Genomic DNA, 72,089 nt, shown 5'->3' on the forward strand with positions numbered 1-72,089 from the left:
TAAAAAAATAAAGCAGGTATGTTTATAGATTTTAAACTTCATTTTATTATTTTGTCTTTAAGAATAGTAAGAACATTAATTAATTAAATCATAGAGACTATTGATTTTTTTATATGTAGACTCCAAAATTCTTTGAATATTCTATTACAAAACACTACTATTAGTAAGTAAAGAAATATTTCATGCAGAATTTTTTTCACTAAATGTTTGAAGGGATTTTTTTTCTAATTTAAGGGTTAGGTAAAGGAGTTGGAGAAAGAACAGTATTTCTTAAATCTCTGAACGAAACGACAGTGTAGACCCTTTCATTTTCTTATCATATTCTTTTTCAAATCTCTCATACTGGGCTACAGTGAAGTGATTTTTCCAATCTCCCAAAATACCTGAAAAGAAAGATAAAATGACAAATTTGAGACATCTATAAAATTTCCTTCTTAGATCAGTTTTAATTTGAATTACCATATATATATATATATATATATATATATATATAATTTAAACTCAAGTTAGTTAGCATATAGTGTAATAGTTATTTCAGGAGTTAAATTCAGTGACTCATCACTTTCATATAACACCCAGTGCTAGTCCCAACAAGTGCTCTCCTCAACGTCCATCACCCATTTAGCCAATAACCCCACCCACTTCCCTTCCAGAAACCCTCAGTTTGTTCTCTGCATTTAAGAGTCTCTGATGGTTTTCCTCTCTCTGTTTTTATCTTATTTTTCCTTCCTTCCCCTATGTTCATATGTTTTGTTTCTTAAATTCCAAATATGAGTGAAATCATGTGATGTTTGTCTTTCTCTGATTTATTTCACTTATTTCACTTATTGCACTCTTTTGTATCCTTTGGATAAATACCTGGTAGTGAAGTTGCTGGGTCATAAGCTAGTTTTATTTTTATTTTTGAGGACCCTCCATACTGTTTTCCAGAGTGGCTGCACAGTTTGCATTCCCACCAACAGCATAAGAGTGTTCCCTTTCTTCACATCCTTGTCAACATCTGCTGTTTCCTGAGTTGTTCATTTTAGCCATTCTGACAGGGATGGTTTTGATTTGTATTTCCCTGATGGTGAGTGATGTTGAGCATCTTTTCATGTTAGCCATCTGGATGTCTTCTTTAGGAAAGTATCTATTCATGTCTTCTGCCTATTTCTTCACTGGATTATTTCTTTTATGGGTGTTGAGTTTAAGAAGTTATTTATAGATTTTGGATACTAATCCTTAATCAGATATGTCATTTGCAAATGTATTTTCACATTATGTGGGTTGCCTTTTAGTTTTGTTGATTGTTTCTTTCACTGTGCAGAAGCTTTTTATCTTGATGAAGTCCTAATAGGTCATTTTTACTTTTGTTTCCCTTGCCTATGGCGACATGTAGAGAAGAAGTGGCTCTGGCTGAGGTCAAAGATGTTTCTGCCTATTTTCTCTAAGAATTTGATGTTTCCTGTCTCACATATAGGTCTTTCATCCATTTGGAATTAAGTTTTATGTATGGTGTAAGAAAGTGGTCCAGTTTCATTCTTCTGCATGTCACTGTCCAGTTTTCCCAACACCATTTGCTAAAGAGACTGTCTTTCTTCCATTGGATATTCTTTCCTGCTTTGTTGAAGATTAGTTGGCCATATATTTGTGGGTCCATCTTTGGGTTCTCTGTTCTGTTACACTGACCTATGTTTTTGTACCAATACCATATTGTCTTGATAATTACAGCTTTGTAATACAGCTTAAAGTTCAGAATTGTGATGCCTCCAGCATTTGGGGTCTTTTGTGGTTCCATACAAATTTGAGAATTGTTTGTTCTAGCTCTGTGAGGAATGTTGGTGTTATTTTCAAAAGGATTGCATTGAATGTGCAGATTGCTTTAGGTAGTATCGACATTTTAACAATATTTGTTCTTCTGATCCAGGAGTATAGAATGTTTTTCCATTTCTTTGTGTCTTCTTCAATTTCTTTCACAAGCTTTCTATAGTTTTCAGTGTAAAAAGCTTTTACCTCTTTGGTTAGGTTTATTCCTAGGTATTTCATGTGGTTTTTTTGATGCAATTGTAAATGTAATCAACTCCTTGATTTCTCTTTCTGCTGCTTCATTACTGGTGTATAGAAATGCAACAGATTTCTGTATGTGGATTTTGCACCCTGAGACTTTGCTGAATTCATATGCCAGGTTCCAGCAGTTTTTTGGTGGAGTTTTTCAAGGTTCTCCACATAGAATATCATGTCGTCTGCAAAGAGTGAAAGTTTGACTTCTTCCTTGCCAATGTGGATGCCTTTTTTATATGTCTTTTTGTTGCCTGATTTCTGAGGCTAGGACTTCCAATACTATGTTGAACAACAGTGGTCAGAGTGGACACCCCTGTCATGTTCCTAACCTTAGGGTGAAAGCTCTCAGTTTTTCCCCATAGAGGATAATATTAGCTCTGGGTCTTTTGTAGATGGCCTTTATGATGTTGAGGTATGTTCCTTCTATCTCTACTTGGTTGAGGGTTTTTATCAAGAAAGGATGCTGTATTTTGTCAAATGATTTTTCTGCATCTATTGAGAGAATCATATGATTCTTACCCTTTCTTTTATTAATTTGGTGTATCAGATTGATTTATTTGCAAATATTGAACCAGCCCTGCAGCCCAGGAATAAATACCACTTGGTCCTAATGAATAATTCTCTTAATGGACTGCTGAATTTGATTTGCTACTATCTTGTTGAGAATTTTTACATCCATTTCATTAGGGATATTGGCTTCTAATTCTCCTTTTCAGTGGGGTCTTTGTCTGGTTTTGTAATCAAGACAATTGGTTTCACAGAATGAGTTTGGAAGTTTTCCTTCTATATCTATTTTTTGGAATTGTTTGAGAAAAATATATACTATTTCTTCTTAAATGTCTGGTGGAATTTTCCTAGGAAGCCATTGGCCCAGGATTCTCGTTTGTTGGGAGATTTTTGATTACTGATTCAATTTCTTTGCTGGTTATGGGTGTGTTCAAATTTTCTATTTCTTCTTATTTCAATTTTGGTAGTTTCTATATTTCTAGGAATTTGTCCATATCTTCCAAATTGCCCAGTTTGTTGGCATATAATTTTTCATATTATTATTCTCACAATTGTATTCTGTGGTGTTGGTTGCAATCTCTCCTCTTTAATTCATGATATATCTATTTGGGTCCTTTCTCTTTTCTTCTGGATAAGTCTAGCCAGGATGTTATCAATTTTGTTAATTCTACCACACTTGTATTTTTAAATCTTTAACTTTAGAACTCCATAACTCCATCCCTCACTCCCAAACTCCCAGGCCTCCTTAGTTTTCCAAAATACCCATGGATTTTTCCAGTACCTTATGTAAAGAAATAATCTCTCAAATAGCTTCAAGAAACGTCACTGGAAGAAAATTCAATGTCTCACAATCTTTATTCTTTGCCCTCAAGAGCTTTGTTAACAAAAAATGATGTCTAACATCATTTAAGCTGGCTACTGACCACAGAAAAAATTGTAAGGCATGTGAAAAATATCTAGAGAGTTCACACAAATGAAAGGCATTCTTCTGACATAGCAATGGATGCCAAGACTCATGTTTATCAATGTATAGGCTCTTGAGTAACCATTTGTCATTAGAAGGTCTGTCTTACATGATAGGCTTACAGGAATTACAGAGTTTATTTGCCACGTATTTCCCTGAAGTTTTTGTTGCTGTTGTTGTTCCTAATTTTTTTCTTGTCAGCATACTCAATCTCTTTCCATCTCCTACAGTATTGCTCTTAGCTCTCCACCTATCTATAATGTAATTAGCAAACTAGTATATGATTTCTCACCCTTTCTCATGAAGGGAGATATGGAATGATCCATACGAACTCCTGCTACAGTGGTATAATTTGTAAATGGATTCTGCTTCATCACATCAAAAGAGCTGTAATAGAGGATTTTATCCACAGTTTCTTCTGGCAGATCTTTGTCTAGAAACTTTAACAATTTTTGAATTTCACGCTTTGGATCCTAAAAAATTATAAAATAAAAGAATTATTTCAGGTAGACATAGTCATGCAATAGGCAATGTATTTAATAAGGTTCTACATATCTCAATGCGATTGAGAAAATGATTTTACATTTTTATGTGTATGTTTTACTTTGCTTTCCAAAGTACATGTCCTATTCTTGGTTATGCCAGGCAATCACCTGCTACAAGGAAGATTAAATTCTGTTTCAAAAAATGCAAAAAAAAATTGGGTTAATATTCAACCTTTCACACTCAAAAATAAAATTAACCAGTAGAATAACAAATGGTAATAAAGCAAGCTACTATTATCATAAGGTATAATTTTCAAAATTTTGATCTCCTTTTTTAAAGCGTATCTAACATCAAGAATAGATTACCTATCAAAAATTTAGAGAAGAATTAATATCTATCCTTCTCAAACTCTCCCAAAAAAGTAGAAGAGGGCGTAACACTTCCAAACCAATTTCACAAGGTTAGCATCACCCAAATGCCAAAAACAGATAAGAACAGCACAGGAAAATAACAGACTAACATCTCTGGTGAATATGAATGCAAAAATACTGAACAAAATACTAGCAAACAAAATTCAAACGCACATTGAAAGGTTTGTATACCATGATCAAGTGGATTTATTGCAGTGATGGAAAAGTAGTTTGACATTAGCAAATCAATGTGATACACCACATTAACAAAATGAAAGATAAAAATCATATGATCATTTAAAAAGATATGGTAGTAGATGCTATGAAAAAATCAATAGCAAAAGAGACTTTTTAAAAGTTTATTTATTTATTTTAAAAGAGAGAGGGAGCAAACATGCAGGGGAGAGAGAGAGAGAGAGGCAGAGACAGAATCCCATGCAGGCTCCATGCTGTTAGCACAGAGCCCAACACAGGGCTCAATCCCATGAACCGTGAAATCATGACCTGAACTGAAATCAAGAGTCAGACGCTTAACCGACTAAGCCATCCAGGTGCCCTGCAAAAGAGACTTTAATAGATAAGACAAGGTGAAGTATTTGACATTATGGACATGAAAGAACTCTCTGTAGAGTTAACATTTAACTTAAGACATGAAGAATGAGGAAAAGTTAATTTGAAAATAGTGGGGAAAAATATTTCAGGCAAGCTCACTTAGTGAGAAAAAGGTGATACCAGAAGAGGTTGGAGAGATAGATAGGGACTAAATAATGCTGAACTCAAAATTATCTTAATGATTTTGTATTTCATGTAGGGACAGAAACCACTGAGAGATTTGAAGAAGGGAGTGGGCATAGTCTGAGTTTTCAAGAGGATCATTTTCTCTGAGTGGACAATAGAAGCAAAATGAGGTACTCCAAATAAGTCAAGACAGTTGTCTGATCTAGCGCAGGAGGCAGTAGTGGTAGAAAAATAGGGGATTGAGTAAAATATCAATTTTCAAGGTGTAATTAATAGGATAGTGGATTGGTCATATTTATAGATCAAGAAGAAAGGAAAATGTGATATAAAAAAAGATGAATCTTAGTTTTCGTTAAAAAGTAAAAGAGAAATTGTACTGTAGTTGCCTCTTACCTCTTTCATGTCTTCATAGAATAGGTAAAGAATACGATAATCATTCCTCTTCTCCCACCAGCCCTTCACGTGATCATACCACGCACCAAAAGCCACTAAATTGAAAGATACAATGTTTGGAAAATTAAAACCATTTGCATAAAGAACTGTTACATATTATTCCAAGTCATCATTATCAATACAAAAGCACTTATCAGTTCAAGAAATTGGGATGATAGGGTAATTACTTCTGTTTTCACTAAATTTACAATCTACTTGAAAAGGAGTGGCAGGGAACTTCATAGAAGAAGAGAGGGAGAGAAAATGATAGGGGTGGAGAGGTTAAGAAAGGGCTCTGGAGAAAGAAGAATGTATTTGGATATAAGAGGAAAAATTGGGCTTTGATAATAGTAAGAATGAGTAGACATTATATGGACAGAGAATCATCCAAGCAGTAGCAGGAGTAAAAATTTGCAAGACACCATTGAGATGTACTTGCCTTGAGAAGAGAGTTTTTATAGAAGAATGTTTGTATGAGAACTATATGTAGAGCCACTACTATTGGCATAAGTATGTTTCCCTGAAAGACAATACACAGGTAGAGAAACAGAGCCTTAAGGATAAAATCTTTACTCAAGAATTTTCAGTCTATGTAATAAAAATAAGGGACTGGTAGAGAAAAGAGAGCCTAAGAAATATGTGTAAAATCAAAACAATACGATGGCTGCACAGCAAGGGATGAAAACACTTAATTGTCACTAAGCACTAATGAAACAAGACTAATGACTGAAAAATCTGTGTTACATATTCCCTAAAAGTTCTTAAAGGGAAGAGATGACTATGTATTCGGCTTCTTCTATAGTCTTTCTAATTCATTAGTAGAGTGCTGGGCACATATTAGTTTTATAATAACAGATTTATATTTGAACTTTCTATCTTCTTGCAAAAAGACTTTTCACTATGGGGAGCCTGGGTGGCTCAGTCAATTGAGCCTCTGACTTCGGCTCAGGTCATGATTTCACGGCTCAACAGTTCAAGCCCCCAGTTGGGCTCTGTGCTGACAGCTCGGAGCCTGAAGAAGCCTGCTTCAGATTCTGTGTTTCCCTCTTTCCCTGCACCTCCCTTGCTCACGCTCTCTCTCTCTCTTTCTTAAAAATAAACATTAAAGGGGCGCCTGGGTGGCTCAGTCGGTTGGGCATCTGACTTCAGCTCGGGTCATGATCTCACGGTTTGTGAGTTCGAGCCCCGTGTCAGGCTCTGTGCTGACAGCTTGGAGCCTGGAGCCTGCTTTGGATTCTGTGTCTTCCTCTCTGTTCCTCCCCCCACTCACACTCTCTCTCTCTTTCTCTCAAAAATAATACAGATTTTAAAAAATTAAAAAATGAATAAAAAATAAACATTAAAAAAATTATTTAAAAAAAAAAGACTTTTCACTATAGAACACCTTGAGCAAAGTAAGAGTTGAACCCACCCTTTCCAGTCATGAATTTATCCAGGAACTCTTCCCAGGTGCCAGGCTCTGGATGCAGTTTTGCCATCTGGTAGAAATAATAGTAAGACACAGCCACATCTTTAGCGTTTCGTGCCACATAGACCATCTGTGGAGAGATATGGCAAATCGTCATTTCATTTATATTTTTTAATATTTTGTAAACTTGCTTGTCTTGCGAGAATGCTTATTTTCTCCTATCAATGTCCTGATCTCAGCATTTATATATATATCCTGACATGGAATATTCACAACTATGTATTGTTTAACGCAAAGATTTGGGCCTTCACACCCTGTTTCTCCTTAGCTTTTGAAAAGCACATCTCTTAAAACACAGAAAATCAAATATAATAAGAATTATAGTAAATGTTATATTAACAAAAATGAGCTAATATTGTTCTCAAATTTAAAATATTATTCTATATCACTTACTAAAACATGTAAAAAGAAACAGAAATTATAAAACTTATAGAAAACAAAAGTAAAATTTTTAAAACTGAAAAATGCCCTATTTTTAATTGAAAATAAATTTTTATAAGGATACATTTAATCAATAATGATTAAACATTCTTCATTTTGTTCATGACCATGGATACATAACAATTATTGCTGTTTATAGTGATTTGCTGTGAGTTTAAAATTTATTTTATGTATAGAGTCCTAAAGTCTACTTGAAAAAAGAAATTTTGAACATATTCTCCAAAAGAAATGACATTATAATGTCTCAGTGTTAATTGGATTTTCAGGGAAGTCCACTGACATCCATAATCCTACTTTTCCCCTGAAGTACATCTAATAATCCCGAGGTCCCAGCCATCCATGCAGTAAACATAATAACTCTAAGGGAAAATGCATTCAGGAAGAAATTTCATTTTCTCTAATTAGAATCAGCTTCCTTCTTCTCTTCCAATTGATGGGAAAAAGAAATGGGAAGTTTTATAATCCCAAGTCACTGATAGCAATTCTCATATTCTGGGGCAAGGATAGAGAGAGAGTAAAAAGAGGTTTTTCAAAAGATTGAGTATAGAGTTCTAAGAGTCGAGACTATTGCTGATCCAATTTCTTGAGATAAACATTTCCAATAGCTTCCTATTTCAATAGCAGGAGTATATGGTAACAAATCAATCATTTTATTCTATCATCATGTAAGTTCTTTAGTGCGGACTGTTTCCACTTCTCACAGTGTAGATAGAAGGCCATCCTGAAGATATGCCCCAATTCTCTTAATAGCAAGACCATGTGTTTCTGGAAACATCTAAGGATTTTTACCTTTGGAATTAAGATGATAAACTATATCCTTGCTTTCTTATCATTTTTTGTTTTAATTAGAGTTTGAATAAAAAAGAAAGTCACACATAAATGCATGTACAGACTTATTTGTATAAGCTCAACAGTATTCATAAGAATTAAATAAAATAACATGCTCTTAGATGGCAGAGAATGTCTTATTTGTGTCTGCATTTATAATGACAATTACAATATTGGTACATACACAGTAGCACTTCCATAAATGTTTACTGATTATATGCTTATTGAAGAATTTTGCTTACAGGTAGCTGAATCAGAACTGCAAGGAGAAATTAAAAACTTATAGTCAGATTTCAACATCCTTCTCTCTATAACTGATAGAAAAATATGAAAAGATGAGAAATGTGATTCTACATATATTAAAAGAATGTTAAAAGAATATCATGAGCAACTTCACTACAAAAATTTGACAGCTTATTTTTAAAAAATTTTTTGAAGTTTATTTATTTATTTTGAGAGACATAGAGAGCTAGTTGGAGAGGGGCAGAGAGAAAGGGAGAGAGAGAATCCCAAGAAGACTCTGCACTGTCAATGCAGAGCCCAACACGGGGCTCGAATCCATGAACTGTGAGATCAAGACCTGAGCCAAAACCAAGAGTTGGACACTTAACCAACTGAGCCACCCAGGTGCCCCCCCAAATTTGACAGTTTAAATGACATGGACCAATTCCTTACAAACTACCAAAGATCATGTAAAGAAAAGTATATAATCTGAATAATACTAAGTCTATGAAATACATTCAATTTGCAGTTAAAAATCCTTCCAGAAGAAGAAAATTCCAGGCTTAGATCGCTTCACTGGTGAATTGTACAAAATATTAAGAATGAAATAGGACCAATTCCAACCAAACACTTCAGTAAATTAGAAAAGAATAAATACCTTTCAATTCATCTTATTAGTCCCTATAGTACCAAAGGAAGGGGTTATTCCCTAATGATAAAGACATTACAATGAAAAGGAGAGTTCAATATCTCCCAAAGATACAAATTATTTTTTTTTTTCAACGTTTATTTATTTTTGGGACAGAGAGAGACAGAGCACGAATGGGGGAGGGGCAGAGAGAGAGGGAGACACAGAACCGGAAACAGGCTCTAGGCTCTGAGCCATCAGCCCAGAGCCCGACGCGGGGCTCGAACTCACGGACCGCGAGATCGTGACCTGGCTGAAGTCGGACGCTTAACCGACTGCGCCACCCAGGCGCCCCACAAATTATTTTTTAAAAATTAGCAAGTTGTACTCAATAATATGACAACACCAAATTAATACATATCATAAATGAATACAATCAATAATTAAATATAAGCTATGCAAGATTGTTTTAACATTTAAAAAATCAATTGGTGTAATTAATTAATCATAGTAACAGACTAAAATAATGGAAAACTGTATGATTGGTCTTTTTTTTTAATGTTTATTTTTGAAAGAGATAGACACAGTACGAGCAGGGGAGTGGCAGAGAGAGAGGGAGACAAAGAATCCAAGGCAGGCTCCAGGATCTGAGCTGTCAGCACAGAGACCTACACAGGGCTTGAACCCATGAACCAGGAGATCATGACCTGAATGAAGTTGGATGCTTAACCAACTGAGCCACCCAGGTGCCTTCATATGATTTGTCTTAATGGGTACAGAAAAAAATCATTAGACAAAATCTAGCATGCATTCCTGATAAAAACTCAGCAAAGTAAATAGAACAGAACTTCCTCAGCCAGGTAAAGGGCATATACAAAAAACCTACAGGTGACGTCATCATACTTCGAAATGAATTTTCTCTAAGATCAAGAGCAAGACAAGCGCATCTGCTCTCACCACTCCTATTCAGTATTGTATTAGAGGCTCTATCCAGTTCAATAAGGCAAAATTAATAATAATAATAATAATAAGCAAAAAGCATTCATAAAAAAGAAGTAAGAATATTTTGTATTTTTTATTTACTAACAGCATGAGCATCTACATAGAACAATGAATGGGATCTACAAAAAATCTATTAGATCTATTAAGTGAATTTAATAAGGTTTCAGGATAAAAGATTTATGCCCATATACCAGTAACAAACATTCATAAAATAATGCTAGTGTGTGTTTGTGTGCATGAGGAAGACAGAGAGAGAGAGAATTACTATTATATGAGAAAATTTAAAAAAGAACATCTTTCTTATAGGTATTAGATATTTAGGTCTAAATGTGATAACTGAAACAATAAAGCCAATAAAATTAAACAGAAGAGAAAATATCTTCATAACTTTGGGGAAGGCATTCTCTTAAACAAATATACACACACCAAAAAATAAAAAATAAAGAAAAAAACTGATATATTGACCAACCTCAAAATTAAGAACTTCTTTAAGACATTATTAAGGAAAGAAAAAAAAATAGAGTGAATTAGGATATAAAAAAATGCAATGATCTCATCCAAGGACTTGTATCCAGAATATATGGAGAATTTCTACTTTAATAACAAAAAAAAAAAAGAAGCACTTACAGGAAGAAAAAGGCCAAGGAACTTGAACAGATACCTCAGGAAAGAAGATATTTAAGCTACGTAAAGGTGTTTCACCTAATTAGTCATTAGGGAAATATGAAGAAAACCACAATGAGATGCCACCATACATCTACTAGTAGGGCTAAAATTAAATATTTTTAGGTATATTTTAGGTTGATGAGGATGTAGAGTAACTTTAACTCTTGCACTACTGGTCAAAGTGTGGATTGGTCCATATGTTTGAAAATATCTATTGAAGCTGGTTACATGTATACACTAGATCCAGCAATTCCATCCCAAGATATAACACCAAGGAGAAATGTGTACACACATGTGTAATGAAAACTTTTGTAAAAATGTGAATTGAAGCATGCCTGGGGGGCTCGGTAGGTTAAGCATTGGACTTCAGCTCAGGTCATAATCTCCCAGTGAATGAGTTTGAGCTCTGCGTTGAGATCTCTGCTAACAGCTTAGAGCCTGGGGCCTGCTTTGGGTTTGGTGTCTCCCTCTCTCTGCCCTTCCCCTGCTTGCACTCTGTCTCCTTCTCTCTCAAAAATAAACATTAAAAAAAATAATAATCTGCATTGAAGGAGTGACTGAGTCTTGATTTTGGCTCAGGTCATGATCTCCCCAGTTGTGAGTTCAAGCCCCACGTTGGGCTCTGTGCTGGCAGCGTGGAGCCTGCTTGGGATTCTCTCTGTCTCTCTGCTCCACCCCCACTTGCTCACTTTCTCTAAATAAATAAATAAATAAGCAAACTTAAAAAAAAAAAAAGGATGTGCATTGAAGTACTATTTAATTACTTACAACTGACAACCACCAATAATACTGTGGGTAAGTAGGTTGTGAAATACTCACATAGATGTAATGGAATGCCTTATATCAGTGGTTCTCAAACATTAGCATGACTTTAATTCACCTGGAAGTCTTATTAAAACTCATATTTCTAGACCTCATCCCTATAGTCTTTGATTCAGTAGGTCTGAATTGGGCCTGAGATTTGCTTCTCTAACATGTTCCTTTTGTTCAAGGTACCATATTTTGTGACATATGATATATCAGGCTACATTAAAGAAAACAAAACAAAAACAAGATAACAAGCATGATAAGAATTGAACTCACAAATATGGTGTTAAATGAAATAAGTTAAATATTCAAGATTACATACTTTCTTATTACAGACAAAACAGGCAAACTAATTTATGGTGAAAACATTTAGGATAGTAATTATCTTTGAATACAGGGATTGTTGCCCAGAATGTCAAGAAACAGAGTTTTTGGGTGTTAGTAATGTTCAATTTCTTGATTTGGATGCTGGTTTCATGGGTATGCTCACTTTGTAAAAATTCATGAAGCAGTATGCCTAGGATTTATGTACTTTTCTAAATGTTATACTTGAGGGGTGCCTGGGTGGCTCAGTTGGTTAGGCTTCCGACTTCAGCTCAGGTCATGATCTCACAGTCCGTGAGTTTGAGCCCCGTGTCAGGCTCTGTGCTGACAACTCAGAGCCTGGAGCCTGCTTCGGATTCTGTGTCTCCCACTCTCCCTGCCCCTCCCCTGCTCATGCTCTGTCTCTCTCTCAAAAATAAATAAAATCATTAAAAAATTTTTTAAATGTTATACTTGAATTAAAATGGTTGTTTAAAAAAGGAAGCTTAACTGAATCCACATCCATATATGTGTGTGTGTATGTATATATATATATATATATATATATACACATAATTATAAATCCATATTTTTAAATTATAATTATCTTGAATTCATGAATAAACAGTTATTGGGTTATTTAAATATTAAATAGTTGTTTGAGTATTTACATATTAGATATTTATTTGAGTATTTTAAGTATTTATTTAAATACTTAAATATTAAATATTTAAAAGTAGATAGTGAGTGAAGGGATTTAGACAGAAAAACAGGCATTTTAGAGAATAGAAAACCTGAGAGAGTCTCAGCGCTTGGGCACTAAGTCTACGTCTATTTATGTATGGCACTGGTGTCCACTGGTGTTTTTTTCAATCTTTGGGGTATAGGGATCACATTATTATTTTTGCAATTATTTATCCAGGGGTTGCAATCGCCCATTGTAATTTCTGCATGATTAGTAAAAGAAATTTCAACACAAATAAGGATTTGTTTTCTTTAAAATTTGCTACCTTGCAGTTATTCTTCCAAAATGAAGAAGGGAGAAGTTGAACAGGTAGGTGTGTTTTCACTAATCGAGGAGACTGCTTTTTTTTCAAATCCTCCACACCTACAAGCACAAAAGTTAAACTATATTATAAATGTGGAATCATAAAGGTTAATGGCAGTGTAATCTAAGATTTTGTAGACATTAACCCCACTCACTATATGGCTTGAAATGATTATATGGCTATATGGCTTCATATAAAATCTGCAATGAGATCAAAACTGATAAATTCTGGCTACTTATGTGTTATATTTCACATGTATTACAGTCAATAACTGTCTGTAATATCCTCAGATACAGGACCTCGATGAGGTGGAAACAGCAACAGGTCCATGTCAAGATATCCAAATTTTTCCTTCATTTATCTTTCTCTTTTTCTTATTTACAATATGGGGAAATTGAACTAGAAGATTTCAAATTCCTTTTCCAGCTTTCTTATATTCAAATTATAAGAATAAATTGAACCTTGAGGCTCATAACTAACACAATTTTAATAATGCATTACCATCCATTGTTCTGTTCCTTGAATCTGTAAACCTCAGCTAACAAGAAGTAGACATGATTTTATATTGAATCAAACACTGAATTTTCTGTATATAATGATTGTACAACATTTAAATGTTGAAGACTTCTACCTGTGCTATTAAGAAAAAAGTATTCTCATCAAAATCTCCTCTAACACAGATATTATCTTTGGGTGCAAGAGGAGTATAATATTGGTATAGCCGCATTCTTACTCTTCTATTATAGACACTTATGAGTCAACTGTCCAAGTTCTGTCTATATCGATTCTATCATGACTCCTTCAGACACCACAAAACAATAGGGGGATTTATTGCTATGGGGAAAAGAAACATTAAGGGAAAATACCATTATCCAGTCCAGGAATTATCAATTCCATGAACGGCACTCGTTTGTATATTGCGTTCTGCTTGCATTTCTCCACATCCCCATTATTATAGATCAAATCCAATATTTCACTGATCCAGGTTGTTCCTAAGGGGGGAAAAATGGAACAACTTTACACTTCTCTGTCAAAAACAGTATAAGAGAGTCAATGGAGGTAGAGGAAACAGAAAGGTGCTCTTCATTCCCGTTCCCTTTCTCTCTTCTCCCTTTTATAGGAGACACCACCGTCTATTTGAACATATGCATATGTATTGTGTATATGTGTGTGTGATGTGTGAGAGAGAGCAAATATGACTAAAATAATTATAAAGTAAGTCATTAAAAGTAAGTAAAACATGGATAATGTAAAAGACAGGCGGTAAGTTATGTAGCAAACCCTCCTGAGTGGAATGGAGAGGGAAGTGGCCAATTTCGATTTGTACATTTCTTATTAATATCAAAAGATATTACTAGGCTTTGGGACTGAAGAATACTTGAGGTAAAAATGTTCAACATTTGGTGGAGGTGTGAAGAGAGGATACAAAGATAACTTTGTGAATTGTGTCTGTGGTGACTAGTGTGCTACTCATAAATAGAAGACAATACATCCTCACTGAGCAGAGTAGATCGAGTCACTCAGATCTTTATGAGACTACAGATGGTCCCCTACTTATCATGGTTTGACTTATGATTTTTTTTTTGAGTTTATGATGGTGTGAAACTCAGAGGCATTCAGTAGAAACCCAACATTGAATTTAAAATTTTGATCTCCTGGTCTAGTGGGCAGCAATACAATGCTCTCAGATATCTACAGATACTGGCCAGATGCTGGACAGTGCAGCTTCAGCTCCCATTCTGAATGGGGGTAAAAAGCAGATTCCCTTACAACCAGTCTGTACCTAGGCAACCATTCCGTTTTTCACTTCCGGTACAGTATTCAATAGATTACATGAGAAATTCAGCACTTTATTACAAAGTAGGTCTTGTGTTGGATGATTTTGTCCAGTTGCGGGCTTTGTAAGTGTTCTGAGCACATTTAATGTAGGCTAGGGTAAGCTATGATGTTTAGTGGTTTAGGGGTTTAAAATACATTTTCAACTTATGATGCATTTATAGGAAGGTAAAATTATCGCAAGTCTGTATGTAAGGATATTTAATCGTCTAAAGCATTCAAAGATCAGTTTCTTGAGGCTGTGCTAAAAAAGCAAATACGGAGCGCCTGCATAGCTCAGTCAGTTAAGCGTTGGATTCTTGATTTTGGCTCAGGTCATAATCTCATGGTTCATGCAAAGCACTGGATCAGGCTCTGCATTGACAGCCTGGAGCCTGCTTGAGATTCTCCCTCTCTCTCTCTCTCTCTCTCTCTCTGTCCCTCCCCTGCTCACTCATGCACACACGCTCTTTCTTGAAATAAATAATTTTTTTTAGAAAGTAAATATAAGTTTGGAGAAAAATATCTTCTTAACTGTTCCCATCCCTTTCCTCTTTACCAAATGTGCAATAAATGATAGTCTTTAAATTGAATAATCATGGTTAGAAACTAAAAATTACATTAAATGATCTATGCACTGCATAGACATTGGAAGTTTGACCTGCACTGTAGCAGGATTCTCGGACAGAGAATCGTGACACCGAGGCATTTCTTTCCAGGAAGCAACTTTATTCGTGCCCGCATGGCTCAGTTCGGTTTTTACCCAAAGAACTGAGCCCCCAAATGCCACGTGGTGTAGTGTTTTGTATATTTTTTATTTCTTTGTCTCCCATATATGGTAACACACTAACATACAGTCTGATGAAGTGATCTCATGCTACAAGGTTGTGAGCGATGTTGTCACCTACGTGTATAGTCAGGTTGTCTTCAGTTTTTGGTTTTTTTTTTTCTTTCTTTCCTTAGGTAGGGAACCCTACCCCATTCCCCCCTTTGATGCTCAGATCCCTCTATTTTGGGTCAAAGAGCATCACCTTGGTTTAGAGGTTTATATTTCCGTAACATCATTACATGAGTGGCCGTCTTTTTTAAAATCGTGGCCTCAGTGAAACGGGAGACAGACTGTACAACAAGAGGAGTTAAGCAAGGTAGGAGTAAGCAACTTCCCAGAATTAGGAGGATAATTTTTTTTTTTTCAACGTTTATTTATTTTTGGGACAGAGAGAGACAGAGCATGAACGGGGGAGGGGCAGAGAGAGAGGGAGACACAGAATCGGAAACAGGCTCCAGGCTCTGAGCCATCAGCCCAGAGCCTGACATGGGGCTCGAACTCACGGACCGCGAGATCGTGACCTGGCTGAAGTCGGACGCCCAACCGACTGCACCACCCAGGCGCCCCTAGGAGGATAATTTTTATGAGAGTTTTGAATCCCTGGAAAGTTGAAAACCATCCTCCAAATAACTCCCTGGAATTTTAACTGTTCCGGGTCTGGATGGGGACATGAGCCATCCTTCTCATTTGATTTGTGATCTCCTCTATGACTTTTTCCTCCTTATCTGTCTGTAGGCAGCAGTTGCTTAGGTCAAACTTTTTACAAACACCTCCCTCAGAAGCAAGCAGGTCTGGGCAATATTTTAAGTCCGAGCAATATTTGATAGATAACATTGCACATTTTGGTTTGCTGCTTGGCTAGTAAGTTAAGAGCTCTGGGAGTTTTACTGGTTATAATTTTTATAACTGCTTGTAGTCTGATTATGTGGTTTCGCATGTAAGTGGGAGGGCAGTAGCCTCAGGACACATCCTCTCCCTAGTGGCACGGCCATAATAGTGGATTATATGCTCGGGAGGCCATTTATTATATTTTTAATCGCCTATTTGTAAGGCACACCACTTCATTTGAGTCGCCCTGTCCCCATACACTTTGACCCCCAAATGTTTCCCTCTGGCAAGTGGGAGCAGGAAGAAAGACGGATGAATAGTTTCCAGCACATATGACCATGCCCAGATTGAGGGAAGTACTATATATAGGCTGTCCTTCCACATATCTAGTATAGTCCACCTGTGGCCCACCATTTGATGGCTGCATGACATTGTCCCAGGTCTCTCAGAGGTAAGAGAAGTTAGACAAGGGGTGGGGATCTGGCTCAAGGGGATCTGGGGCCCCCCCACTATTGGGTTTTTCAGGCAGTTGAGTTATAAAAGCTTTGGCCTAGGCATGTGAAGTATTGAACAGAGATGACGATGAACTTTTTCCCCACTAAGCAAGACAGTTTTTTTTTCCTAATAATTGAGCTTTTGAAGAGCCAAACCCCATCTGGTTCTTCAGCCTCCCATTTGTAGCTGCAGTCTGCCTCCTGAACGTCCCTTATCTCTCCCTGCCTAATGTTAACCCTTTCCCTATTTATTTCTTCCCTGGAATAGGGCCTGTAACTGCTGTTAGAAAATAGGGATGATGACTGCTCTGGCTTCTTCAAGCTGATAAGGGATGGTGTAGGGGTTCAGCAGTTAGAGTCTACCCAAGGGTCAGTCGATTGGCCCACAGTATAGTTCTACAGGAACTATACACCTCTGCAGGCATGAGGTGGCATAAACATTAGCAGACATAAAGAGAAAAACACACAGTAAAGATTATACTGACCTACAAAATGGCATCTTAAGATAATGTCCCCAGTTCCAAAACCTGTCAAACAATGTAGGAGAGACCCTGACTTTGTAAACAATTTATGTCAGGGAATATCTTATAACCCAGGTGATGGAAAAGCAGGAGCAGTAAGTGATCAATGGTGGATCTACTTCCAAGAGTTTGGTCCTAACTTAATCAAAATATTTTTTTAAAGCATCTAATGCTTGTGAGGTGTTATTTAGAGTTTTACCATGTATAAGCAGACAGTTTGCTTTACTTTGAGGTGTAAAACTTTTCCAAGATCCAGAAGTTCTACTAGAGAAAGAGTCAAGGCCACCATTTACCATTATTAATTTACAAATGTTTAGGTAAGCCAAACCTGGGTATTATTTACAAAGCAAAATTTTTCTTACTTTTTGTGCCTTTTTTTTCCTGCAGGGGAAGGCCTTTACCCAATTAGTAAAAATATCAACCCATACCAACAGATGTAGGAATTCCTTTGATCTTGGCAATGAGTGAAACCTAATTGTCAGTGTTTTCTGGATAACCTCCAGTTCCTTGACTGCCTGGGAGAGCAAGTTTGTGGTTGAGAGGATTGTTTGTAAGACATACTTCACAAGCTGATACTACTTGGTAAACTGTCCTTTACAAATTTTTTCCAGTAAACATCCTTTGGGCCTTTTGATAAGTCCCTCCCTCACTGAAAGGCCTGGTGCTGTGTTTTAATGATCTTTTAGCTCTGTGAGGTGCCCTGCTCTGTTTGTAACCATTCCAAGGGCTGGAGACAGTGTCTATGATTCAGACCCCATTTTATTTTCTTGGGAGAGTAGGTAGGGTTGAGTCTCCTTTAATAATTGATATAGCACACAACCTATTTTCCTGACCCCTGGTGTCTATAGCCTACAATATCCAGTAATTCCCCCAAACTCACATAACTGTTTATGTGTTCTGGAGTTAGTACACTATAGTCTGTAATTTAGTTATAATCTTTCTTCCAAGCAAGGGAGTAAGGTTCTCTGGTATTATCAAGAAAGAATGAAAAAAAAAATTAGTTTTCCCCATATGTATCCCAGAGGCTGAGAGAAAATTTTAGTTATGTTTTCTGGAGATGCCTCTAATCATCATGGTGCATTTGGATAGTGGGCCTGGAGTGGAAAGGAGGACAGAAGAGGTAGCTTTGGTGTCAAGAAGGAAATCGACTAGTTTTCCTTCTATATTCAGAGTTACCCAATGTTCTGGGTTTCTGATAGACAGTTGGTTTAGGGGAGCCACCATGAAGAGCCCCAGGCCCCATCAGTCCCTTCCAGGGACATTGGTTATGTGAGCCCTCATAGATAGAGGTCCCCGAGAGCATTCAGATCTCCAGTGATTGTCCCACATAAGGGGCATGACTTATGGGGTTTTTGTTTTGATTGTCCCCTCTGAGGACATTCTCATTTTTAGTGCTCTGAACAGCCATATACATGGCACTTGGTGCCAGGACCTCGGGAAGTTCGGTCTGACATAGTGTGTAAGGCCACAACTAAGGCCTGGGATTGGTGTTTTCTGTTCTGTTTTGTTTTGTTTTAAGCCTCCTTTTCTGTTTTTTTTATTCTCCTCTTGATCTTGGTTGTAATATACCCAACTGGCAGCTCATAAGAGCTCCTCCAGGGTGCCTTCCTGATCAACAGTCAGTTTCTGCAGTTTTCTCTGAATATCTGGGGCCAATCTAGTGACAAATTTGTCTTTTAGAAACGTCTCAGTCTCAGCGGTGTTAGAGCCTCCCTTAACCTTTCCAGGAAGGCCACCAGGGTTTTATCTTGTGTCTGTAAGATAGTGGCTAATTTATCATAATTTCAAGGTTTAACCTTAGACCTCCTGACCACAAACAAAAAAAAATTTTTTTTAAATTTTTTCTTCACAAACCTTTTACAACTGTCCTTTGCTTTTAGATTTTGACCTAAGCCCTTTTCTTTCCAAACAACCAGTCTCATTTAACAAAATTACTTTTTTTTACCTTTAACAAAAAATGTATTTTTATTCCTTATATATTTTTATACATCTATTCTTTTACATACAGAGTTGTCTTCCTTATTTTCATCAGTCTTAACTACATTTAGCAGAATTTTAACTCTTAGAAGCCTTAGTCACCGGTGAAAACTAAGTAGTAACCAGTAATGCAGGCTGCCCCCCCAGAAGGTACAGAAGCAGGAGGGGGATGTGGTGGGAAGGCAGAAGAGGTGAGGAGCTAGCAGAAAGCAGAAAAAGAAAATTCCTAGATTTAAATCTTGTCAGCTCAGACAAGGGAGCAGTCTCCAGGTTTCTTTTGTTTTCCACCAGTGGAATAAGGCAGTCAATGTCAGTACAGAGAAGACAGGGAATTTCCCCAAAACAAAGGAGTTTTGGCAGCTGCCTGGGAATATTTCTTAAAGTCCCTGTTCTAAGTAGAATAACCAGAGACTGTTGGCTCTAATTATCATAGTCATTGACCCAGGAAACGAAGGAGACACAAGTCCCCATACATAGTCACATGGTGACTCCAACCTGCCGCCCCAGCGCCCAAAGCCTTAGAGTTGGAGCTTCATTCCTCCTCCCTTGCAGAACTACTAGGGCAAGTCTGGGAGGTGATCAGGCTCCCCTTCTGCCTCTTAGTGGCAGGTCTGCCAAAATGAACCCCAGGTTCTTACCAGTCTGTTGGGTGGAATTCCCCCAACTGGTTCCTGGACCTCACGGGTTCAGTTGTGCTCACACAGGGTCCTCGCCCCAGAGCGCCGGGACAGGTTAATCTCCTGTGGATCGAGGTGCGCGCTGATGCCAGGGGAACTCACCTCTCCTGGCGCTCCAAGATTAGCATCCTGGGCAGCAAGGGAGGTGGAAATGCACCATCTCTGAATCCCAGATGAGAGCCCCCAAGAAATGTAGCAGGGTTCTCGCACAGAGAGTCTTGACGCTGTGGCTTTTCTTTCCAGGAAGCAACTTTGTTAGTGCCTGAATGGCTCAGTTGGGTTCATACCCGAAGAACAGCCCCCAAACGCCACGTAGTGTAGTTTTTTGTATATTTTTTACTTCTTTGTCTGCCATGTATGGTAACACACTAACATGCAGTCTGATTAAGTGGTCTCATGTTACAAGGTCGGGAGGGATTCTTGTCATGTACTCCTATAGCCAGGTTGCCTTCAGGTTTTTTTGTTTTGTTTTTTCTTTCCTTAGGGAGGGGAACCTACCACAGCACAAGGATGAACCTTTGGGTTGGTTCCATAATTGAGAGTACTTTCGGCCTCCTTTTTAGTTCTTTCTTATAGACAATTCTTTCTGCTTCTTGTCCCTGAATCATGAGTATGAGACTATCTCTCTCATCCTTCTAACACAGACAATTACAGTGTTAAGAAAAATGTGAGTCAAATTAATACTATCCTTGAAAATTTTGTTGCCTGATCTGGGTTAGGCTTAAGCAAAGATTCATGGGGACGAAGAGACCTAAATTCCAAAATATAACACATTTTATTTCCTGTCAATGGATGATTTAAACTGTGGCCATTGAGATCTGACGGAAAGTACCATTTTTGCTATGCTTAAAATTGGAAATGCTTATTTTCCATAATTTTTTTTTAAAGCACATGATTTGCCTCATATAAGGAGTAAGTTAGCTTGGCTTCTCAAAATTTACAGGGAACTGATATATTAATAACATTAAGACACATTTTCAACAGCTTGTAAAGGGAAAAAAAATCAAAGACAAAACGTGACCACAGAGTATTCAATTACTTTACATGTAGCCAGCTAGCCACCTAGCTTTCACTACGTCAAAAGAAATCCAGCTTCAAAAAGCACTTTCACAAATGAAGCACTGTATAATGGTGACTTCCAAAGATCATCCGAATGGTTTTCTGCTTGTGAATATATTTTTTTAACTAGCAAAAACAAAAGATCATGTACATTTTTAGTAATTGCCCCACCTTTTCTAAACTTGTGCCTCAACCAGGAAATGCAAAGTAGTTTTCGTTCCAAACAATTTGGGTCTGCTAAATTGCTTAGAGAGCAATGTAAGTAGTAAGAAGAAAGAAAAAACTAGCTTTTGCCAAAATAGGCTTGTTTTCTATTCCTACAAAGGTCTGTATTGTACATTTGTTTGTTTTCTGATAAGAACTCTTTGTTCTCATGCAGTGTTTATAATTTTGGCATTAGAATCTCCAAAAACTCAGGTGTTTCCTCCCAGGCTTTTTTACATAGCCCTATGAAGTAATTTCAACATTTATAAAATAAAAAGAGAATTAGTAGTCAATGTAATTATTAAAACCTTCTCTTTCTCAATTCCTTTCACAAATGAAGCAGAAAGGGTTTCCAGGGTGGCTCAGTCAGTTAAGCAACCAACTCTTGATTTGGGCTTAGGTCATGATCTCACAGTTTGTGGGTTCAAGCCCTGTGTCAGACTCTGTGCTGACATCAGCACAGAGCCTGCTTGGGATTCTCTCTCTGCTCCTCCCTCACAAAAAAATAAATAGATAAAGTTATAAAAAAAAAAAAAGAAATGGAGCAGAAATATAAAGGAAAGTTGACATTAGAGAATTTAGCAATTGGAACACTTGATTGATTATGGGCTCAAGTAAATTAAGTGGATAAAAGGCAATAAAAACTCATTCTCTGATATTTCTCTGTATATCTATCACTGGATGAATTGGAAGACTGTCATAAAAATATCTGGAGAAATAAAAATTAGTGATTCTTATTGAGTCATCTTAAGTTATTTTTTCTGAGATCAGAGAAGGTCAGCAGCTTTTAACACTGAGGTCAGCAGCTGTTTAACATTATAGCAAAACATTTCTAAATGTGTTTAAAATAATAATAAAGTGTTTAAAATAATAAAATATTTTACCAAATATGTTTAAAATACTACAATGAATAATGTAAGCATTAAAATGCATAGAAGGAATATAAATATGTAAATAATCTAATGTATCTAAATCATTTTAGATATGCAGTTTTCATCATTTTTGTTTGGATTTAAAAAGGAAAATAAGACAATGGCATTAATTTTCCCTCAGATTAGCCCCTACTCAGTGGCAGATCTTTTAGAATCGAAAGTGAGTTTTATCTGATTTCAGACAAAACCGTCCCAGCAACTGCTGCTGTGTTCCCTTCACTAGTGATGAGATCAGTGGGCTTACACATACAGATCGATAACCAATCAGCGAGTACAAACAACTAAAAAGATCTTACCGGATTTGGGGTAGGTTGAGATCAGAAGGTCATCTGGTCGGGCCTCAAATGACTCCACCTGGGACCACTCCTCAGCAATACTCCAGAAGAGGGGGACACCCTGAACATCCACTAACTCCCTCCTGAAGATATCCAGCTTCTTGTCCATTTTTCAGAAACTAGATTTTAAACAAAAAGGAACATGTTAAGAAGTATTTGTTTTAATAGCGGTAATCAAAGTAAAATAAATTGATATTTTATTAAATTAGTATTTCATTACTATAGATGCAGCAGCTTTAGATCACATTACTGTGCCTTATGAACCAGTGGAAGAAAAAAAGTATTATAAAAACTCATAGGTCTTACACTATTTATTTCATATGTGCTGTTTATACATTAAATACCATCAACATGTTCATTGGACAATTGAGGCCGAGATTTGTGGGACAGTTAGTAAAAGTACTGGGCTTTGGAGCAAAGGGAAATTAACCACACCAACCACGAGACTCTGACCTGAACTGAAATCAAGAGTCCAATGCTTAATTGACTGAGCCACCCAGGCTGTAAACTAGAAACTGAAGAGTGGCCTTAGGTAGTACTTCCCTCCTTTAAATTACTAGATGAGACTGGCAAATGATTCCATCTAAATTGTGTTTAACAGACCACAAGAATGAAGTATGTATAGAGGGAGGGCGGGGAAGAAGAAGGGAATGACAACAAAAGACTGGGTGAAAGAAACAAGCTTGGGGTAGGTGTAGCACTGGAGATACATCGTTCCAATGCACTTTGTAACACCAGTGACATCATGTATAGTTTTATACTCTCAGCATGGTTCTAATAAAGGTACTTTTATCTCTCTTTAGCTATCATATATAAGTGGAAGAGCTTGAAATATATCCTAAGCACTACTCTGAAACATATTGTTGTTTTCCCAATTTAGCATGAGCCTAAGGGGTTATTTTTCTTTGTTTAAAGTGCTAGAAAAACGAGACTATGTAACAAGCGTGGGTTTATCAGGCTTCCTGAGCCCTCGGGCAGCTGCTGAACTTCTCTTCAAGAATTAAAATCAGAAGTCTCGGACCCGGAGTCAAAGGATATAATTTAACCTGTTCCTTTTCTCATGTGCAATTTCTTATCTTTTTTCCCTTTTCAAATCCTCCTCACTCCACCCCTACCCTGCCTCATGCAAATACTTTTTATTTTAAAAGATTATAAACTTATAGTATACAAAGTCAATATATAAAAAACACTTTTTTGTTTTTTTGCTAACAAACTATCAAAAACAAATTAAGAAGACAATCCGTTTATAATTGCATCAAAAATAATAAAATATCTAGGAATAAATTTAACCGAAGAGTAAAAGAACTGTACACTGAAAACTATTAGACATTAATGAAATAAATTTAAGAAGACCCAAATAAATGGAAAGATATTTTGTGTTCATGGATTGTAAAAGTTAATGTTGTTAAAATGTCCATACTACCCAGAGTAATCCCAGCTATGTTCTCCACTCTGTCAAAGTGTAACAAAGGACAAAGTGTACAAGTTCTTGCTTGGCTAGTAACCAGGTTTTTGTTGGATTCCTAGAACAAGGTGTTATTATTTTGTTACTTGTTTTATTTTGATTTTCACTACCCTTGTACATACTAACATAAAGGACAATGTTGTGAGAGCAAAATTAATTAATTCAAAAGTATCAATTGGATATTATTGTTTAATATCTGGGACACACTGCATTGGAGAATCTAACTACTATAAAAACTTTCAGCTATCTTCATGGTGCTTCAAAGAGAGTGGGAAAGAAAGACACTGATCAAACAATCATAGCAATAAATTGAAATTTTCATTGATGGTAAGTGCTATGAAGCAGAGATATATTCCATAAATAGAGGGAAACTGACAGAATCAAGCTGCTTAGAAATGTTTCCCCTGAGAAAGGAGCAAGTGTTAATTTTGAGAAGAGAACTTTCCAACCAGGAAAGAGCACATCGTGCAAAGACCCTAAAATGGGAGAGAGAAGGCTAGAGTGTTAATGAGGTTGGAGTGTGTAAATACTTTGCCAAATTATGTTGTAAGAAACTAGAGACTTCAGGATTTTTTCTGTGTGATTAAATGTGTCTGGGGGGATTCTGGGAAGATGGCGGTGTAGGAGGACGCTGGGCTCACCGCGCGTCCTGCTGATCACTTAGATTCCACCTACACCTGCCTAAATAACCCAGAAAACCGCCAGAGGATTAGCAGAACGGAGTCACCAGACCCAAGTGCAGACGAGAGGCCCACGGAAGAGGGTAGGAAGGGCGGCGAGGCGGTGCGTGCTCCACGGACTGGCGGGAGGGAGCCGGGGCGGAGGGGCGGCTCGCCAGCCAAGCAGAGCCCCCGAGTCCGGCTTGCAAAAGCGGAGGGGCCTGACGGACTGTGTTCCGACAGCAAGCGCGACTTAGCGTCTGGGAGGTCATAAGTTAACAGCTCTGCTCGGAAGCGGGAAGGCTGGAGGACAAAGGGAGGGTGAGCTGCGGAGCCCCCGGACGACAGAGCTCAGTTTGGCGGGAACAAAGGCGCTCGCCAGCGCCATCTCCCCTGCCCATCCCCCAGCCAAAATCCCAAAGGGAACCGGTTCCGGCCAGGGAAATTGCTCGCTCCGCGCGAACACCCAACTCTGTGCTTCTGCGGAGCCAAACCTCCGGCAGCGGATCTGACTCCCTCCTGCTGCCACAGGGCCCCTCCTGAAGTGGATCACCTAAGGAGAAGCGAGCTAAGCCTGCCCCCCCTGCCGCCGTGCACCTTGCCTACCCACCCCAGCTAATACGCCAGATCCCCAGCATCACAAGCCTGGCAGTGTGCAAGTAGCCCAGACGGGCCACGCCACCCCACAGTGAATCCCGCCCCTAGGAGAGGGGAAGAGAAGGCACACACCAGTCTGACTGTGGCCCCAGCTGTGGGCTGGGGGCAGACATCAGGTCGGACTGCAGCCCCGCCCAGCAACTCCAGTTATACACCACAGCACAGGGGAAGTGCCCTGCAGGCCCTCACCACACCAGGGACTATCCAAAATGACCAAGAGGAAGAATTCCCCTCAGAAGAATCTCCAGGAAATAACAACAGCTAATGAGCTGATCAAAAAGGATTTAAATAATATAACAGAAAGTAATTTAGAATAATAGTCATAAAATTAATCGCTGGGCTGGAAAACAGCATACAGGACAGCAGAGAATCTCTTGCTACAGAGATCAAGGGACTAAGGAACAGTCACGAGGAGCTGAAAAACGCTTTAAAGGAAATGCAAAACAAAATGCAAACCACCACGGCTCGGATGGAAGAGGCAGAGGAGAGAATAGGTGAACTAGAAGATAAAGTTATGGAAAAAGAGGAAGCTGAGAAAAAGAGAGATAAAAAAATCCAGGAGTATGAGGGGAAAATTAGAGAACTAAGTGATACACTAAAAAGAAATAATATACGCATAATTGGTATCCCAGAGGAGGAAGAGAGAGGGAAAGGTGCTGAAGGGGTACTTGAAGAAATAATAGCTGAGAACTTCCCTGAACTGGGGAAGGAAAAAGGCACTGAAATCCAAGAGGCACAGAGAACTCCCTTCAGACGTAACTTGAAACGATCTTCGGCACGACATATCATAGTGAAACTGGCAAAATACAAGGATAAAGAGAAAATTCTGAAAGCAGCAAGGGGTAAACGTGCCCTCACATAAAAAGGGAGACCTATAAGACTCCTGACGGATCTCTCTTTTGAAACTTGGCAGGCCAGAAAGAATTGGCACGAGATTTTCAGGGTGCTAGACAGCAAAAATATGCAGCCGAGAATCCTTTCTCCAGCAAGTCTGTCATTTAGAATAGAAGGAGAGATAAAGGTCTTCCCAAACAAACAAAAACTGAAGGAATTTGTCACCACTAAACCAGCCCTACAAGAGATCCTAAGGGGGACCCTGTGAGACAAAGTACCAGAGACATCACTACAAGCATAAAACATACAGACATCACAATGACTCTAAACCCGTATCTTTCTATAATAACACTGAATGTAAATGGATTAAGTGTGCCAACCAAAAGACATAGGGTATCAGAATGGATAAAAAAACAAGACCCATCTATTTGCTGTCTACAAGAGACTCATTTTAGACCTGAGGACACCTTTAGATTCAGAGTGAGGGGATGGAGAACTATTTATCATGCTACTGGAAGCCAAAAGAAAGCTGGAGTAGCCATACTTATATCAGACAAACTAGACTTTAAATTAAAGTCTGTAACAAGAGATGAAGAAGGACATTATATAATAGTTACAGGGTCTATCCATCAGGAAGAGCTAACAATTATAAATGTCTATGCGCCGAATACCGGAGCCCCCAAATATATAAAACAATTACTCATAAACATAAGCAACCTTATTGAGAAGAATGTGGTAATTGCAGGGGACTTTAACACCCCACTTACAGAAATGGATAGATCATCTAGACACACGGTCAATAAAGAAACAAGGGCCCTGAATGAGACATTGGATCAGATGGACTTGACAGATATATTTAGAACTCTGCATCCCAAAGCAACAGAATATACTTTCTTCTCGAGTGCACATGGAACATTCTCCAAGATAGATCATATACTGGGTCACAAAACAGCCCTTCATAAGTTTACAAGAATTGAAATCATACCATGCATACTTTCAGACCACAATGCTATGAAGCTTGAAATCAACCACAGGAAAAAGTCTGGAAAACCTCCAAAAGCATGGAGGTTAAAGAACACCCTACTAACGAATGAGTGGGTCAACCAGGCAATTAGAGAAGAAATTAAACAATATATGGAAACAAATGAAAATGAAAATACAACAATCCAAACGCTTTGGGACGCAGCGAAGGCAGTCCTGAGAGGAAAATACATTGCAATCCAGGCCTATCTCAAGAAACAAGAAAAATCCCAAATACAACATCTAACAGCACACCTAAAGGAAATAGAAGCAGAACCACAAAGGCAGCCTAAACCCAGCAGAAGAAGAGAAATAATAAAGATCAGAGCAGAAATAAACAATATAGAATCTAAAAAAACTGTAGAGCAGATCAACGAAACCAAGAGTTGGTTTTTTGAAAAAATAAACAAAATTGACAAACCTCTAGCCAGGCTTCTCAAAAAGAAAAGGGAGATGACCCAAATAGATAAAATCATGAATGAAAATGGAATTACTACAACCAATCCCTCAGAGATACAAACAATTATCAGGGAATACTATGAAAAATTATATGCCAACAAATTGGACAACCTGGAAGAAATGGACAAATTCCTGAACACCCACACTCTTCCAAAACTCAATCAGGAGGAAATAGAAAGCTTGAACAGACCCATAACCAGCGAAGAAATTGAATCGGTTATCAAAAATCTCCCAACAAATAAGAGTCCAGGACCAGATGGCTTCCCAGGGGATTTCTACCAGACGTTTAAAGCAGAGATAATACCTATCCTTCTCAAGCTATTCCAAGAAATAGAAAGGGAAGGAAAACTTCCAGACTCATTCTATGAAGCCAGTATTACTTTGATTCCTAAACCAGACAGAGACCCAGTAAAAAAAGAGAACTACAGGCCAATATCCCTGATGAATATGGATGCCAAAATTCTCAATAAGATACTAGCAAATCGAATTCAACAGCATATAAAAAGAATTATTCACCATGATCAAGTGGGATTCATTCCTGGGATGCAGGGCTGGTTCAACATTCGCAAATCAGTCAACGTGATACATCACATTAACAAAAAAAGAGAGAAGAACCATATGATCCTGTCAATCGATGCAGAAGAGGCCTTTGACAAAATCCAGCACCCTTTCTTAATAAAAACCCTTGAGAAAGTCGGGATAGAAGGAACATACTTAAAGATCATAAAAGCCATTTATGAAAAGCCCACAGCTAACATCATCCTCAACGGGGAAAAACTGAGAGCTTTTTCCCTGAGATCAGGAACACGACAGGGATGCCCACTCTCACCGCTGTTGTTTAACATAGTGCTGGAAGTTCTAGCATCAGCAATCAGACAACAAAAGGAAATCAAAGGCATCAAAATTGGCAAAGATGAAGTCAAACTTTCGCTTTTTGCAGATGACATGATATTATACATGGAAAATCCGATAGACTCCACCAAAAGTCTGCTAGAACTGATACATGAATTCAGCAAAGTTGCAGGATACAAAATCAATGTACAGAAATCAGTTGCATTCTTATACACTAACAATGAAGCCACAGAAAGACAAATAAAGAAACTGATCCCATTCACAATTGCACCAAGAAGCATAAAATACCTAGGAATAAATCTAACCAAAGATGTAAAGGATCTGTATGCTGAAAACTATAGAAAGCTTATGAAGGTCATTGAAGAAGATTTAAAGAAATGGAAAGACATTCCCTGCTCATGGATTGGAAAAATAAATATTGTCAAAATGTCAATACTACCCAAAGCTATCTACACATTCAATGCAATCCCAATCAAAATTGCACCAGCATTCTTCTCGAAACTAGAACAAGCAATCCTAAAATTCATATGGAACCACAAAAGGCCCCGAATAGCCAAAGGAATTTTGAAGAAGAAGACCAAAGCAGGAGGCATCACAATCCCAGACTTTAGCCTCTACTACAAAGCTGTCATCATCAAGACAGCATGGTATTGGCACAAAAACAGACACACAGACCAATGGAATAGAATAGAAACCCCAGAACTAGACCCACAAACGTATGGCCAACTCATCTTTGACAAAGCAGGAAAGAACATCCAATGGAAAAAAGACAGTCTCTTTAACAAATGGTGCTGGGAGAACTGGACAGCAACATGCAGAAGGTTGAAACTAGACCACTTTCTCACACCATTTACAAAAATAAACTCAAAATGGATAAAGGACCTAAATGTGAGACAGGAAACCATCAAAACCTTAGAGGAGAAAGCAGGAAAAGACCTCTCTGACCTCAGCCGTAGCAATCTCTTACTCGACACATCCCCAAAGGCAAGGGAATTAAAAGCAAAAGTGAATTACTGGGACCTTATGAAGATAAAAAGCTTCTGCACAGCAAAGGAAACAACCAACAAAACTAAAAGGCAACCAACGGAATGGGAAAAGATATTTGCAAATGACATATCGGACAAAGGGCTAGTATCTAAAATCTATAAAGAGCTCACCAAACTCCACACCCGAAAAACAAATAACCCAGTGAAGAAATGGGCAGAAAACATGAATAGACACTTCTCTAAAGAAGACATCCAGATGGCCAACAGGCACATGAAAAGACGTTCAGCGTCGCTCCTTATCAGGGAAATACAAATCAAAACCACACTCAGGTATCACCTCACGCCAGTCAGAGTGGCCCAAATGAACAAATCAGGAGACTATAGATGCTGGAGAGGATGTGGAGAAACGGGAACCCTCTTGCACTGTTGGTGGGAATGCAAATTGGTGCAGCCGCTCTGGAAAGCAGTGTGGAGGTTCCTCAGAAAATTAAAAATAGACCTACCCTATGACCCAGCAATAGCACTGCTAGGAATTTACCCAAGGGATACAGGAGTACTGATGCATAGGGGCACTTGTACCCCAATGTTCATAGCAGCACTCTCAACAATAGCCAAATTATGGAAAGAGCCTAAATGTCCATCAACTGATGAATGGATAAAGAAATTGTGGTTTATATACACAATGGAATACTACGTGGCAATGAGAAAAAATGAAATATGGCCTTTTGTAGCAACGTGGATGGAACTGGAGAGTGTGATGCTAAGTGAAATAAGCCATACAGAGAAAGACAGATACCATATGGTTTCACTCTTATGTGGATCCTGAGAAACTTAACAGGAACCCATGGGGGAGGGGAAGGAAAAAAAAAAAAAAAGAGAGGTTAGAGTGGGAGAGAGCCAAAGCATAAGAGACTGTTAAAAAACTGAGAACAAACTGAGGGTTGATGGGGGGTGGGAGGGAGGGGCGGGTGGGTGATGGGTATTGAGGAGGGCACCTTTTGGGATGAGCACTGGGTGTTGTATGGAAACCAATTTGTCAATAAATTTCATATATAAAAAAAACCATTATTTACTATTATAAAATAAAAAAAAAATGTGTCTGGGATATAACTGCGTTTCTGTCTGTTCTCCGCCAGAATAGGAGAATCCCCTGACCCGCCATTATGCACAGAGTTAACAATAGTTCTGACCTAGTTTGAAAGGATGGTAATGTGTTAGTGGTTCTGAGATGTTCCTGAGCATCATGGGGGAGGAGTATATACTTAAATATTATTATTATTATTTTAAATGCTTATTTTTAAGAGAAAGAAAGAGAGTGAGAGCTGGGGAGGGGGACAGAGGATCCAAAGTGGGCTCTGTGTTAAGAGTAAGTAAATATTATTTTTTTATTATTATTTTGGTTTTACCAAAAGTCTTAGGATTTATAAATACCCTAAAGTTCCAATACAATAGATAGTATTAAGTTGATTATTGTGTTTGCTATACCTCAAAAGTAAATTTATGACAGCACTGGGTTATGATTTGATGGTATTGGTACTACTATATTTCCTGTCATTATTTGCAAATTTTTGTGGATATCTGTCTGTGAAAAGAAAGAATAAGAAATGTAAAGTTTTAAAAGCTCATAGTTAGTCATTGTCCACCCTCCTCTGTTGCTAAATAACAAATTCTGATTTTTTAAAAAATAGTATTTGCTGGGAAGTACTGGGTACTTTTGGTACTATTTATAGTCAAGGGCCAGGGCAGAAAAAATGCTATGTGTTCACAATACCTTTACCTCTTTCCAAGCACAGAGAGTATTTTTTAGTCTCCCTTGAAGTTAGATTGGGAAGATGTGACTAAGTTTTGGTTACTGGGCTGTGGGTGACGTAAAACTTTTCCTTGACCCTCCAGTCCTTTCTTCCATGGCCAGGGAGCCTTTCTAGTCTGTGTGTTCAGATGCCTAGTCCTGCCATGATTGAGGTGATCTTCCCACCTTTCTTTAGACCATGACAGGAAAAAATAATTCTTCATTATGTTAAGCCATTGATATTTTAGTGTTGTGGGTTTTTGTTTTGTTTTGTTTTGTTTTGTTTTGTTTTGTTTTGCTATGGTTGTTGTTGTTTTCCTATAGTATTGTAGCAGGATTCTCGTACAGAGAGTCATGACACCCAGGGTTTTCTTTCCAGGAAGCAACTTTATTCCTGCCGGCACCACTCAGTTGGGTTCCATACCCAAAGAACTGAGCCCAGAATGCTAGGTGGCGTAGTTTTTTGTATATTTTTTACTTTTTTGTCTCCCATATATGGTAACACACATACTTGTAGTCTGATTAAGTGATCTCATGTTACAAGGTCGCGAGGGATGTTGTCAGGTAACAAGGTTGCCTTGAAGATTTTTTTTTCCTTTCCTTAGGGAGGGGACCCTACCACAGTACCCCCTTTGGTGCTCAGACCCCTCTATTTAGGGTCAAAGAGCATCATCTTGGTTTAGAGGTTTATATACATTGTCCTCCCACATATCTAGTATAGTCCACCTGGGGCCTGCCATTTGATAGCTGCGTTGACATTGTCCCAGGTCTCTCAGAGATGAGAGAAGTTAGACAAAGGTTGGGGAATCTGGCTCAAGGTGATCTGGGATCCCCCACCATTGGGTTTTTCGGGCAGCTGACTTATAAAAGCTTTGGCTTAGGCATGTTAATTATTGAACAGAGACGATGATGAACTTTTTACCCACTAGGCGAGACAGTTTTTTTTTCCCCAATAATTGAGCTGTTAAGAAGCCAAACCCCGACAGTAGGACTGGGGTATTTTGTTTTACTCTAAGGTTTGTGGGGATCGACTTTTCTAGTCTCTTATGGCCATTGTTTTCCCATGTTGGTACCAACAAAGTATCCTATCCACAAAAGGAAGGTGAGTGTTCACGGAAATCTCTCATCACATTTTTAGCCAGGCCGGGTCGGCCTCTGCTGATCCTATGGCAAAGAACAGAGCAAGAATCATAATAATAGAAACTAGGTGTGACAGTGCATCATAGTAAGGAAACATATAGAAAATAAGGACAGTCTTTTGTTTCACTGGACTGTCAATTCCTCAAGCTTCTGCCATGTGTAGATTAGTCAGCTTCCAGAGTGACTAAAGCAGGGCTGCAGTCTCCCAGAGCCTCTGGAGTTGCAGATTGCTTCTTCCATATGGTCAGTTTACATGGCATTGATGGATCAGGAATGCACTCCCAGTTTTGAGATGCTGGCTTCACTCTGCTGTAGTGAATGCAGAGACCCACTTTGCCTACCTTACTGCAGTAGGGGTGGACAAAATGACAGTGAACGGGACCCTCCAGGGAGCTTTTAGGGGGTGGACAGTTTATTTCTTTATCTATATTGCATCTCCCGGTTTAAAGGGGCCAGTGTCTGTGGTCAGACTCACAGGTAATCGCTCCCTGACCCAGTGGAGTAAGGTGGTTAGGGTACAGCCAAGGGCTCGCATCTGTTGCCTTAGATTGGGTTAGATTGTCTACCTCATTTAGATCCCTCCATATGCACTGGATAATGGGGAGAGGGTGCCCATAAAGGATTTTGTAAGGGGAAAACCCCATCTGGTTCTTCAGCCTCCCATTTGTAGCTGCAGTCTGCCTCCTGAACGTCCCTTATCTCTCCCTGCCTAATGTTAACCCTTTCCCTATTTATTTCTTCCCTGGAATAGGGCCTGTAACTGCTGTTAGAAAATAGGGATGATGACTGCTCTGGCTTCTTCAAGCTGATAAGGGATGGTGTAGGGGTTCAGCAGTTAGAGTCTACCCAAGGGTCAGTCGATTGGCCCACAGTATAGTTCTATAGGAAGGATGGCAGGCATGAGGTGGCATAAACATTAGCAGACATAAAGAGAAAAACACACAGTAAAGATCATACTGACCAACAAGATGGCATCTTAAGATAATGCTCCCAGTTCCCAAACTTGTCAAATAATCTAGGAGAGACCCTGACTTTGTAAACAACATATGTCAGGGAATCAATCTCTTAACCCAGGTGATGGAGAAGTGGTGGCAGTAAGTAATCAATGGTGGCTCTATTTCTAAGAGTTTGGCCCTAACTTAATTTAAAAAATTTTAAGGCATCTAATGCTTATCAGGTGTTATTAAGAGTTTTGCTGAGTATAAGCAGACAGTCTGCTTTACTTTGAGGTGTAAAACTTCTTTAAGAGCCAGGAGTTCTACTAGAGAAAGAGTCAAGGCAGCCATTTACCATTATTAATTTGTAAATTTTTAGGTAAGCTAAACCTGGGTATTATTTTATAAAGAAGAATTTGTATTACTTTATGTGCCTTTTCTGTCTTGTAGGGGAAGGCCTTTACCCAGTTAGTAAAAGCATTAACCCGCACAAACAGATGTTGGAATTTTTTTTTTTTTTTTTTTTACTTTGGCAGATGAGTGAAACCTAATTGTTAGTCTTTACTGGATAGTCTCCAGTTCCTTGATTTTCTGGGAAAGCAAGTTTGTGGTTGAGAGGATTGTTTTTAAGACATACTTTACAGCCTGATAGTACTTGCAGAACTGTCCTTGACAATTTTTCTTTTTGTAAACATTCTTTGGGCCATTTGATAAGTTTTGTCCCTCCCGAAATGAAAGTCCTGATGCTGTGTTTTAATAATCTTTCAGCTCTGTGAGCTTGGTAATAGTAATTGCCCTTCTCTGTTTGTAACCATTCCAAGGGCTGGAGACAGTGTCTGGAAGTCAGACCCCAGTTTACTTTTGTGGGGGAGACTAGTAGGATTGAGTCCCCTTTAATAATTGATATAGCAGGAAACTATTTTTTTGAACCCTGGGATCTACAGCCTACAATATCCAGTAATTTTCAAAAACTCACGTAATTGTTTATCTGTCCTGGAGTTAGTAGCACATAGTCTCTGATTTAGTTATAATGTTCCTTTCTAGCAAGGGAGTGAGGCTCTCTGGCATTATCAGTAAAAAATGAGAAAAAATTAGGTTTCCCCATATACATCCCAGGGACTGAGAGAAAAATTTGGTTAGAAATTTTTCAAAGATGCCTCTAATTATCATGCTGCCTTTGGATAGCTGGCCTGGAGTGGAAAGGAGGACAGAAGAGGTAGCTTTGGTGTCAAGAAGGAAATCAACCAGTTTTCCTTCTATATTCAGAGTTACCCAATGTTCTGGGTTTCTGATAGACAGTTGGTTTAGGGGAGCCACCGTGAAGAGCTCCAGGACCTGGTTAGTTCATTCCAGGGACATTGGTTATCTGAGCTCATAGATAGAGGTCCCTGAGGGCACTCAGATCTCCAGTGATTGTTTCCATACAAGGGGCATGGCTTATGGGGTTTTCATTTTGGTTGTCCCCTCTGAGGATGTTCCCATTTTAGTGTTCTGAAAGGCCATATAAATGGCACTTGGTGCCAGGACCTCGGGAAGTTTGGTCTGACATAGTATGTAAGGCCACAACTAAGGCTTCATATTTCTTTTCTTTTCTTTCTTTTTTTTTTTTTTTAAAGCTTCCTTTTCTGTTTTGTTTGTAATATGCCCAATTGGCAGCTTGTAAGAGTTCCTTCAGGGTCCCTTCAAGGCCAAGAGCTAATTTTTGCATTTTCTCTGAATACCTAGGGCTGATTGAGTGACAAATTTGTCCTTTAAAATCATCTCAGCCTTAGGGGTGTCGGGGGGATTCCCATATATTTAATGAGAGCCTCCCTCAACCTCTGTAGGAAGGCCATTGGTCTCCCCATTTTATGTTTGTAAAATAGTGGCTAATTTAGCATAATTTAAGGGCTAAGTCTTAGATTTCCCTTTTTTTTTTTTTTCCCAAACCATCTGTCCATTAAGAGTCTGATTTAACAAGCATTATATCTTTCCAGGTCAACTCAAAAACATATGTAATATTCTGAAAAGCCTTTATATACTTACCCAATCAGAAAGTTTACCTAGATCTCCTTTTATCTGTCTTAAACCTTGTAATGTAAAGGGTTCCCCCCCCCCACCCTATTTCCTGCCTGTAGGACCTTGGGCATATGGACTGTGACCAAGCAAGATTTTCTTGATTGTCATAGGGTGCATTAAGTCTATTATGGCCCAACAATAACTCACATATCGATTATTGCCATTGAGGGAGGGGCTTAAAGAGCCAAAGTCAAGGTCTATTCCCCTGCCTTTTCCAACAATGCCCACATAAATATGCTTCAGCCATGTGGATATCCATTTTTGGCATACAATGGGCTAAGTTTAGTAAAATGGCTCCCATGTATCTTAGTAAAAGCCCTTTATATTATCCATGCCTCATATGGCAGAGGCATCCATTCCTCTGCTAAACAGAAACAACACAAATGTGGAGGATTTGGAGGCTGGCACCAAGAGTATTGCCATTATTTCCCCATTCTTTGGATCAAAGGAGGAATTTTAATCTTAACCCTGTGTACTTGTAAAATCCATTTATTTTAACCTTAGTCCATCCTGACCACACAAAAAATTTCTTTTTAAAGATTTTCCTTCACGAGCCTTCTACAACTTTTCTTTGAATTTAGATTTTGTCCCAAGCCATTTTTCTCCAAATAGCCAGTCTCGTTTAGGACAAAATTACTTTCTTTTACCTACAAAAAATATATATTTTCATTTTTTATATCTTTCTTTTACATCTCTTACTTGTCTACATAGAGTTGCTTGTCTTATTTTTACCAGTTTTAACTACATGTGGCAGAATTTTAACTTCTAGAAACCTTGGTACCAGTGAACTAAGTACTGACCAATTGTGAATTCTATGTTACATCAGAACTTTTTTTTTAGATGGCAAACTTATGAATCCATTAAGTAGAAAGCATGCTTTTCAATAGTTCCAAATATCCTTAGTTTCTTTTTTTCTGCAACAAGTCAGAAGCACAAACCTACATCTGGTAATTAGTGCTTTCACCTCTTATCTCATTAGATATCCAATGAATTCAATCTCAATTTATCATGCAAGCAAAGCTTTAAAGTTTTAGGTTACCAAAGACTTTGAAAGCTATCTTAACAATTACCCATGAAAACTTTGAGACAGACAAAATTAACCATCACTTTAAGTCATCCTTTTGTTAACAAATTGGAACAGAGATAACATGAGCTTATTTGACCTACAGCAAATCTAGGTAGAATAATTTTTTTTTAATGTTGTTAAACATTGTCTATCTCAAACCAACAAACTTAAATTAGCTTAAGCACTGAATATGCTTTACTTGAGTCCACTTAAGACAATTTGTTCCCCATGGTTAATTTTTACCTGGAATGTTAGTGGGGAAATCTGTCTTCGGTGGTCTTCACTTCTCAACATCTAGGGTGGGAAGAGGAGTTGATGGTGCCTGAGGTATTGAGGAGCCAGTTATGCAGGCCTCCCCCTAGGTGGTGCAGAAGCAAGAGGGAGGGAAGGGAAGGCAGAAGAGACAAGGTGCCAGCACAAGGCAGAGAAAGAGAATTCCCAGTTTTAAATCTTGTCAACTCAGACAGAGGAGCAGACTCCAGGTTTCTTTTGTTTTGTTTCTCACCAGTAGAATTAGGCAGCCCATGTCAGTCCGGAGAAGACAGGGAACTTCCCCGAAACAAAAGGAGTTTCGGCAGCTGCTTGGGAATATTTCTTAAAGTCTCCGTTCTGAGGTAGACTAACCAGAGACTGTTGGCTCTAATTATCATAGTCATTGACACAGGAAATGAAGGAGACACAAGTCCCCATACATAGTCACATGGTGACTCCAACCTGCTGCCCAGCGCCCAAAGCCTTAGAGTTGCAGCTTCATTCCTCCCCCCTTGTGGAACTACTAGGGCAAGTCTGGGAGGTGATCAGGCTCCCCTTCTGCCTCGTAGGGGCAGGTCTGACAAAATGAACCCGGGTTCCTACCAGTCTGACGGGTATTCTCTGAATTGGTTCCTGGGCTTCAAGGATTCCATTGGCACACACAGGGTCCTGGCTTCTGTGCACTGGGAGGGCTAGTGCGCTGGGAGGGCTAGTCTCCTGCGGATCGAGCAGTCCTCTGGTGCCTGGTGAACCCCCTCTCCAGGCGCCCTGAGGTTCGCATCCCTAGTGGCAAAGGAGGTGGAAACGCACCATCTCCAAATCCTGGATGAGAGCCCCCAAGTAATGGAGCAGGATTCTCGCACAGAGCGTCATCACACTGAGGCTTTTCTTTCCAGGAAGCAACTTTATTCCTGCCAGCACCACTCAGTTGTGTTCGCACCCAAAGAACTGAGCCCAGAACGCCACGTGGTGTAGTTTTTTTATATCTTTTTTACTTCTTTGTCTCCCATATATGGAAACACACAAACTTGTAGTCTGATTAAGTGATCTCATGTTACAAGGTCTTGAGGGACTTTGTCAAGTAGCAAGGTTGCCTTGAGGTTTTTTTTTTTTTTTTTTTTTTTTCCTTAGGTAGGGGACCCTACCACAGTAGAGTCTATTGTACTATCCAACATATTGTGGCTACTACAGGAACATTCTCAATGAAATATCTACTCTTATGGAGCCAATGTGGAGTTTGATAAAATAAGAATAGACATACTATATGGAGATAAGTACCATGAGGAAAAATAGAACTTGGTAAAGTGATAAGGAATGAAGAATTAAGTAGTAAGAGAAAAATGATAACTAGAATTCATACATAAAGGACAGATAAATGAGTGGTCACACCTTAAATGTGATAACTTCAAATCTAGTGTCAGCATTCTTATCTACTCTGTAAACACCTTCGATATGTGACTTACACATATTAGTGTCAACATCACCAGGCTGACAAAGACTTATACATTCTGAACATTTCTATGAATGTCTTGACTGTTTGACAAATTCAAAACGTTTAAATCTGAGGCCATTTCTTTCCTCCTAAATATGTTTTCCCTACTGTGTTATCTAGGCCTTACCTTAACTATAAATCTTTTTAGAAAACTCATACATAACAACATGAGAAAGCTCCTCTCTACTTGCTATAGATGGGATGCTGCCCAATTCATGAATCATTTAACAAATTAGATCTTAAAATTTACTCGGTTGAACTTTGTTTCCTAACCGATTTGGTGGTAGGTAGCATTGGGATCAAAGTGAACTTCTTATTTTTAAGTTTTTAGTTTTAGTTTTGTAATTTTTTCATGTGTATTTATTTATTTTGAGAGAGAGAAAGAGACAGAACATGAACAGGGGAGGGGCAGACAGAGAGGGAGGGAGAGAATCCAAAGCAGACTTTGCACTGTTAGCACATAGTCCGATGTGGGGCTCACACCCACGAACCATGAGATCATGACATGAGCGGAAATCAAGAGTCAGATGCTTAACTGACTGAGCCACTCAGGCTCCCCATGGGATCCAGAGTGAACTTCTGATAGCATTTGGGGGGCAACAAGAAACATAGGTATGATGCCCCACAAGCCCTTTGAGTCCACTGTTTTTCCTGTCCTTTCTGAGGGCTCCTGGTAAGTCTTGGTTTTAGCTCTGTTCTTATATTCAAGCTACTGATCTAACTGGATTTCTGACAGGAGGCTCTCACAGAGCAGAACACCAGTTCTTAGCTCTTGGTTCAGTCCACAAGTCCATGTTGGAATCCCTTCCCCAGTTCCAGTCCAGGGTCCTTATTTATTAGAGTTTGCTGGTTGAATCCTTTCCCAATTTCCTGTCCAAAGTCTCCTGAAGGGCATCTGCTGGTTAAGCCCACGTTGGGGTTTGCCTGTGGTATGCACAGGGCCTTCTCTTGACCAGTCCAGAATGACATGTTTTGGTTGCTGCAGGTGTATTAAGGTGCACATGTTTTTTTGTCTTGTTTTATGTAAATAAAAGTTATTGGTAGCATGGATCTTGGAGGCCAAAAAGCTGCAAAACTTAGTGGGCATAGGTTGAGGATTTAAGAGCTGTTAGAGCACTCACTGCCTAACTCAAAGACTCTATGTTAGGATAAATTTGTCACAGAATGAGTTAGGTTGACACTAGGTCACCAACCAACCTCAAGAAAGTTTCCATGCAATGAGACACACTGCAAAACACCTCACTAAATCCCAACCCCTTGACAAATCCCTCTTAAGTATTAGTTTGGCTCCAAGAAACCCAAAACCTAGCTGAAAGAAATGGGATCCTCTGTATATAGAGAATTGAGTGTACTTCCTTCCAGCTCACCTGCTTATTTTATGTCTAAGAACTATAGTTCCAGAATGTTCCAGATGTCTAGCAAGATGGAAAAATGTTACTAAAGACAATGTGGAAGTAAAGTGGCCATACGTGGATCGTTCCGATCAGATAAGATGATTTTAGAAGCTCACTTGAAAGTAAGGGTTCTCAAACAGAATACCTCTTTTAATTGGCAAGCAGAAGCCTCCACAAAGCTAAAAAAGTTCAAAATAGTTTCATTAAAAGATTACAAAAGGCTAACAATAAATTAAAGATGTAAAAAGTGCCTGAAACAAAAGATTATATGACTGACTTAACTCCTGCTGCTCCCCCAGTGTGATCCTCTGTCTGAATTGTTTCTCCTGAAGAGACTACGTAACTGTAAACAAAAATCTCAGCTGATGGCCTTACAGACACCCCTAGATCTGCCTCCAAAGGATGGCTCCTATATGGGCCCCTCCTAGACAGGACAAAACTGAGAGATTTTTCAGGTAAATGGTTACTTTTTTCCTCGAAACAACTAAGGGAAGACTCTGGCAAATACCAGAGCCAATAGAGAGGATCTTTGAAAAACCAGTAGAAGCCTGCCAAAGGTAAAAATTCTTACCAAAATCAGTTCTTCCGAGTCTCTGTAGTGCCCGCTAAAGATTGCAAAATGCAGCGTTACATTGACCCTTCCTTTCGAAATCCAAACCCATTGCTTTTTGAACCTTTTTGTCCCAGGGACAGCCTTGGCCTTCTCACTGGTCTCATTTTGCATAACTGTGCTTGGCTTTCTGCCTGCCTGTTACTTGCAAGGTTTTGTTTTGCTTAGCTTTGCTTTTTTCTTATTTTATAAGTGACTCCGGATTTTGAGAAAGTAATATTTTTTTTCATTCTCTTTAGGGACCCATCTGACACCTGATGGAAGTTATTCAATATTGCCAGAAATATTTAAAATTAAAACTATGTACGCAGAGGGAAAGAAGCAAATTGAAGATAATATAATTGGATAGGTGAATCAATCCATAATGTCAATTAAGTTACCACCCAATGCTTCGAGGGATTGAGAAAAACTATCCTTAACTCACAAATCCTTTTGCAAAACAAAAGTCAGCTGTGCAGGCGATTCAGAATTCACCTATTCCTTTACCATTGGAAAACTTTCCCTGTTCCTCAGGCTTCTGAGTCCCAGCCCCAGGTTTCTAGTCCTCCCTCATCCTGCAGGGACCTTCCATGACCCTCCAGGTACCTCACTTGAGGTTGAGTGTTGCTGCTTTTACTGCTGCACCAATGCCCCTGGCCTACCCCTGAACACCTTTGTATTCTGTTTGCTGAAGGTGGGAGACAACTTGACTTGGTGGCTTGGCTTGACTCACCAGCCTGGGTGTTCCCACCTGCCCCTGCTGCCCAGTTGTGGCTGTAGCCACAGACAAAAACCTTGTTTCCCAGGAAAAAACAAAACAAAACAAAAGCCTTCCCCTTTTTATCTCTAAAGGCTTGTAAAGCATTGGCCTTAAGAAATTAAAGTGCTTCTTGGAAGAATATCGGTTCTTTCTCTGTCTTTTGAAGTTATACCTCTTATTATGCATTTAAAATGTAATGGATGGGTTAAATGGGGAACCAGCATAAAGGAGGGTACTTTTCAGGATGAGCACTGGGTGTCATATGTCAGAGATGAATCACTGGGTTCTACTCCTAAAACCAAGACTACACTGTACATTAAGTAACTTGAAAATAAAAAAGAAATAAGGTCTATGTGTCTGTGTGTTTGGGTGTATGTCCACTTGTATATGTTGTAAATATGTGATATGTTTCTACCTCTGGATGGTATTGCTAAAACTAATTTCTGAAAGAGTTCTATTTAGTTGGTTTGAAGACAAGTGCTTATAAGGATTTGGTTTTCTAAACCTCTCAGAAAGATAGAAACTAACCTACATGTTTTTTTTAAGTTCACATGGTCTGGGAAAATATTTGATATAAAAGTTAGTTTAATGTTGATGTTTTAATTGAAACAGACATGTCTTTAGACATTTCAGCATTAGATATAAAACTTTCATTCCACCTGGGTTTACTAGTGAAATAAGTTCATATTGTCTCTTACAAGGTCTGTCAACTACACCAAAAGAATAGACTGGAATAATGGCTAACTTTGTCTAATGTTTAATGAAGTTTTTGTAGGTAATTCAAATGTAATTATTAATTTTAAATGTTTATTTTTGAGAGAGGGAGAGAGGGAGACAGAGCGTGAGTGGGGTAGGGGCAGAGAGAGAAGGAGACACAAAATGTCAAGAAGGTTTCAGCTCTGAGCTGTCAGCAGAGGGTCTGACTCGGGGCTCAAACCCAGGAGCCCTGAGATCATGACCTGAGCTGAAGTCAGACGTTTAACTGACTGAGCCACCCAGGCATAATCTTTTTTAAAAAATTTTTAAATCAAATATAATTACTAATAACAAGTAAATTAAATAGATGTAAACAAAATGTCCCTTGAAATATAACTTCCTCTGGAAGATAATTATAAGTCCTTGGAAACTACTTAATATTCTTCACACTGGTAAAAGTCAATGTTAGTCCATGTTAACCTAAACCAGACATTGGCTTTCATGCCTATTAATGAGTTAAAATAATGAAATATTGTACCTAAGGATATGATGTGTCTTAATCACAAAAAAGTTAATATTAAAATCACAATAATCAATACATTATTCCCGTAGAAAGTGATAATATTTTGATATTCAGATTCTTTTTTAAAAGGTGTTTATTCTGAGACAGAGAGTGGAAACAGAGGAGATGGAAAGGGAGAGAGAGAGGGAGAGAGACAGTATCTCAAGCTGGCTCCACACTCAATGTGGAGCCCAACATGGGGCTGGAACTCAGCAAACATGAGATCATGACCTGAGCTGAAATCGAGAGTTGGACGCTTAACCAACTGAGTTACCCAGGTGCCCCGATATTCAACACACCTAAACAGGACAGATTTTATGAACTCCTTTTTAAATGTGTAAAGACTAAACTATTTTAGCAATAGAAATGCTGTATTTGTGGGGCTTTTCAAAGCACAGCATTGGGAATCTGAGGTGTGGCATTTGAGCTGTTTCACAAACCAACCGTATAAACCTGAGTTACTTACCTCCTATTTCTGAGCCAAGTTTTACCTGTCTAAAAAATATGGGAAATGCACAAAATGGTCACTCTGGTTTGTTTCACCCCTAACATTCTCCAATTCAAGAATTTTTTTTTTTAACGTTTATTTTATTTTTGAGACAGAGAGAGACAGAGCATGAACGGGGGAGGGGCAGAGAGAGAGGGAGACACAGAATCGGAAGCAGGCTCCAGGCTCTGAGCCATCAGCCCAGAGCCCGACACGGGGCTCGAACTCACAGACCGTGAGATCGTGACCTGAGCTGAAGTCGGACGCCCAACCGACTGAGCCACCCAGGCGCCCCATCACTTTCTCCAATTCTAAGTAAAATGAATATTCTCTGGTTACCAACTATATGTTTAAAAAAAAATTTCTTTTTATGTTTTTATTTTAGTTATGAGAGAGACAGAGTCTAGCAGGGGAGGGGCAGAGAGAGAGGGAGACACAGAAGCTGAAGCAGGCTCCAGGCTCTCAGCTGTCAGCACAGAGCCTGACGTGGGGCTTGAACTCACAGGCAGTGAGATCATGACCTGAGCAGAATGAAGTCGGAGGCTTAACCTACTGAGCCACCCAGTGCCCCCCAACTATATGTTTTAGGTCATAACAGTAGAAACAAGAAAGGAACATGTTTACCACAACACTCCTCTATTGCTGAAAAATTCTGTTAGGATACTGCTAGTTAAAATGCTGCTTTGCTGTTAACAAACTTCAAAGTGTACATTTATAAAAGCTTCTTATTTATAAAATCTCAAAAATAATACATACAATATTCTGTATTTTTCACATGACTTTTGGCAGTTTATGTCTGTAATAAATTATCCAATTATGTGCCTTTTGACTGTTGTCTTTTGTTTGTTTGCTGTCTACATAGAAATGAGTCCATGTTCTTTTCCCACACACTGTATCCTATAAATGATCTTAGTTTATGTTATCAAGTTTAGTTGGCTAAGATAGCATGGATTAACACCAAGGCATAATACATGAAAAATACTAATATTTATGAGCATTTATAGTCATTATAATTTTCATATTATGTATCTCCACTTGACTTAATAATAGCTTTGAAATTGATATATCATTGGAAATTTTCAGAGTTTATGCAACCTGCCCTATAACACAAAACTTCTAAATGGTAATCAGATTTCACATCCTGGAAATTAACTCATCCAACAGTGAAAGCTCTCAGCTTTGTTGCTGGAAAGGCCTCTGCTAGAAAAATCTAGAACTTACCAACTATGTAGCTTTGGGCAAGTGAACTTTTTTGAGCAGAGAATTCTTCATCTGACCAGATAGCATCCATTTCATAGAATCATAGTCATTGTGTCAATGTCATTGTCATAAGCTCATAAATGAAACTAACTGGAATTTAAATAAAAACTTGAAAGAATATCATAAATGAAATAATGTGTATGAAAATGCATCATGCTACTGGGTGTTCTATGTAAATGATGAATTTCCAAATTTTACTCCTGAAACCAATACTACACTATAGGTTAACTAACTTAAATTTAAATAAAAACTTGGAAGAAAAGAAAAAGAAAAAGAAAATGCAGCACACTGTCGGGCATGTATTTCTAAAAGTGTTATCATATGGTCACCATTTATACCATCATAATCTCAAAATTCACGCTTTTAAAAATTTTAACACTATCTCAAACCAGAAAAAAAATACATTCTCTTTCATCTGGAGAACTATTCTCTATCTTTGATTCAGTCCCACAAAAAGAGATAATGGTCTAAATTTTTATATTTAATCTCTGCTTTATAATCTCTCTCTTTTTTAAAACATTTGTTTGTTTGTTTGTTTATTTATTTATTTATTTATTTTTGAGAGCTGGAGCTGGGGAAGAGTAGGGAGAGAGAGGGAGAGAGAGAACCCCAAGCAGACTCCATGCTATCAGCACAGAACCCAACGTGGAGGTCCAACTCAAACCGTGAGATCATGACCTGAGCTGAAGCCAAGACTCAGATGCTTAACTGACTGAGCAACTCAGATGCCGCTATAATTTGTCTTAAGCAAGCCATTAGCTTAAAAATGCTTAACAACTTTAGTATTTAAGTGGAGATAATTGCAATTACCTGTTTCCTCCATCTCATACAGATATTCGCAAGATGAATATACCCTATTATTTCATATCCTCAGGCAATTCTTTGTACATAGTCAGGAAGTAATGGATGCCATTTGCTACCGGGCACTCTTATTGTCAGGGTCTTTTAACGTAGGTATTTTATGGTAAAGAGTTAATTATATTCTTCATCTGGCATCCCCAGGGCCTTGTTAAATCCAGAAAACAGCTCTCTAATACCTAGCAATGGAAGAGATTGGTGAGATCACTATCTCAGTTCCTGAAGGTATATACAACTCTGCTTTATAATAGGGCCTTCTTGTTTGTAAGTGTAAATGATATACTTGTTAGGAATAGTATAACAAGCATGTAGCTTCATTGAAAATAGAATTGTGTATGTCTGTGTTTGAATGTGGGTTGTTTTTTTCTTTAACTTGATTTTGTCTTTCTTTCTTTAAAATGTGGCTTTTCTGTCACCATGGTGCTGTATGATTTCACCTAAAAAGTAGGAGCTTTGGATTTCTCCTGCAGAGAAAAAGGCAATATTTGGCAGAGTTGGTTAGACAGTTGAGCAAATGTTTCCTGTTTTGTACGATCAAAAGCAGGCAAAGGCAGATGGAAGAAGGTGGGGAAATAAACATTTATGGAGCACCCACAATAGATTGGAGCCAGTTTTCAAAAGGCCCTTTCAAGTGTGATTCTGAATAATTTTTGTAAATTTTTTTGACTATATTGTCTTCATCTGTAAAATGGGAATTATTGTATGTCTCATTGCATTGGATACTTGTAAGAATTAAATGAGTAAAGTACTTGGAACAATGCTTGACACAGAGTAAAGATAAAGATAAAATATTAACCACAAAAAATTATAATAATAATTTACCTTTCTAGCAATATATGAGATAGATATTATTTACCCCTATTTTCCAGAAAAGGGAACTGAGGGTTGGAGATGTTATGAGAAATTCCCAAAGTCAAACAACATGTACATAACGAAGTGAAGGATCATAACCCCAGGCAGTATTTCTCTGACATCAGCCCTGGTAACATTTTTCTAGATGTATCTCCTTAGGCAAGGAAAATAAATGCAAAAATAAACTATTGGGACAACATCAAAATAAAAAGTGTTTGCTCAATAAAGGAAACCATCAAGAAAACAAAAAGGCAACCTATGGAATGGGAGAAGATATTTGCAAGTGATATATTCAATAAGGGGTTAATATCCAAAATATATAAAGAATTTATACAACTTAATACTTAAAAAACAAACCAACTGATTAAAAAATGGGCAGAGGACCTGAATGCTTTTCCCAGGAGGACATACAGATGGCCAACAGACACATGAAAGGATACTCAACCTCACTAATCATCAGGGAAATGCAAATCAAAACCACAAGAGCTATTACTTCACACCAATTAGAATGGCTAAAGCCAAAATGACAAGAAACAACAAGTGTTGGTGAGGATGTGGAGAAAAAAGAACCTTGTGCACTGCTGGTGCATCCATTGTGGAAAACCATATGGAGTTTCCTCAAAAAATTAAAAATGATCCAATAATTCCACTACTGAGTCTTTTACCAAAGAAAATGAAAACACTAGTTTGAAAAGACATATGCTTATCCCCTCCTATGTTTATTGCAACATTATTTACAACAGCCAAGATAATGGAAGCAATCTGTGTCCATCAATAGAAAATGGAATATTTCTAAGCCATAAATAAGGATGAGATTGTGCCATTTGAGACAATATGGATGGACCATACAGTGTTCTATGCTAAGTGAAATATGTCAGAGAAAGACAAATATCATATGATTATACTCAAAAGTGGAATCTAAAATAAAAAAGAAGAAGAAACAACAAAAAGCAGAATCAGATCTGTAAATACAGAGAACAAACTGATGGTTGCCAGAGGGGAGAGAGATGCAGGGTTGGGCAAAACGGTGAAGGGGAGGTGAAGATAGAGGCTTCTAGTTATGGAATGAATATATCATGGGAGTAAAGGCACGGCATAAAGAAAACAGGCAATGACATTTTAGTAGAGATGTGATGGGACAGATGGCAGCTACACATGGTGAACATAGCATAATGTGCAAGTTTGTCAAATCACTGAGTTGTACACCTGTGTATAAAGTAATGTAACACTGTGTGTCATCTATACTCAAAAAAATAATACAGAGATTTATGGATTCTGGACACCATCCTGTTCCTTCTTTGTTTTTTGTTTTTTTGTTTGTTTGTTTTTCAGGTGAATAATTAATTGTCTTTAATTTAATATGAAGACATTTAAGGATTTTTAAATAACTTTTTAAATGTTTATTTATTTTGAGAGAGAGAGAGAGAGAGAGAGAAAGTGAGGGAGAGAGAGAGAGTGGGGGAGGGGCATAGATAGAGAGGGAGAGAGAGAATTTTAAGCAGGCTCCATGCTGTCAGCACAGAGCCCGATATGGTGTTCAGTCTCACAAACCAAGAGATCATTACCTGAGCTGAAATCAAGAGTTGGTTGCTTAACCAACTGAGCCACTCAGGCACCCCAAAAACATTTAAGGCTTTGAATTTGTCACTGGTCAGTTTTGGCCAAATCCAAGAGGCTCAAATATTTCCAGTTTTCATTATTTACTAAATAATTTGTATTTAATTATATGATTACTAACCCAATAGATTATTATAAAGAAAATGTATTTGATTCGGCTTTAATTTGCAAATTTAACTTGTCTCATTTTACAATTTTTAATTAGATTCTTTATGTTAATTTGCTGGTTTAGAGAATTCAAACATCATAAATTTTATATTTTATATTTGATTGTGATCAAAATGATCAAAATGATCATTTTGTGACAAGTTGTATTATATATTGGTAGTATAAGATATATCTATTGGTATATCTATTAGTGTCCATATTTAGTGTATATATGTGTATGTATAAATCTGTATATATATGTAAATGTTTATATTTATATATGCATATATACAAATGTATTCAATGTCAATATATTTTTGAATCTTCAAAATATTTTAATATAATCTCTCAGATAGATTAATGTTGTGTAAGATTTACCTCTGCATATCTATTTCTATCAATTTCTCTCAAAACTTTTAACATACACAGTAAATGAGTTTTTCTTCTTACTCTGAAAGTATGCTCTCTGAACTATAAAACTGTGATTGTGTTCATTATGGAATATAATATTTATTAACATAGATTTAGCTAACTCTTGATCTTTTTTGTTTTGAATCTATCTTATTAGACAATAACACTACTTTTTATTAGCCTATATTTTTTCTCTGTTTCTCAATTCATCCTTTTAAAAATCCATATGTGTGTGTGTATATATGTGTGTATATATATATATATATATATATGCACACATATGTTTATTCCCTTTTAATGTTTAAACCAATTTAAGCACTTTTGTTAACAGAAGTATTTCATTATTCTCCTTTAAAATATGTTTCTTTCTTTCTTGTCCATCTATAATTTCTATGGGTACTGTAACTTTTAGCACAACCTTCTTTGGAGAATAAGATACAAAATTCAATGTCTTTGAGAAATAATGATATTTATATAGGCTGAAAACATTGACTTCTGCTAACTTGACAAAACTGGAGTTAGATTAAGCCTTAAACCTACATTGACAAAGGCAAAGTGGCCTATAGTGGGATGAATCAGACCTAAAGAAAATTACCTGGGCTATGTCAGATCTCTTATCACCAAACCTTTTCCAAAACAAAGAATTACTCTTTTCTGGGAAAGATTAGTGTTATTCCACTGTTCCTCCTCTCTAAAATCTATTCTCAGGATGTGGTGCTATGAGATGCAATGAGATGAATGTACCTGTGTATGTTCTGCCAAAGCGAGTGCTAGATGTGTGCATTGCGAAGTTTCATAAAGCTTTAATTTTTCCTAGAAGGAGATGACTTTAACTCAGGTGTGCATCTTCAATTGCGACGTCTTAGATTCTGCCCGGACACACACCCTTGAAAGTATTCTTCAAATTTTAAAGGCTTTGGATAGCTACTTCCTATTGACTTTTGAAATCAGTTCCAAACTCTTTCAAGTTTATTTCTGTCAAGTTTCAGAACACAACAGGAAGTTGTTCTTAGATGCAATGAAGAAGGATACACTTGCCAACATTCCAGAGAAAACAAAGTGTCTAATTGTTGCTGAAAATACCCTCTGCATACTCTGAGCCATCATGAAACACTAAATGAGTCATGTGGCCCCAAATGAATTTTTTTTTTACCATATAAAATACCTCTTCTAGTATATCTGGAAATTTAGGCATCTCATATGATCATACAGCCTTCAACTATATTATCCCCATTTTCAGTCGGGAATATAGTGATTTTAAAGTTCAGTATAGCTTTATTCATGTTGATAGCTAATAAATCTATTTTAATGGTTTAAAATAAAATATAATTTTGGAACATTTTCAGAACATTGGCTTCTAATTTTCACATCTTGAAGAAAATATTTATATCTTTCTTTTTAAGAAAACGTGATTGTAAACATTTATGCATTGAAAAAACCTGTATTGACTGGTCATAGGCATTAGCCCAAATAAATTAATCTGACTTACTAGAATCATTTTAATTTCAAATATTTAGGTTTAAAATGTATTAAGCTCTTTTCATCAGTTGTTAAAATACAATGCTAAATAATCTCATTACTACAATAAACATTTAGTGATATCAAGTGACTCTTCATTTATTAAGGTTTTCTGTACTAATGTGGGGTTTTTTAAATATTGCTTAAATAATAAATCTAAGGTAAAAGTCAAAGGGATATAGAAGAGACCATTCTGAAGTAGTTTTTCATTAAAGTGACAGTAGGAGAGTGCGCATGAAAAAATAATCGTGTTTCAAAACCTTTAGGAAAGTAATAAATTTGTAGAAACTGAAGAACACATTACTGTAGTGGTTCTCTAATTTAAAGATAAAAAAGATCATATATGCATTGTAGTGAAACACATGCCATATAGTCAAATTATTTTTGAAAAAGGAAATAAAGGCAGTCATCAATGGAAAATGCATTTATCTAACATCTATACAATACAATTCTTTGGTAATTTCAAGAAGTACAAAAAAGCAGACTTGTATCTTTACCTAGATCGGATTTCCATATTCTTACACACAGATTTTTAAAGAATTCAACCAAGTAGTTGAGATGTTCCTTTGAGATAAATATTCCTTCGAGATAAACAGAAATACTGAGGTGGAAGATTAATAACCTTTAAAATTAGTTTTAGCTTTACAAAGTTAAAATTAGTAGAGCAGACTACCTCTGCAGACAATACAATTTTAAATATGAAAAATAATGCTTGGAATTTATGATAGAAAATCTGGACCTAAGAATCCCCAGATAGTTCCCATTTCACAGCAAAACATCCATATGAGAATTTTCCATTTCTCATTCTCTAATTTTTCAGTTGTTAAATTTAGTTTTATACAAAATATTGACACTTTAAAGAGAGAGTTGATAAATCACTTACCAGATGCTTGTCTTGAGGAACTGGAGGCCCAGAGTTTGTTTCTACAGAAATTGGTTACTGGAAATTTCCCTCTATATATTGTTCAGTCAACCAAGATAATCTGTCTTATGCATTAGGAAGAAAAGATGAAATCTGTAGGGCTATATGAGGTTGATAATTAGCTGTACAAAGTCTATTTATTACCAGTTTAAGTATTAAATGCTTAAGAGAAGGCTTTTTGTTGTTACTTGTGGTGGTAGATAGATGGAAACAAAGAGCCTGTGGAAATCCATGGAATCTGGAATGAACACTATCCAGTAATTATGCGTAGTAAATGGAGGCTCTTTAACTTTCGCTTTTAATTTCAGCTATAAAAGCATAACACGGATGCCATTTCATGGCTCCAGTGTTTTTATTAGAAACCCTCACTTAAAGGTGATTTGTTTGTACCTCTAGAACTGCATGGGCAAATTAGACCAGCAGGAACATGTTCCCTGTGTCAGAGCAAAGGGAAAAGAACATGAAGCCAAGAAAAGTTGGAATATCTTCTGTTCCTTAAATGAAGCCTCTACCATCCACAGCCAGATCTATATCACTTTTTTAAGCCCTGGGCCAATAGTGGTGACTGTGGTAAAAATTCTGTTTCCAAATAGAAAAAACTGGTTTGAAACTCTTGTCATTTTCCATATGATCACCTATATATGACATGCTTCCTTTTTGTTTCTAGGTCTTGAAATCATGCTGTTAACACAGGGCAAAGTTATTTAGATCTGTGAGTTTATCAAACTGTACAGAAATGGAATTTGAAATTGCAACCTCTCATTCAACAAAGTATAAAGATGTTTTTTAAATGTTTATTTAGTTTGGGGGGGGGGAAGCACAAGCAGAAGAGGGACAGAGAGAGAGAGAGAGGGTGAGAGAGAGAATCCTAGGCAAGCTCCACACTGTCAGCACAGAGCCCGTCCCGGGACTCGAAACCATGAACCATAACACCATGACCTGAGCTGAAGTCAAGAGTCAGATGCTTACCCGACAGAGCCACTCTGGTGCCCCAAGATATAATTATTCTATATTATCATCCTCTGTGAACATCCAACCGTTCCTTTGGCTCCAGTGGGAAAATCTTGATTAAGGATTTTATCTTGTAGTCTGCTTCAGGGAAGAAACGAAGAAACAACCTGAATGTCACACTACTCCGGAATTACAGGAAGGCAACACATCTGGAGAAAATTAGATACCATTTATAGATTAGTCTGAAAAACAGGGGAAAATATTTCTAGTTTGCCTCTCCACAGGTCTTGCAGCTAGAATATGATGCTCAGGCTCTTCTCATGCCTCCCTTGCATGAGATTGAAGATTTATGTTCCAGAAAAATTGCAACTTATGGATTCAGCATCTAGTGTTACTAGATATAGCTGAAGAAAGCATGCCATTAATGAAAACAAGGGAATTCAGGGATGAGACTTTTCAGGTTAGTTTGATTGAAGGATGCATCCCACTTAATTTGACCTCATGAGAAAGGTCCAGGGAAATAATCCGCTTAACTTTATTCTCCTCTCTTCTTCAGATCTCCTGCCAAATAGAAGCCAGAGAGCCCAAAATCCTGTTAATGTAATCCATACACTTTAACCTCCCAAGGCAGAAAACAGGATGGAACCTGGAGGGGTAAATGAAAGGTATCCAGCCTAGTAAACTTGGCCCATTACTCAAAGGGTTTACTTTCCCAAGCCCTAATTATTATTGGTCTAAAAAGCATTGTCAAGTTGATTGCTGAAACAGTATTTTAAATATTCTTTTCTGGAGGGATACATTTTATAAATAAATATTGTTTAGAAATAATTTTTAAAAGTTTGCATGATATTGTGCATATATATATATATATATGCCTCCAAATGTATGTGTATATCTATCTATCTATCTGTCTGTCTATGAGAGAAAGATATAGAGAGAGACATACATTAAAGATGAATTATATATAGAATGAGACTATAAGTGTTTGAGGGTTGGCAGCAACACATCAGTAGATTTCATCAATACTACCCTGATCAGATAAGACTGAAACTTAGGGCAAGATATCTCAAAACATAAATCTCTAGTTTCTTATAACTATGTTACTATGTATGTAGTATGTACCCTGAATGATCATTTAGGTATAGATCAGTTCAATGTTTTTGTCACTGTCAAGGAGTTGCCAACAATTCTGACACTTCAGCCCAAACATTGGGACTCTCACAGGCCTTCCTGTGAGATGAGAATGAACAACTGACTGAGTTTTAGGTTATGGCAGGGAGTTAAGAGCAAAACTGGGAGTTCTTGAGCTCTTCATCATACAATTCTTCCTGCAGGATTTCAAATCAATGCCAACAGTTTTGATAATAAAGGGCTGTAAAAAGTTGAGAGAAGGCCATGGGAGTTGATTATATTAATGTGGGCAAATATTCACTGTCCTGTACTTTGCCTTTGAAAGCAGTATATTTTCCTGCCCAATAACTTTGGACTTAAGCCGTGATCTCTGACCAATTACATGTGAGTAGAAGTGAGAAGATGCCAATGATGCTTTAACAGACATTGTATTTTACCATGGATCTCTTGTTCTTTTTTTGTCTACCTTGAGAATGAACATGTCCCCTAAAGGAACTGCTCCTTCAGCCTGGGCCCCAAAATGAAAAACACATGTGTCAAAGTCTCAGCCTGTCTAAAGCCTGGAACTATGTGGCACTCAAAAGCAACACAAACAAGGAATAACCCTTTGTTGTAGTTAACAAGAAGTCTGAAATTGTTTCATTTCTTAGTAAAGCTGACTAATACAATTTCTTTTCATAAAACTTCCCTAAATGGTGGCTAAGTTGGAGACTAGTTTAATATTTTCCCTATAAGCAGTTGCTCTAAAGTGTCTATAATAAATATGGCCCTTTGTAGACAACTTTGGTTTTGATATTCACAGATTTGGACAAAAGTACTAAAAGTTTTAGTTAATGTTCAATGGTTTCAAGAATTGACATAAATGAAAAAAATATTTTCATTGGCAAATGAGTAAGGAGTTTCTTTTTTCAAACTCTTGCTAATAACAAATACATATATATGTGCCTAGGTAGACATAAGATGCTTGACTTGCATGGTTGTTGGCAGGATACCTCAGCTCCATTGTAGCCAAAGACAGATGATCTCTTTTTTTTTTTTTTTGGCCATAAGGGTCTGCCCATGGAGCTGAGTATATTTATGTCATGGCAGCTTTTTTTTTAAATTAATTTTTTTATTTCCAGATACTAAAAAGACTTTTTTTAAAAAAATTGAAATATATTTGACATATAACATTATATTAGTTTCAGGTTACAACATGATGATTTGATATTTGTGTATATTGCAAAATGATCACCACAATAAGCCTACTTAACATCTGTCACCATGCAGAGTTACAAACACAGTTACATACAAAATTTTTTCTTGCAATGAAGACTTTTAAATAACTTTGAAATATGCAATACAGTATTATTATAGTCACCATGTTGTACACTACATCCCCATGACTATATTATAAATGGAAGTTTATACCTTTTGACTACCTTCACCCATTTTGATTACCCCCAGCTCTGCCTCTGGTAATCAGTCTGTTCCCTGTATCTATGACCTTTTGTTTTTGTTTTTGTTTGCCTATTTTTTATTTTATTTTTTTAGGTTTCACATATAACTGAGATCATATGGTATTTGTCTCTGTCTGACTTCCTTAGCATAATGCCTTTAAATTTCATCCATGTTGTCACAAATGGCAAAATTTCATTTATTGATGAAAAAAATCATCAACAAAATACAGAAAAATAAGATACAAGCCAAGACAACATTGTTTATTTTATTTATTTTGTTTTTTTTTAAGTTTTATTTATTTTTGAGACAGAGAGAGACAGAGCATGAACGGGGGAGGGGCAGAGAGAGAGAGAGACACAGAATCGGAAGCAGGCTCCAGGCTCTGAGCCATCAGCCCAGAGCCCGACGGGAGGCTCGAACTCACGGATCGAGAGATCGTGACCTGAGCTGAAGTCTGATGCTTAAGCGACTGAGCCACCCAGGCGCCCCAAGACAACATTGTTTAAATAGCAAATAACAATTCTTCTTCTCTTACTTTTGTTTTTGTTTTGTTTTACTGGTAAATATCACATTCTTTAGAAGTTTTAAAGAGTACAGAGCTTACATTCATTGCATTGTATATATAGGGCAGACAGACCTCTAGAGCATAAATATTTCAAATTAGCTAAAGCCATTCAAGCATAAATAATACTCATTGGGATTATTTATAGACATCTAGAAATCAGTCCAGTTCTTCCCAAAACTTATATTAGACTAAGATAAATTCCAAAGTAGGCCATTTTTCAGAAAATAAAAGAAAATACAAAAGGTATAGTTATGCCTCCAAATGTATTTATTCTTTAGTTTTTTCTCCCAAGGTCTTCAAAGTCCATGCACAGTTATTAATATGTATTTATGCATATATGTATATAGAAGCATATGCACATACTAAATATACTACTAAATGAAAAAAAAGTAGCCATAAATATAAAGAAATTGAACTGTCTGCTTATGTTTTTTGATATTTAACTACTTTTATTTTGGGGGGGTTTTTAAAAAAATTTACATGTTGTTTAATTTACATCCAAGTTAGTTAGCATATAGTGTAACAATGATTTCAGGAGTAGATTCCTTAATGTCCCTTACCCATTTAGCACCCCCCCCAACTCCTCTGGCAACCTTCTGTTTGTTCTCTGTATTTAAGAGTCTTTTATGTTTTGTCCCCTTCCCTGTTTTTATATTCTTTTTGCTTCCTTTCCCTTATGGTCATCTGTTTAGTATCTTAAATTCCTCATATGAGTAAAGTCATATGATATTTGTCCTTCTCTGGCTGACTAATTTCACTTAGCAGAATACCCTCTAGTTCCATCCATGTAGTTGCAAATGGCAAGATTTCATTCTTTTTTATTGACGAGTAATATTACATTGTATATATATACCACATCTTATTTATCCATTCATCCATTGATGGACATTTTTGGTTATTTTTAACTCGACAATTCAAACTGTGTGTTCCTACATCATACACATAGATCATAGATTTGTAGTAATTTATAGGTTATATATTTGTGCAATATTTGTAAAAAAAGGAAGAAAAAGAAAGAAAACAAAAAAGACCATAGCCTGGACAAAAATCTTGTTTTTATATGAACATTTCAATAATCATGTGAATCTAATCATGATCCTTCATATGATTCCTTCTCTACCAATCCAAAATTTGAAAAAAGTGAGGAACGATGAGAAGAAAGCTTTAACCTTAGATATATTAAGAAAACCCTTCTTAGATTTCAGTTCTTAACTTTAGAGTAGACCCTTTCATTTGCTGCTCATAATGTATATCAAATTTCTCATTCAGTGCTACTGTAAAGTGATTCTTCCAGTCTCCTGCAATCCCTGCAACAAAAGAGAAAACATAGTAAATATGTTGTCCAGCCAGAATCATGACATTCTCTAACATTTATTATATTCATTAACACCTAATCAAATTTTATTCTTATAATATTCAATTATAAAAATAAAATATATACCATAAATAGTATACACACACACACACACACACATTTGAGCAAAGAAATATTTGTCCTGATTATTAAAAAACAAACAAATAAAACCAGCAAATTTCTTTCTCTGACTCTTCTCTCTTGTGCTACTTTACTTAATTTTTCTTCTACAGTTTCCTCTGAAATGTCGGTACTTCTAAGACGAGATCCACGTTTTACCCACTCCCAAGATATGAAATATCATCTTCAAACTAAAACTCAAATCCAGGCTTATGTCTCCATATCCAATTGCCTATCTGATATTGCCACTTGGATTCCATACAAGTGTCTCCAATTCAACTAGTTCAAAATTAAATGCATTTTCTTCCCACAAAACTGTGTTTTCTTTGTGTAATTTTCCATAACCTGGTTAATGACAACACTAGGTATCCAAGGCATAAATTTGTAAGTTGTCCTTCAACTAATTCTAATTCTATACTCTTATTCAGAATTTTTTCATATCCTTTGCTTCCTCTCAATTTTTGCTCCTGCTGATAGTTAAGCTTCTCAACATTTCCCAGCCTTGTGTTATTGCAAGTCTAGCAGGCTCTTTTGTTTTCCATTACATCCAACCCTCCCCTGGGAGAAGGAGTATCTTAAATTAGTAGTTCCCTTGTCCCCTTAGCTCAAGGAGGTCTAAACTTTCATAATTAACCCAAAAAGATAGAAAACATGTGTCCTGAGAATTGAGTAGGGTCTGAGGTTATAGCAGTATGCAGCCCTCTACAAGCATGACTACTATTTTAAGTCCATCATTTTATCTTAAAAATACACATGGACACTATGAAAAAGACGACTGAGATTATCTGAGAACTAAACAATGAAAATATAATCCATTTGTTAACTCTCTTTTCGGGGGCTCTCTCTTGGTGCCAGTGGCGGGTTTGCTATTCCTATTATTTTAAAAATTCCTGACCCTCTCACTGAAAGTTTCCTTCAAAGAGCAAGATTTTCTCTATTCTGTTCTGCTTCATATATCAGCAAGACCGATGTCCCAATATTCTGCATATTCTATATGCCTTTGGATTTATAAACTGACCATATCTCATCAGATAATTCCTCCTCTCAATAGAATGTCACCTCATTGTATTTTGATATTTTTGGTTAAACAAAGCTGTATGTGCCACAAGTGTTTTGAAACTTAATCTTTTAAAACAACTTTAATGAGGTGAACTGATATACAAAGAACTGTACATATTTATTGTGTACAATTTGATGAGTTTGTATATTTGCCACTTGGTCTTGAAAAATGTTTACCACTTCGTGAAGGTAAAGCTCATCGTTCCAGGCTTGTTTCCTCATCTCAAAGTGAGGTAACAAAGAAGTTTTCTTGAGTGTCTAGTTTGAATTTAAAGAGAATTAGAATTTTAAAATCATATACATTTATATAATGTACATGGCGCAGCACCAAGGCCCACAGACTTTATAAAGGATTGCTAGTAGGGTCTGGTATTAATGCTGGTACTAAGGCTGGGGTGGCTGCTAGCCTTTCTTAATATGCTGCAGATACTAAGTAATCAATAAGTAGTAGCAATTTAGTAGTAGCAGTAGTAGTGGCAGCAGAAATACTAATGTTTTAATGCCTCTATAGAACTGGTAACTCAATACAAAAATCACTCAAATGTAAAACAGCTCTGAAGAAAACAAGCTGGGTCCACAGGCTAGAATAACTTCAACAGGTGTTTGCCGGTAACTATTTCAACTTGTGACTTCCTATAGCAATCGGGGCAAATTGTAGGACTATCTCACCCTTTCTCATGAAGGGAGAAACTTTTTGGTTCATGATTTCTTCTGGTAGTGTTGTATAATTGGTAGATGGGTTGTTCTTCATCTCCTGGAATGAAGTATGTTGTATAATCTTGTCCACAAGCTCTTCTGATGGCTTCCTTCCCAGAAATTGTATCACTTTTATCACCTCTTTTCTGATATCCTAGAGAAAAAAAATATTTTGAAACTTTAATTACTAAAGTTAAATATATTGTTATTTGGATTGAGAGAGAGAGAGAGAGGTAGAGAGAGAGAGAGAGAGAGAGAGAGAGAAAACCTCTTTTTCCCCACTGACATTGGCTTCAAATTAGGTTTCAAGTGAAAAAAAAAAAAAACAAAACACTTCTTGGAGAAGTGGAATTTTTTCTAACTTCTCTAGGCATTATTATTTTATCCATTATGTAGATATAAAAGATGCTTCAAAGATTGTTAGAATCAACTAAATTAGCTCATGTTTATAAAATATTTTTTATAGTTCTTGATGTTTATTTAGTACATGCTCAATAACTATTATCTAACAGTATGAATATACACTCTCAAAGACTATAGTCTCACCTATAACAGATTAAGTTTTGGGCTAAAAATATGTACACAGTTTTCATTTTTCTCTAATTTATTGATGTACATACTGAGAAGCAACGTAACCAAAAAGATTAAGAAAAATTATAAAAACTCGAATAGTCAAGATGGAACATCAGATGTATATGAACGAACCATAGCTATAAACATCCCCATTCCTATGTCACTCTTATAGTGTGCCCTACCATCCAGGAAAATCATCCAATGCAACTATTCGCAATACCAACTATAACGCTTATCTCTGGTGTATAGTTCCCTTTACAAAGAATGCAATTTTCAAATTCTCTGTTCTAAAAATTACAGCTTGCCTGTCAAGCTTCAGCTCAAGTATCACCTTCTTTGGGATAATTTCTTTGGACTAATCCAATTTGAGTGAGATAACCCTATTTTTGCTCCTATAAATTCCCATATAAGTCTTTATTCTCATAATTTTATTTACTTGTCTATCTTCTACCAAAAAGTTTGTATATCTATATATAATATTAATATATCTTATTCTCTTTCTACTTGATACATTGTAGAAACAAAGGAAAACTAACTTATTCATTCTTAGGCACCTTACTAATTCAAATTTGGAGGAGACTTCAACATGGTCATTATCAACCAAAATAGGGACTAAGTGAACATAGACCCTGGGGTGGGAAGGTTGAAATGGTTAGATTAGTTAATAAATTTTTTGTGTGTGAGTTTTAAATTTACTCTTTTCAATATTCTAGTTATAGAGCATAATATTAGGCAATATAATAAACTACATATCATGGTTGTTTCTCTTTTTCAAATTTGTTATACTGTTAAACTCTATAAAGAAATAACACTTCAGTTTCTAAAATATTATGTATGATTTTATTTTAAATTTGTTCTGATCAAAACAACTCTAGAATTTTTGCAACATGGATTTTAATAATTGTACAAAGATGTGAGCAAGAAACAATTATTGATTGCTTTCTTGGTGCTAATAAAGAATGAGAGAAGAAAAGACATTTCTCTTAATAAAGAAACCCGGGATTTGTCTATTTTTGCAAAAATTATTTGTGTACATTTGTGCTTCAACCTACTACTCAATTTATGGAATAGAATACTCAAAATTTCTAGAGTTCTTCCATTTGCAAGTTTTGAACTTCATTCATTCCACTTTCCATTCCCATAAACAACAAAAAACATCAACATAAAACCTGCCATTCTAAAACTGATCTAATCAACCCTGTGCCTTACTTAATAGTTTTCAAACATACACATATTATCCACAGACAATATATGATTTGGTTTTGCCCAATTGATGTGCATATTTGACGTTTACTCTTTTTCATTCCGATATCATACTTAATTGTAGGACAAGAGCATATATCATGATTCTTGAGCCTATGTATATTTGGGTTGTTTCCAATTTTTATAGTTATGGAGAATGCTGCATTTGAAGATTATTGTACATATAACCTAATGTACACAAACCAGAGTTTCTCAAGAGTATATACGTAGGCATTTGGGAGTGTTAAATCATGTTTGGTTGCCCTTCTTAGATAATGACAAATTGTTTCCCTAGTGTTTCTTATCTTCTGTATCTTCTTATAATTCTATCAGTAATATGGTACTTCTCAATGGTCCACATTAACTGACTTGTTAATTGTCAGTTTGGTGCGTGAAATGCCATCTCATAGTGACTTTTATTTTGTGTTATCCTGATTACTAATGAAGTTGAGAAAAAATACACTATGAGGAAATTTGAGATCATCATACTTTTGCATATTGCTGCTCTGACATTCTGTTTATTCTCTTCTTCTGGAAGTTTGAGTTGATAGATGTTGGATTGTATCACTATCCCACATATCTATCACTCTATTTTTAAAGTATTCTACTCATCTCATTGTAGTACATTCTATGTAATTTCCTCTGCTCCATTTCCACTTCACTAACTCACTATTTAGCCATGTTCTATGTGTTATATGAACCATCTCTTAATTTTTTAATTTTTAAAAATTATTTTAGAAATTCTATTTTGCTATTTTTTTTCAAATCTGCTGAGTCAATTTTAGTAACCTTTCTTTGTAAAATATTTTTCTTCTTTTATTTCTTTAAACATATTAAGAATAATTATTTTATAGGGTTTACCTGATAATTCCAACACCTATAGATTTGGAGGCAGTTGACACTTCTTGTTCATCGTGATTCCTTATGTGTTCATACCTGTGTGCGTGTGTGTGTGTGTGTGTGTGTCTGTGTTTGCTGTTGTTTTGTGAACTCAAGTTCTTTCAAATTTTATCTTTGGTAATTTTTTGAGACTCTGTTTAAATATATTTATTCACAGAAAAGTTCTATTTAATAGCTTCAAATCTGTGTTTATGTATCTGAATTATTATAACTTTTGGAGATGCCTGAATCATCTATTTAAAGACATATTTTTGTATCTAGAGTCTTGTCAAGTGTTAATATTTTAGAAACTATTAAGTTGCCCACGTTTTCTTTTTTAAAAGTGTTTAATTCCAGTTAGCTAACATACAGTGTTATATTAGTCTTAGGTGTACAATAGTCCATAGGTTTTCAATTTCTCACCTCCTTCATGTCTTCATAGAAGAGAAAAAGCACATGTGGATTCTTCCTCTTTTCCCACCAAGATTTTGCATGTTTATACCAGGAACCATAAGGCACTAAAGTTAGACAGAAAAGCAATGTAAGGGCATGGTATCATCTCTATAAAGCTTGAAAATGAGTATGTAAACAATAGTAACCACAAATAAATATAAATAAATGATCATGGAATGAAAAATAGAGGTCAGTCACAGATCTTAAGCAAATTTCTCTGCAGCAAGAGAGGCAAAGTATGTTAATAATCCATGTACAGAAATACATTCTAGACTTTCAACATTATGACATGGTTTATGACATGGTTTATGGTTAATTATCTTATTCAATAGAGTTGTAATGCTATGAGATACTTTTTCTAATAAAAAGAAATGATACAGAATTGGACACTGAATCTCAGTCTTAGAGAGGAAAATGGCTACCTCCAACCTCCAAACACACTTTTATATATTTATTTTTAGGAACTGAACTGGAGTGTCCAGATTCTGCATTTTCCATCCACATCTGGAAACACTGTGCTTGCTCTAAAGTTCAAAGTCTTCTAGAATTTCTGTTTTAATTAAGGATCAGAGAAGATAGCAGACCACAACAGACAACAAAAATATTTGCTCAGAGACGTCATTTGTCTTGTATCATTTACCTTGAAAGAATTCCAAGTAAAGAAGGTGTCTTACCTTGTCCATCCATGAATCTCTCCACAAACTCTTCAAAAGATCCAGGATCTGGATGGGCATTTACCATTAGAAAGAAATAATAAAAGGAAACAGCGACATCTTTGGCGTTCCGGCAAAGATAGATCATCTAAAAGGATGACATTATATATTACGTCACTTGATTTTTTTCAAACATAGTCTCATCAAGAAACATTTATCTTTCCAACTACAAACATAATACATATTCATTGTAAAAAGTATGTAAAATATATAAAATTATAAAGAAGAAAAATTCAATAACCTGAAGTGAAAGTATCTTTTTATTCAGTGCCTGTTCTCACTTTTCATTTTGTATGCCATTTTCACGTATAATAACTCATTTTAATGTCACAAATGACATTTCATGCAGTCTTGGAGGGAACAAACGTATTTAATGGGGGTCTATTTAAATGCACATTGATCACAGTGAAAATGTAATCTTCACTAACATCGTGTTGAGTTTCCGTACTACATGCAGAAGAAACACCAATCGGAAAGAGCAGTCAGGAAGCCTTGGTTAATTGCCAGTCTGGCACTAAAAAGTTCTATCATCTTGTGCAAAGCACCAGTTTTGTATATAAATTTTCTATCCAGTAAGCAAGTGAGTTGCGTCTGATCTTCACGGTCTTTTCTAGGTCCAGTACACAGTGCTGCAGGAAAAGATCTGCAAAAGGAAACTTCAGCATTCCTGTGGTCTCCACTTCTGCCCTCAGGAACCTGAGCCTTGCCATCAGGGAAGGCTGTTCATGACTCTCCACTGTTTACTGGATTTGATTGGGCTCACTAACTTTTCTTAACTCTTCAAGTTTCTACATTTGCAAACAATTTTAAAGATTTCTTGTAGTATATTCTAAGAAATATGGCTCTCATTTTTAAAGTCCTGCTATAAAAACCTCCAATTACTGCAGAAAAAAGGTGAATTTTCTTTTCTTATGAAAGCTATCAATAGCCATATTGAACTTTTCCAATGTAATGTAACACTCTCCTTCTTGCGTTTTGCATACTAGCTGGATAGAACTCATTGCCACTGTATGCATGAATTTACTTCAGATCTTTACCCCCTTGCATTTCTTCATGCTGTTCCCTCTGTCTTGAATATTTTCTACATCTCAAAATACTATCCATATTTTAAAGCTTGGTTGCAGGTCTTCATGAGGCTTTTTATTTTCTCAGATGGGGGTGGGGATAACAAAAGCAATCCCTCTTCCCCCTAAACTCCCATTTAGTTTATCTTATCTTCATTTTGACAGATACTATTCTATACCCCAAAGTTTTTGCCATGCATGCTATTCCTGTCTTGGAGGGAAATCTAGATCTTTCTTTTTTAAAATTTTTTTTTCAACGTTTATTTATTTTTGGGACAGAGAGAGACAGAGCATGAACGGGGGAGGGGCAGAGAGAGAGGGAGACACAGAATCAGAAACAGGCTCCAGGCTCTGAGCCATCAGCCCAGAGCCTGACGCGGGGCTCAAACTCCCGGACCGCGAGATCGTGACCTGGCTGAAGTCGGACGCTTAACCGACTGCGCCACCCAGGCGCCCCTAGATCTTTCTAAAAGATAGGGCTTTGCCTGTATCACTCTCCAGACAAAGTTGCTAGTTTACCCACAATTCTCTTGGGATCATAATCCACTTTAAAATGCTATACTTGAAACACCCCTGTTCCTGTGATACTTCATACCTCTCCCAGCTAAAGCTTGTGGTGATTCCCTTGCTTTAATTGAAAATATGAACATCTGCCTCATTGTATTACTCTCCATTCCCAATCTTGTCATCATCCAGTGTAACTTTAGTATCTGTATGCATGAACCATCTAATTCACTAAGTTCTTGTATTCATTGATCATTTCCTTTAGTTTACCACAGCTAACCACTTTTATGACCAAATCACAAATAATGTCAGCACCCTAAAGGTTTCACTTCTGAAGACCTATGCTGGAACATCATGTTTTCTTCCAAGAAATTCCTACTCCTTCTTTCTTCCTTATCAGTTTTTCCCAATATATCTATCCTGAAACAATTCCAAGGTCTGAAATTTATTGTCCTCAATATTTCTTTTATGTGTTAGTTTGACCCCCTTTCCCCTCACTTTTTAAAATTCTCTTTTAGCTTCTGGTTCATCACTGTAAATACACTTTTACTAATAGTCCCAATCCATCTATCTTCTTGTCCCCCAGTGAATTACCTCAGAAATGCTCAGGACATGATTCTATCTAACTGTTTGATTGATGTCTGAGATGATAGCCAGTTTTGTGAATGCTAAATAGTTGAGTGAAGACTAAGACTATTGTAAATGGATTGTATCTATTTTCATTTGAGACCTGAAGGGGCCACAACCCATTCTCCAAAAGAAAAAGAGGTAACTTGGTCAAATCTCTTGAAAAAATGGTGATTGCACATCTCCCGAAAAATATATAAATGGTTTAATGAGAGAAACTTTATGTAATGAATGATGTCAGCAGGATGTACATGTTCCATCTAGGATTGCTTTTGATGAAAGTTAAACAACAAACAAGAAACTAGAACCTTCAGAATTTTGGACCATGGATCTCCATAAAAATGTCAAACACATCAGCTATCATTAGAGTACAAAATAGAAATGTTTCCTGACTGTGATAAACCCCCAGTTTTGTTATTACAACTGCGTATAGTACTTTGATATCTCATACTTGTAGCATATAGGGTTGTGGTATATCCTAAAGAAAGCTAGAAAGGTGTTGAGAAACAGCATCAATAATCCAAGACGTAATGTTTTAGGGTTATATATCATTCTCTGTAAAAACCAAAACTGATCACGTCAATCATCAACTCAAAATGTCTGTAACTCCTCATTACCACCAAATAGAGTCCAAACTTCCTAACTTAACTTCAGTGTCTGTTGTTATCAAGCCCTAGCTTATCTCCCTTCATTTATCCAGCCAATGTGTATAGTCAACCTAGCAACTGAAATGAACTTGTTTCAGATCATCATTAGGGTTGCCTCTGGGATTGTATAGACTAACTCCAATACATCTTTTAAATATCAGCTGAGATGTTACTTGTTCTTGAATACCTGCCTTACTGTAATATCTGGGCCAGAATTCTCTTACTTGACCTGTGACACCTACTGCATCGTCTGCTTATTTGTCCCTTTCCCCCAGTGGACCATGTGATCATGAAGACAAGGATTGCACATGTATTATTAATCCTTACATTGCTGGCACACAATAGATACTCAGTAAATAATTATTATATAATACTTGTCTGGTTTACCTTTTTCTAATTTGCTTGAATGCCTCAACATGCCAAGTACAATAGTTTGCAAAAAGGAATACACCCAATACAATCATTAGTAACAAATACAAAAGTAGCTACCATTTACCAAATGTTTATAATATACTAGATACCGTGTTAAGCACTTAACAAGCATTATTTCACTTAATTCCTATAACAGCTCCACCAGGAAGATGCTATTATTATCCCCTTGCAGATGAATATCTTGGAGTGGCTTGGAGTTTACCTGTTTTTTTCCAAATAACCTCTAGAGTTGGAGTTGAAATATAGACTCTAACTACACTGACCTTAATCCATATTTATTAAATATCTGTAGGTTCCATGAAAGAACAAATAAATGTGTATAAGACACAGGATGTTACCTGACTTGATCATTGCAAAATTATTTTGAGTTGGATGACTTTTTTTTTAATGTTTATTTATTTTTGAGAGAGAGAGCCTGTGCAAGGCGGAGGAGGGACAGAGAAAGAGGGAGACAGAGAATCTGAAGCAGGCTCTGCACTGACAGCAGAAAGCCTGATGCGGGGCTCAAACTCATGAACTGTGAGATCATGATCTGAGCCAAAGTCAGATGCTTAACCGACTATAGCCACCCAGGTGCCCCGACTTGGATGAAGTTTTAAGAATACTAGACTCTGGTTACCTTACAGTTATTTTCCCAAAATGAGGCTGGAAGAATGTCAGCTGGCAGATGAGTCTTCACTATTCTAGGAGATGCCATCTGTTTTAATTGTTTTACTCCTGATTTTTAAAAAGTTAAAGGTTATATACAACTTCCAAAATTATAAATATTTATGTGGATTTTATAGATATTTTTAAAATAGAAGTAACTTTAAGATTCTATATTGTATTCATAGTAATAATACATACTCACTATGATAGAAGTTTACATAGAGGAAATTATAGAGAAAACAACAAGATAAGATACAATTTCACCATATTGGAAAAAATAAGTATTAATATTTTGGTCTGCAGCCTGCCATATAAATGCAGTTGACCTTTGAACAACATGTGTTTGAACTTCCCAGGTCCACTTATATATGAATTCTTTTACAGTACAATACTATAAACGTAGTTTCTCTTACTTATGCTTTTGTTAGTAACATTTGCTTTTCTCTAGCTTACTTTATTGTAAAAATACAATATATTAATACATGTATAACATACAAAATATGTGTTAATCGACTGTTTACATTATTGGCAAGGTTTTTGATCCAATAGTAGCCATTAGTAGTTAAATCTGGGGGGAGTCAAAGTTATATGCAGATTTTTTTATTGTGTGAGGGGTGATCATCCCTAACCTCAGCATTGTACAAGGGTCAACTGTATATCTCTATGCCCAGTCTCAGAGCCATCTAAATACCACACATGCAGACAGAATTTTTAGTATCTTCTAACTGATTTTTCTTTAACATATTATATCGAAACTACAAGGAACATAGGCCAACCTAATTTTTTTAATGATTTCATAGTGTTATTGTATCACATTAAGCTGTTCCTTTTTTTGATTAACGCTTAAGTTGTTTCTAATTTTTCACAATATTTAAAGAACCTCTGATGAATATAATTTTGGATATATCCTTGAAAATTTACATATATTTTTCTAATGTTTATATTATCACATTCAGCCATATAGGGATAAATGCTTACATATTACTAGACTCTACTGAAGGCATATAAAAGCTATCCTTATTCACTCTATATCAGACAAATGCTATACCATAAACTCTGTCAAGATTTAAATTTAAATTTATGTACTATCCATGTAGAGGACATCATACTAATTGTCACTCTTGCTTCCTCTCTCTTTTCTTGCACCTGCTATAGCCACACTTTAAAATATATGTAAACAGCTTTAAACATCTACTTAAATATTACCATTCATCAGCTCTTCTCTTCTGCACTCCAAGAAAGGTATTCGATTAAAAATGGCATCTTCTTTGCATTTTTCCACATCACCCTCTTTGCAGATCATGTATACAATTTCACTAACCCAGGTTGTACCTGTAAAAATTAGACAAACCTTAGTGTCTCACTGACAATGCAGGGCTGATGATGCAGGTAGTGGATTTATAGCTGGATAAAGTAAGAAGGTACCAGTGCAATATTATTTGAAAGATAGAACAGCCACAGAACTTGGGGCATCTGGGTGGCTCCATCTGTAAGCATCTGACTCTTGATTTCAGCTCAGATCATGATCTCACGGTTTGTGAGATTGAGGCCCATGTCTGGCCCTGTGCTTGGGATTCTCTCTCTTCCTCTCTCTGCCCACCCTGCTTGTACTGTCTCTCTCAAAATAAATAAACTTAAAAAAAAAGAAGCATTAAAAAAAAGAATCGCCACAGAATTCAAGAAATATTTCTTCTAATACTTACTCTTGTAAGACCCAAAAATAGTCTCAAGAAATAAGGATGAATATTGTAGTAAGACACGCCTATGGTAGGAGTCCAAATTTGTCCATGATTAATTGGGACATTATGCAAGCTGATAACAATTTGGGATTTAAATTTTTACATCTAAAAAGTAGGGAGGCTTGATTTATCAAAATATTCCTGCAGGGAAAGCATTGTATTTAAACATTATCAGGAAAAACAAGAATAAGACATAGTTCCTCACTTCTAGGACAAGTTAACAAAAAATATGCTTAAGGCAAATAAAGTCATACAAGGGAAAATAATACACAACTGAATGCTGAGCTTAATCCAAAGAAAGAAAAGATGACTATTGGAGTATGGAGAAAGAAAGCTTTCAGGTAAGTCTTGAAGAATGGACTAAATGCAGGTGGGCTAGAAGGAAGAACTGAAAGAATTGAAGAAGCCAGAGATAAAGCATACTCTCAGAGTCTCCCACATCCACATATGTGCTATTCCTTCAGCCTGGAACCCTCTTCTATGAGCTAAACTTCTCATGTCTTTGCTTTGCTCATTCTAAGAAGCCTCTGAAAGGCTCCAAGTGAGGTGCTCCTTCTATATGTTGTCGCAATACCCTACTGGACTTCCTTCACCCAAAGCGGTTTCATACTGTATTGTATCTGCCACTTTATTTATATTTACCATCGGATTATAAACTCTGAGAGGGTAGAGATTAGGTGTGTTTTGTTCACCATTATATCTCCAGTGGCTAATATCACACTTGTCACATAGCAGGAACTCAATAAATATTTGCTAAATGAATAAATGAGAAAACAGAAAAGGAAAACTCATGCAAAGAAATAGTGAAGAGGCAGGCCAGTGAGAATAATCAGTCCCTACATTTTCTGGAATAATGTGAGTAAGGAGGTGTCATTCATTCATTCATTCATTCATTCATTGTTTTCAACATATATATTGAGTACAAGGTTGTCACTATGCTAAATGCTAAGAATACACAATTAAATAAGATATGGTCACTATGCTGATGTTACAGGAGGATTTAGACTACCTTTTCTGTCTAATAGATATCTGTAAATACTGTGCCAAGATACAAAATGTTAATTTTGAAAAAAGAAAAAAAAAGTAAAGAGACTTGAATAACAGAAGATACACTGAAGCACGCTTTGGCCACAAACTTTACTGATAGCTTCTTATGCCTCAACTTGAGTCCCCGTTCAGAGGATACAGAAAAGAATGGATCGAATCCTTGCCTTCTAGTGCTGAGATGTGCTTTTGAGAGTTGCAAACAATGCTTGATAATTACAACACTTCTTTTTTCTTAAGATGCTGTAATACAGATGGGTACAGGAATTCAAAGGACTGCAAAGGAGGAACATTTAACTGAGTGTGCTGCTGCTGCTGTGATGTTTCAACAAGAAATGCCCTCAAGACAACATGAGAATTGAACTTAGCCTTAACACATTATTGGCATTAGTTCACTGGTTTTGTGAGTCAGAGACTGGTTCTACCAAGCAGAACTGTCTTTTTTTTTTTCAATCAAAGGTCACATACTTAAGAATAATATAGTGGTGAAGAAAAGAATTGGAAATAGATTATAAAGCCTAAATTGAAGAAGAGATAGGTGGGGAGGAGGCTGCCAAGGCAAGCAGACAGCAAGCATAAAATTCCTTGTAGTTCATACTAAAGAGTTTGAGCTTTTGATAAGTTTCAGAACGGCAATGTTGTACACTGAGCAAGAGAGTAAGATTATCAGGATTGTGTTTTGGAAGAATTCCTCTGGTGGAAGGGTAAAATAACGATGGAGTGAGAGATATTTAGTGCTTAACATATGTAAATGTTTAAATGTAGCAACCAGAGAAGTCTGGATCAGATCTTCCTAATTTCTAAAGATCTATGGCTGTAAAACTCCAGAACTACGAGCTAATTTCAGAAAAACAAAAAAAAGATGTTGCTTAAAAAAGGAGTTTGGGGGATAGCCTTAAAGAAAAAGAGCTTTAGCTGAAATAGAATTTTTTAAAAGTTTGCAAAAATTGCTTAGACTTTGTTTATGTGATGACAATAATGGCATTAGATAAACACAGTTGGTAGTTTAAATTTTTAGTTATGATTCTATAGTCATCCATTTATATTACATAATTTTCTAAAGTGGCCAACCATACCTATCTCTCAATGTGCTACTCAGGTTATAGGTACAGATTGTGCTCTTAGAATACAGCTATGATATTCCACTTTTTCTATGTCTAAACTACTGTATCTTTCACATGAAAAATGAGTATGGTAGAAGTGAACAGCTTAATATTTACTATTCAAGGTGGGTTTGTCATTTCTAGGTGAAAAGAGAATGACATTGACATACTAAGGAGACTTACCAGATTTAGGATAGGTGGCAATGACAATGTCATCTGGTCTTGCCTGGAATGTCTCCACATCATCCCAATGTTTTAGAAAATCTTTATACATTAGAATTCCATGGATTTTGCCAAAGTATTCACAATAGTCAGAAGATTTGGAAGAATCCATCATAAAGTGGTACACTAAAAGAAAAAAAAATGTATGTTTTCCACTTTATATATACTTTAAAATATTTTAACATTAATAATAGCTCTAATTGAGGTTCTATTGGGTGTCTAGCATTTCTTAGCTATTGAGCATTTAAGGTAAAAAGCATATTGAAGGAGTATATAATATAGTCTTGGTGCTTTGAGAATCTCTACTATTAAGAAGGTAAGTCTAACATATAAAAAGAGTAAGAAAGTACAAGGCACTATAAAGTGTTTAACTACATTAAAATTATATTTACATACAATATTTGACATAGAAAATTCCATGATGAAGGATAACACAAGAACACTCTATTTCTGTACAAACTGATGGGGTATATAAAGAGATGAATATGCTCAAAAATACAACAATATTTTGGTAGATAATCACTCTGATTAAATATGTATACATTAAATAACAATAAAGATTGATGGTAACATTCGATAGCTATTGCCATATAGCTTCCTTAGTTCCTGAATATGTTTCATTTAATGAAAAAATTCAAATGCTCAACGAGTGTATATAAAAGAAGATAAAATTAATGAAACTGTAATGGATATTTCTAAGACATGGATTCCTGAGGGAATAGAAGATTCCTCTGAGAACTCTCACATTACTTTTAATTTTCTCTTTCACTTGATTAGTAAAGTAGTGGATATTCCCATTGAATGACTTGTCTGAAACTTATAAGGGTAAACAAGATGGTTATCACAGATAATTCATTTCCTGATTCCATGACAACCCATTTTGTGTTCAGGGTTGGTCATAGAATTTTTAATTAAGCAAACTTTCCTTCATTGACTCAACTTCTTCTACTATCTTTTCTTCTCCATTCTGTTTGTGATATAGTATCTCAACAAATTTCGTCCGTCTTTGATATTAGCCACTCTAGATCTCCTTTTTATTCATCTGTGTGAACCAGACTAATGCAAATTCACCATGATGATGTCTCTGTGACCTGAAGCCTTCTTGAGCACATCACCTCCTACCCTTAAGTATACCCTTGGGGCAAAATGTCCTTGATCCACTCTGGAGACATGACTATGACACACACTTATTCTTAAACATTTTCCTCTTGGATGGTCCCCTAGCAGTGCTCCCAGCCTGTAGCGTTACAAAAGCAAATCTTAAGGGAGGTGGGATTACAGAGATCTACTTGTCTTGTGTGGCCCAACATATTCTTTTGTCCGTAAGTCCTCTTAATAAGCCATTTCTTTTTTTTTTCAATATATGAAGTTTATTGTGAAATTGGTTTCCATACAACACCCAGTGCTCATCCCAAAAGGTGCCCTCCTCAATATCCATCACCCACCCGCCCCTCCCTCCCACCCCCCATCAACCTTCAGTTTGTTCTCAGTTTTTAAGAGTCTCTTATGCTTTGGCTCTCTTCCACTCTAACCTCTTTTTTTTTTTTCCTTCCCCTCCCCCATGGGTTTCTGTTAAGTTTCTCAGGATCCACATAAGAGTGAAACCATATGGTATCTGTCTTTCTCTGTATGGCTTTAATAAGCCATTTCTTGTCAAGCTGGACTTGGCCTTTTTCTTTGGTTTTATAGTTCCTTCAGTCTTTGGAAGTCATTTTGCGTATACCTCCCTCTCATGAATCACTCTTGCTAAAAGCTGCCTGATACACTTATACATTTGTAAATGCTATAGCTTTTATTGTCTTTTTCAGAGAGCTTGTAGTATAACAGGAGCCTTCTGGAGGTAGCAGTTCTTTTAGCCACTCAATGTGTTTCCTTCAATATAGAGAATCCCAATTCATGAGAGATGCATTATAAAGAGAAAACGAGGGTCACCTGGGTGGTTCAGTCTGCTAAGTGTCTGACTCTTGATTTCAGATCAGGTCTTGATCTCATGGTTTGTGAGTTCGAGCCCCACATTTGTCTCAGTGCTGACAGTGTAGAGCCTGCTTGGGATTCCCTCTCTGCCTCCCCCTCACCCCGCTCTCTTTCTCTCTTTCTCAAAATAAACAAATAAACTTAAGAAAAAAATAAAGAGAAAAATGAAATTGCAATTACCATGACAAATGGATTCACCTAAAATAAGAAATACCTGATGGTAAACTTTTAGTAAGAGAAGTCTTACAAACCAAACCAAATGAATAGACCATTGACTTCTAAAGGCTATTTCCAGTCATGTTTTCCCCACTATATTTGTAACCTGCACATTACAGATGGAGACTTTCAGATGTTGCCTCCTAACTCCCAATCACTAGCACCTGGCACTAATTCCATGGATTCAGTCCCTGTCATTTCCCTCATTTTTTTCCTTTGCACTCACTGCTCTCCTTCAGAACCTATCCAACTATTGATTGAATATGAAACTGGCTTTCCAACTGGCTTTCCTAT

General features: G+C 36.8%; 2 protein-coding genes across 2 annotated transcripts in view; both read right to left on the bottom strand.

Annotated features, from left to right (window-relative positions):
- Positions 1-270: 270 nt before the first annotated feature.
- On the bottom strand, positions 271-22,771 carry LOC124520729 (sulfotransferase 1 family member D1-like). The gene is made up of 7 exons (XM_047091785.1): positions 22,624-22,771; positions 13,858-13,983; positions 12,953-13,050; positions 6,989-7,115; positions 5,539-5,633; positions 3,804-3,984; positions 271-383 (listed from the first exon to the last, which is right to left on the bottom strand). Exons 1-7 carry the CDS (start codon positions 22,769-22,771, stop codon positions 271-273), a joined length of 888 nt encoding a protein of 295 aa, XP_046947741.1.
- Positions 22,772-55,646: 32,875 nt separating this feature from the next.
- Positions 55,647-72,089, bottom strand: part of LOC124520995 (sulfotransferase 1E1-like) — a 21,359-nt gene continuing 4,916 nt past the window's right edge. Inside the window, exons 3-9 of the mRNA XM_047092165.1 lie at positions 69,567-69,731; positions 66,704-66,829; positions 65,469-65,566; positions 61,537-61,663; positions 60,833-60,927; positions 57,689-57,869; positions 55,647-55,793 (exon numbers count right to left, since the gene is read on the bottom strand). Coding sequence (XP_046948121.1) covers positions 55,681-55,793; positions 57,689-57,869; positions 60,833-60,927; positions 61,537-61,663; positions 65,469-65,566; positions 66,704-66,829; positions 69,567-69,720 — 894 coding nt within the window. The 5' untranslated portion in view covers positions 69,721-69,731 and the 3' untranslated portion in view covers positions 55,647-55,680. The remainder of the gene's footprint in view (positions 55,794-57,688; positions 57,870-60,832; positions 60,928-61,536; positions 61,664-65,468; positions 65,567-66,703; positions 66,830-69,566; positions 69,732-72,089) is intronic.

This window comes from Lynx rufus, unplaced genomic scaffold, assembly GCF_022079265.1.
Source record: "Lynx rufus isolate CCGP_SWC_20201006 ecotype Redwood Valley unplaced genomic scaffold, mLynRuf1.p SCAF_3, whole genome shotgun sequence".
Classification (NCBI taxonomy): domain Eukaryota; kingdom Metazoa; phylum Chordata; class Mammalia; order Carnivora; family Felidae; genus Lynx; species Lynx rufus.

Excerpts from the sequence above, each read along its gene's own strand:
- LOC124520729 (XM_047091785.1), bottom strand. The coding sequence starts at position 22,771 with ATGGACAAGAAGCTGGATATCTTCAGGAGGGAGTTAGTGGATGTTCAG. Across the intron at positions 13,051-13,857 it reads AATTCCTGGACTGGATAATG|GTGTGGAGGATTTGAAAAAA; the intron begins GTATTTTCCCTT and ends TTGTGCTTGTAG. Across the intron at positions 3,985-5,538 it reads TCTATGAAGACATGAAAGAG|GATCCAAAGCGTGAAATTCA; the intron begins GTAAGAGGCAAC and ends ATAATTTTTTAG.